The sequence below is a fragment of the Aedes albopictus genome, chromosome 2 (assembly GCF_035046485.1).
Source record: "Aedes albopictus strain Foshan chromosome 2, AalbF5, whole genome shotgun sequence".
Classification (NCBI taxonomy): Eukaryota; Metazoa; Arthropoda; class Insecta; order Diptera; family Culicidae; genus Aedes; species Aedes albopictus.
In genome coordinates this window covers 161,258,935-161,331,023 of record NC_085137.1, presented here as the reverse complement: position 1 = coordinate 161,331,023, position 72,089 = coordinate 161,258,935, and the positions used below count along the sequence as shown (strand labels likewise).

The following is a 72,089-nucleotide window of genomic DNA, read 5'->3' as shown; positions in this document are numbered from 1 at the left end:
AATTTTTAATTTCTCAGCAGCTGCTGAGAACCTCCTATCAGGTATCAGAAGGCCGGCTCCAGAGGCACGTTATCCTCCATTTGGGACATTTGTGCCATCGCCAAACTAACAGCCTATTTCATCATCTACCTGAAGGAAAAGGAAGGAAAAAGGATTTGGATGGGGATAGGGACAGGTAGGGAAATAGGAAAAATACCCTGGAAGAGGGTACTAACGCACAAGCGTACTACAATGGGTTCAAACAGCGCCCTGAAAAGGGCACTGTAATAACGCATAAAGCGAAAGAGAGCCTATGGCATTGGCGTAGCTAGGGGGGGTTCCAGGGGTGCCTGGCACCCCCTAGAACAAATTTGGCACCCCCTAGAATTTTTCCTTGACAGTCACCTAAAATTTAAAACTTCACACAATAATTCCTATATTCATTATGTAACTAAACACTAGCATATTTAATGGAATTCAATGGGAAACTATAATAGGAAAAGACTAATTCATTTAAAACACTATAAATTATTTACAAGAAAATTTAAGAACTATTTGCATTTGAGCTCTCTCTCAGGGTCTATCCGGGAGAATCGTTTCTAAGTGGACTCACTTCCCACACTTGCTTCGCGAATTCAATTCCGACACAATCAGAGATAGAGAAAAGGGATTTGCGTGCTAATAATTACACTCTAACAAAATTCATAATTTAATTCACTGGTTAGATTTATTTTACTATGTACATGGAGGAATGAGAAGGGTTAAGGATTGAAGGGTTTGCACTGTACATCACCTGGTGGCGGCGACCAATGATTTTCAGCCAGGAACACTTCTCGACCTCTGGGACGTTCGTTCTCTCGTCTGATGCTGGTCGACGTACTTGAGGTGGCCCAGGATGGCTTCGGGCAGACACGGGTACACGATGTAACGGTGTGTATCACTTCGCGTCGGTGTAGGCCCTTAGGCTTTACACACAAGGTTGTCTCGTTCCCGTCGATTGGATTAGCGGCACAAAGCGATCGGGAACAACTCTCGGGCAACGGTTCACTTCAGCACGGTAACACGGCACAAGGCTGATTTCTGTTCCTATAAGGAATATGGAAACTTCGATTTAAAACGCGACCCACTTTAAAGCTTGGATTTCTGTTACCCAAAAGAGGCCGAAACCTTCTCCAACATTGGCTTTTATAGCATCCCATGACTAGGCATGATCCTCCTAGCTGGAACATTTCCCGGGAGCGATTTGTTTCGGTATAGTTGGTACCGTGCGCCATGATTGAAGTGCATTTATTTTGGAGGGGATAGATTTAGGCGATATCAGGGGGTATAGGAAATGGAATGGGATTATTTAAATTCAAATTAATTTATTTTTATTGGATAGCTATTTTAAATTTTTCTTTTAGGTGATTTTATTTATTTACAAGGGAGATTAGGGTAGGCAATAGGAAAAAGTATATACATATTTACAATTTGTGTAGTTTTATCTTATTATTAGAGCATAGTTATTTACACATTTTTTTAGAAAAATGATACAAAAAAAGGAAAAGAATACAACAAAGAAAAGCAGGTATTGTGAGCTATTTTATAGGTAACAATTATCCCGGATCGGGGTTAAAAAAAAAGACGAAGTATTTTTTTTTTTTTTGAATACCAAGAAAATATTCCAGGAAAAGTTCTCAGCTCTTCAAAGTACATGTTGACTTAGAAGAGTGAGGCTGGCGGTAGTGATGTAAGGTGTTCCTTTCGAAATCAAATCAGGTGAAATAATGGAACATGACTTTTCAGAATCTGGAGAAAAGTTTATTTTTATTTTTTTAATCTCTCCTTGTTCCAATGTAAGCAAATTATGTCTCTTAAAATGTTTCATTAGGTACAACAGAACGCAAACTAGTAGTGACAAAACCATGAACTGTTATTGAAAGCTATTATCTTGCCATTCATGTTCCCATTGAGTGTAGGCTTGCCTAGGCCATGTATTCTTATCTGTCAAGTTTGGCTGACAAAATGTTCCATAACTATAATCTAATGCGAATGAGAAAAATATTGTGAATAACTTCTCTTTTCTATGACACGTCTCAAGTTAAACTTGGACAAAATGAATTTAGTTTAATTTACTTAGGATTCTAGGGCGCCCTTAATTTTAAATGTTTCGATGGTCACTTTGGTTACTCTTTTCCAAGAGAACGAGTGTACCACTAGTGAAACTTAAATTTAATGAATCAGTCTCAATGCTGCTTATTTCTCCCAATCTTGCATGCAAGATTATACACAGCAAGCAGCAGGAGATGCTGTTTAGTGAAATCGACCACATGGGTTTTGCATGGCCCTTTGCTTAACCCACTCAATGTCGACTTGAAGGCGAAAGCTCTGGTGGGTACGAACTGTCAAACTTGTTTACACTCTGAGTATTTGATGAGCAGTTGGGAAACATGTGAATCGTGATGATTTCACACAATATCACGACTTTCACGGAGTTTTCAATGAATATTTACGGTGATACGAGTCGATATAGCTAAAGGTATTTGCGGATGTAAGTTTTTGTTTTTGTTTACTTTTAGGTACGTTGTCGGAGAGCAATTACTATGGAGAATAAAAGGAACGTTCAAGGAGAGATGTTTTCATTCAACCTACCCGGGTTTCAAATGAATCGCCGGCCAGATTCCGAGAGCCTTACCTGCCAGATCTTCGAGGTCATATGATGAAGACCCAACCTTGGCCTTGACCTTACAAGGAAGATATTGAGGGCCGTACTTAGAGTTATAGTTTTCCGCGGCGCTCGACGGCTTCATATTCTTTCGGTAGACCAATTGACCGACGGAAAAGGACTTGGAAAACCGTCGACTTCGCAAATTGTAGTGCTTAGTTGATGATTCATGAGCTTTGATCAGATTGTTTTTGACAATTTCGTATATTCTAGTGAAGTTTTCTTTACGTTCCTTTTCTCGCTCTTCTTCGGATGGCGTTTCATCATGCCGTGAGAGACGATGATCGTTACCGGATTCGGATAATTCACTACCGTGAGTGATGAAATAAGGCGTGAAGCCAGTGGACGTATGTTTGGACGTATTAAGGATCATCTCGATCTCCGGGAGTTTTGTGTCCCACAAGCGCTGGTCTTCACGGACGTAAGTCCTTATGGCTGAGTTTATAGTGCGGTTCACCCGCTCGACAGGGTTTGCCTGTGAGTGGTAACGCGAATTTAGCCAGTGGGAAATCTTAAAGCGGTCTAGTAAATCTTTGAATACCTTAGAGGTGAAAACGCTACCGTTATCGGTGATGATTATCTCCGGAACGGAATTTCGATAAAACCACTGATCTTTTAAGACTCCACACATGGCTAAACTGTCTATTTTCCGAACGGGGTGTAGCATAACCCATTTGGAGAAATAATCACTAATTACTAAGAGATGTTGATAGCCCTTGCGACTTCGGGGGAGGGGACCCACGTAGTCGATGGAGATAATCTGCCACGGTCGGGATACTTGACGCATTTTGCCCATGTGGTAAATTTTGGAACGGATTCGATTGGAATTGGTACAAAGGATTAGTAACCCCAACCGAATGTTGAATTGTCGGATTGATAATAGGGCTCGGATTGAGTGGTTGTGGTGGGCAGTCCATCGGTCTGGCCGAATTTGCATCTGAAACCTGGGTGGCTAAAATGCGCAAATTCGCGAGTTCATTTTCCAGTTCTGTAATACGATTCTGTAATGATACAGTGGAGGTCCGATTTTCCGGATTTTGACTCGAAGCTCCATTTGATTTTTGTGCAGACTCATGAGAAGGGACCGGTTGTTGATTATTCGAAAGGATTCCTTGAACGTTTTGGTTTAAGTTGTTATTTTGTGAAGAATCCGGGTTGGCATTGAACAAATTGATCAAAGCTTGTTCATTGTCTATTTCATGTTGCACATTTGCTGGATTGGGATTTTCAGTGTAAAATTCTTTTTGTAAACTTTCTACGATATCTATGAGAAGGGATTTTAAAAAACTACTTTCTTCTGGGCTAATGCCTTCCGCTTTCAATAATTGGTGAACCCTATGACCGTAATGTAAAAGCCTGGCTTTACACTTAGTCTTAGCGATTCGATCATTTTGTTTCACCGTATTGCTGATTTCTAAAAATTTATTTTCACATATTGTAATCTCTTCTACTTTGTTTGTTTCAATCACTCCATCCAAAACCGTTTTTAGTTGTTTTTCAACTTTAAGGTGTTCCCGTAGGCTCCTTCGTCTTCGTGAAAATGATGGGTCATCACGAATCACAATGTTTCGCAGGGTCACTTCCCACACCAGCTCATCATTTTCTATATGGTCCACTCTCATGTCATGGTACCACTCTAAAATCTTTTCTGTGGCTTGAGAATGATCTAAGCGAACAATATCCATGTTGAATGTATGCCGTTCACTAGATATGCAAAAAAAAGAACAGTTCACAAAAAAATCAATTATCAAAAGCTAATTCAATTCAAAACTGTTCACTTGAGGATTACTATTATTCACTAACTATTCATAAAATAAATTTCATTAACTATTATGTACAATTGATTCAATAGAAACAATGCAATTCACTAGTATACACAATAAATTCAATGGAAGCAATTCAATTCACTATTATTTACAATCAATTCAATGGAAACAATTCAATTCACTAAACAATAAATTCAATGGAAACAATTCAATACAGTCCACAATGGAAATCCAGAATGGCAATTTAATAGAAAGAAAGAATTTTAATTTCACTTTTTCGTAGATTTTGTTACTTCACTCGCACTTTGTTGTATCTAATTAAAAAATAATTGAATAGCATAGAAATTCACCAAATTTCGATTTCTCCCGGAGCACATTTGAAAAAGATTCTAATTTTGTTAAGAAAGTAGAAACTTTTTCTATCACTAATTTACGTTGGGCGCCATTTTGTAACTAAACACTAGCATATTTAATGGAATTCAATGGGAAACTATAATAGGAAAAGACTAATTCATTTAAAACACTATAAATTATTTACAAGAAAATTTAAGAACTATTTGCATTTGAGCTCTCTCTCAGGGTCTATCCGGGAGAATCGTTTCTAAGTGGACTCACTTCCCACACTTGCTTCGCGAATTCAATTCCGACACAATCAGAGATAGAGAAAAGGGATTTGCGTGCTAATAATTACACTCTAACAAAATTCATAATTTAATTCACTGGTTAGATTTATTTTACTATGTACATGGAGGAATGAGAAGGGTTAAGGATTGAAGGGTTTGCACTGTACATCACCTGGTGGCGGCGACCAATGATTTTCAGCCAGGAACACTTCTCGACCTCTGGGACGTTCGTTCTCTCGTCTGATGCTGGTCGACGTACTTGAGGTGGCCCAGGATGGCTTCGGGCAGACACGGGTACACGATGTAACGGTGTGTATCACTTCGCGTCGGTGTAGGCCCTTAGGCTTTACACACAAGGTTGTCTCGTTCCCGTCGATTGGATTAGCGGCACAAAGCGATCGGGAACAACTCTCGGGCAACGGTTCACTTCAGCACGGTAACACGGCACAAGGCTGATTTCTGTTCCTATAAGGAATATGGAAACTTCGATTTAAAACGCGAACCACTTTAAAGCTTGGATTTCTGTTACCCAAAAGAGGCCGAAACCTTCTCCAACATTGGCTTTTATAGCATCCCATGACTAGGCATGATCCTCCTAGCTGGAACATTTCCCGGGAGCGATTTGTTTCGGTATAGTTGGTACCGTGCGCCATGATTGAAGTGCATTTATTTTGGAGGGGATAGATTTAGGCGATATCAGGGGGTATAGGAAATGGAATGGGATTATTTGAATTCAAATTAATTTATTTTTATTGGATAGCTATTTTAAATTTTTCTTTTAGGTGATTTTATTTATTTACAAGGGAGATTAGGGTAGGCAATAGGAAAAAGTATATACATATTTACAATTTGTGTAGTTTTATCTTATTATTAGAGCATAGTTATTTACACATTTTTTTAGAAAAATGATACAAAAAAAGGAAAAGAATACAACAAAGAAAAGCAGGTATTGTGAGCTATTTTATAGGTAACAATTATTGGCACAACAAAACTTACCATTCCCGGAATTACTTTCGAAGGAGGAAAAATAATTGTTGCTTTTTTGGGAAATCTAAGAGTTCTAGACAGCCAAAGTTGAGCAATTTGTATGAAACTTCCACTTTTTTGCACTCCGAAAGGGATATACCTGTTGTACGTTTTGGCGTTTTGGATATTGGTAAGAACAATCAACATACCCGGGTAGCCGAGAATATCTAAATCATATCTCAAATCGAACATTTTTTGCTGTCATAGCTCGATATGATTTTGATGAATTATTCAAAAATCTAATAAATATCGCACTAGACTGGCCCAAATATAAAAATGTCGAAAAATTCCACGGGGCACCTTCTAGAATCGTGCCTTTGGATGAGAAGAACAATCTGTGAAAGATTCAGCTCAATCGATTAAAAACTGAGCTGGCGCAAATGAGTTGAAGGTTTGTATGGGATGTTCAGTCGAAATATATGGGAAATTGGATGACCTCCAGTCTCTCATTCAGCACGCCGGTTTGGCGAGTTCGATTTGACTCAGAATCGAACGAATATTAGTTGAGACCCTAAGGAACAACTTTGTAGAAGACCATACCATGATAAAATTTAATTTAGTTGCGGTTTCAGCTAACGAAAGCAGAGTGAGGACATCTTACCCCGTTTACTCTCGGTTGTTATATACAGCACGTGTTTATCGGTCGAAGCTTGCGCACTACATCATAGGCAGCTATGTAATTTTAACCGATTGAGCCGAATCTTTTACAGATTGTTCTTCTCATCCAAAAGCACGATTCTAGAGGGTGCCCCGTGAATTTTGAAAACTTTTTTTCGTCTTATACAAATGTGGGCCGGTCTAATATCGCACGAATTGCTAAAAGTGATATGATATCAGTTTTGATTCTCTTAGAAATAGCTGAAAATTTCTACATAAGAGCAAGTTTAGCTCTTCTTCACGAAATGGAATACATACACCCATAGAGATGGCTCAATGTTATTGAAATGCCATGTGCCTCTTTCTGAGCTGTGGAAACGAAGAACCCCATGCTTTTATTCCCGTGTCACTTACAACAGCGAGCCACAGTTGAATGGTAAGCATCGCCGCCTGTGAATCCTAAGGTCGTAGGTTCGATGCTTGGATGCTGACATTTTTTTTTATTTTTTTTTCTATAAAAAAGTGACACATATTGTCTGCTATTGTTTTGATCTTATGATATCTTAACGAGCTATTATTGAGTATTTCACCATATTAGATTTTGCTATTATTTCCGATCTTTTACCTCTTATATCAATCAAACCAATATCAGTTTTTGCTCTTCAGTAATTCAATCAATAATAACTGAATATCACTTTATGGGGTTTCGGTCACCGTTGAGTTTTATATTTCTTGTTTGTTGATTTTTTTCGGTGAGAAAACAAATCAACAAACAAGAAATATAATAACTGAATATGCTATTCATCAGATTTTTCACCTACTCGAGTACTTCTACATGGATTCCTCCAGAAATACCTCTATCTATTCATACAGTGATTTCTCTAAGTTTTCTTTATGGATTCCTCCCGATATTTCATCAATAAACTTCCCTTAGGATTCTCCAAGCAGTCCTAATGGGGTTGTACATACTAGAAATTTCTGCAGAGTTTGATCCAGCAATTTCTCCTAGGATTTCTTTGGAAATTCTTACTATGATACTTCTCGGGATTCTTCTATGGGTTCCTCTAAAAAATTCTATTGGGATTCCTTCAGGAATTCCTGGTGAGTTTATTCAAGACTACCCAAGTAACCACAGTGCTGAAGCCTTATTGCATGCAGATATACGGTGTATTTAGTGCAATCATTACTTTACATGCAAACTTAAAGTTGATTTAAAATGGAAGTGGGCAATTATAGAATCAAATTAAGATTATACTGGTATAATCTTGAAGCAGTCGCATAATTGCCCATTTCCACTTTAAATCAACTTTAAGTTTGCATGTAAAGTAATGATTGCTCTAAGTACACCGTATATCTGCATGCAATAAGGCTTCAGCACCGTGGTTACTTGGGTATCTCCCTGGGATCCGTTCAGAAGTTTCGCCGGTGATACTTCCAGGAAATTTTATTCATAGATCGTTCCAGAAATGATGGGATTCCTCCAGCAATTGTGGCTAAGATTCCTAAAGCAACTCCTGCTGTGATTCTTCCAGCAATTTCTCTTTGAATTCCTCCGAAAATTCTCATTGTGGTATCTTCAGGAATTCTACTTGGGAAATTCTTCCGGAAAATCTCCCTGGGTGATTCTTCCAGAGATTTCTTCAGGTATTATTTATCCAGGACTTCCTCCAGAGGTTCTTCCAAAAAATCCACAGGGGATTTCTCCATGAATTTCAGCTGGAATTCTTCAAGCAATTTCCATCAGGACTCCTTCAGAAATACTTCTAGGGATTTCTCTTGGCATACATATATACATACTGTAATACTTTTGGGAAATCTGCCGGAGATTCCTCCAGAAATTCCTCCTGCGATTCCATCAGGGATTCCTCCAGTATACTTCTACCGATTCTTTCTAGCAGAACTGTAGGTATTCCTCTAGGCTCTAGGCATTTATTAGAGGAACTTCTCTTAGGATATCCCTGGCATTCCTGAGTCTAGGATTTCTCTAGAAATTACTTCTATGATACCTCCCGGAATTCTAGGAATTCCTCCCGATAGTACTGCTGGGATTCCTCAAGCAATTCCTGCGGTTCTTCCAGCTACTCATCCTCCAGAAATTCTAACTGTGGTACCTACTTCTGAAATTATGCTACGGATACTTCTAGAGATTTCTCCTGGCTCTTTTGCTGAGATCTTTCCAGGACATCTTCCTGAAATTCTTGCAGAAATTCCTTTGGTTGTTCTACCAAGGATTTCTCCAAGGGCTCATCCAGGAATTCCTCCAGAGATTTTATCCAAAGATTCCTCCAGAAATTTCTCATGGAATTCTTGCAGAAACTCCTTTTTGGTCTTCCTCCAAGATTACCTCAAACAACTCTTCCTGCGGTTCTTCCAGCAATTCCTCCAGAAATTCTTACTATGGTACGTGCAAAAATTCTTCTAGTGATACATATACCAATTTATCCAAGCATTATGGCTGGAATTCTTCCGGGAAATCTTCCTGAGATTTCTTCAGAAATTCCTGCTGCGATTACTTCAGGGCCTTCTCTGTAGATTCTTCCTGAATACCTCTACCGGTTCCTGCAGGGACTTCTCTAGGTATTCCAAGGGGTTTCTCTAGAAATTATTGTATAGCTTCCTCCAGCAATTCCTCCTAGGATTTCAGCTGAGATTTCTACCATGATACATCCCAGAATCCCTCTAAGAATATCTCCGGTGATTCCTCCAGGAAATTTTATCTATGAATCTATTTTATCGAAGGATTCTTTCATAAATTTCTCATGGGATTTCTCTAGGAACTTATCTTGGTCTTCCTACAGGAATTTCAACTGGATTTCTCAAACTATTCCTGCTGTGGTTCTTTCAGCAATTACTCCTAGGACTCCTCCAGAAATTCTACTTAATGCGTTCCGAAATTCTTCCAAGAATTTCTCCAGGGATTCTTTCAAAAATTTGCTTGGGAAATTCAAGGCAATCTTCCTTGGAGCCTTGTAGAAGTACCTTCGGTGTTTCTTCCTAGACATCCTAAAGGATTTTTTTCCTGGGATTTCTTCTAATATTTCTCTTTGCATTCCTCCAGGAACTTCTCTTGACTTTCATCCAGGAATTCCTCCTGGGATTCTATATGCGATTTCTGCTGCTTTGTTCCAGGCATGCCTCCTAGGTCTCCTCCAGAAATTCTCCTGGCATTCTTGCTGGAATTCTTCTAGGCAATTTTCCTAGGGTACTCCCAGAAATGCCTTTGATCTTCCAAGGATTTTTCTAAAGACTCATTCAGGAACTCCTCCAGAGTTTTTATACATGGATTACTCTAGAAATTAATCATGGTATTACTCCTGGAACTCATCGTGGCCTTTTTCAAGGAATTCCAGCTGAAGGAGTCCCCAGGAATTTCCACAGAAATCCTAGAAGGTATTACTAGAGAAATCTCTAGTGAAATCCTATAGGAATGTACGGAAAAACTTGTTATTAATTAGAAGGCACTTAATTCACAAATTAAGAGACGAATTAGTGAAAAAAATTTTGTTCTTTTGGGATTCTAACCCACGACTCCGTATTCGCTAGACCGCAGTATGCCATATCTTTAAGGGATGCCGAAGGAAAAGGTTGTTTTTTTTTTTATTTCTGCGGTACTATCATTGGAATTTAATCAGCATTTTTTTTTCTATAGTTTCAATCGCTATTCCCCTGAAGTTATTCCAGCAATTTCTTTAAAAAATGTGATAAGTTTCAGTGAAGAAGTCATTGTCGAATGAATTACCAAACCTGCTTTTTGAAAGCAAATATCAATAGAATTGCTCACATTAACAACTAAAATTGGTGACTTCTAAAATATTGGCGAAGGAGCTCCCGAAAATACATTTCAAAGGATTTTCCAATGAAATAAAGAAGCTAAATAAACTTCTAATGGAATTACCGATGAAATTTTCAAAGGATGCGTGTAGGTGTTTGGTATCAAATTCCAAACATATTACCAAATAAATTCTTTAAAAAATTGCCGAAGGAGACCCAAAGATGTTACCGAAGAAATTTGCTAAATCCAAAGGAATTACTGAGAGATTTCCAAAAGAAGTCTCAATTGAAATAAATTGCAAAACAATTACAAATTAATTGCCGGGAATATTCCCTGAGGAATTAACCAAATAATGTTTTGCAGGAAACATTTTTTTTTTGTATTATGTACAAACCAGACTCAGAGAGACGAACCAGCCAAGGGCTGAAAGTCTCTCTAATAAAGACAAATCATTCAATCAAACAAACCAGACTCGATTGTCAGAAATGTACGAAACTGAAATTTTGACTGATTTTTACAGTGTTGGGTTTACGTAAGTCAAAATTTCTGCTTTATACAGCATTCCGTTCACCAGATATATTATCAATCCAGTCGAAATCGGAATTCGTTGTGAGCATCAGAATACCGAAGAGAAAAATCGTAGTTCAATCGCACCAAATTCCGGGCTGGATTGATAATATGTTCGTGAAGCTTCTGAATGGAACTCAGGAAATTCGAGTTTAAATTTTGTAATTTTAAGAATCATACTCATAATGTATTTTCATGTCCACGTGGTAGTGTTCAACTAATTAAACAAAAACCCTGTCGCCATTAATGTCGGGGTCAAACCATGTACAGGAGATGGCCAAAATGTTTGGGATACTTAGGCAACTTTTTTTCTCCCACAAAAAAAAAATCAACATGCTGTAACTTTTCATAGAGTGCATACAAAAATCTCAAATTTTGACTGTTTGTCAACCTATTATATGTGCATCATTGGTACAAATTTGGGCTCGATTGATTAATGTTTCGCAAAGTTAGAACCGTTCGGGTAAAACACTATTTTTAGACTACTCATTTTTGAGCTGTCATATCTCGGAAACCAGTGAACCGAATTGAATGATTTTTTTAATGTTTATCAACAAAATATTGCTACTTAATACGACGTTATAAAATGTAATATTTTCTCGCGGCGAAATAAGTTATATCGGGTTGAAATTTTTACCCATATATAGGAAAATAAGTCAAATTTACAATAAAATACAAAAATTACTAAATGCGTTCTTTCTTCAATCTAAATAGGCTCTAATATATCTGAATATAGATAACTTGAGAACAGAAGTGGAAAACCTTTGGATATCAACACTAAAATTTATTGACATTGATGTAAAAAAATAACAGTTTTTCGAGAAAAATCCAAAAAGTGTCAATCCGTGATAACTTTTTTCAACGTTTAAAAAGTACCTATGTTTTAAAAGTTTGTGAAGCATATACATATTGTTAGTGTACGTTCAAATTTTCATTTAATTCGGTTCACTGGTTTCCGAGATATGACAGCTCAAAAATTAGTTGTCTAAAAAATAGTGTTTTACCCGAACGGTTCTAACTTTGCGAAACATTGATCAATCGAGCCCAAATTTGTACCAATGATGCACATATAATAGGTTGACAAACAGTCAAAATTTGAGATTTTTTGATGCACTCTATGAAAAGTTATAGCTTGTTTAACTTTATTGTGAGAGAAAAAAAAGTTGCCTATCCCAAACATTTTGGCCACCCCCTGTATATGTATCATGATTTTGCAATTATAAGTATTTATAATTCTTTCAATTGTTCTTGAAAACTATTTTTATAAGGGTTGTTATCATGCAATAAAACAAAGATGATGTCACGATGAATACAAGTTATACACAAATTTGTGGATATTATAGTTTCTGAGATTTACACTTCTAATAATTGCTCTGAAAAAGTATTATTACGGACCTGATTGTTTTCAATTCATTAAACAAAGATGTTGTCGCAATGATTGTTAAATTCAAACGGAAAATAAAAATTCCAAGGCAATCAAGTTATCAAGTTTTCAAATCTCACATGGCAGGGAAAGTGTTAAATCAGTACAACGGTTCGGATTTTCCAAAAAAGGTGTTCTTTAAAATATAGCACGTTTAAATTTGCGGGCTAATTTTTCCCGCGACGCAGTATATCATTATACTAAGAAATTAAAGGTGGATCGGTATTTCCTTTTACAAAAAAAAGCTAAACAACCTGGAAGCCACTGAAACTGGCACCCCCTAGGAAAAAATCATAGATACGCCAATGGCCTATGGCTCTTTACCACAGCGGGTTAAGAACAACAGAATATCCTGAAGATTCAGGTTTCTGAAGTCAGTTTCACTTAATAAGTGTTTACCGAATACTCGGAAACGCAGTTGCGCGAAAACTGGACAGTTACATATCAAATGATACGAAGTTCCATAATCGGATTCACAGCTATCACAGGCAAATGAATCAGCTTGCTGAATATTCGCCATGTGATAGCTGAGTCGGCAGTGGCCAGTCAATGCTTTGACCAGCATGCTGCAATTCTGCTTAGACAGATTAGTTAGATACTTCGCCACCCGTAGAGATGGCTCAGCACTATACAATTTGGTTTGACGACATGACTCCAAACTATTCCAATATTGTCTGTGTTGAGTGACAGCCCAGGTGTGAATCTGAAGCTTAATCCAACACTTCGATATCGGAATAGCTGGCTCAGGGCCAATGAAGTCATGTGATGCTCCAGAGCGAGCTAACTCATCAGCCAATTCATTTCCAGCGATGGAAGAATGACCAGGTACCCATAGAAGGTGAACAGCGTTTGCTGAATTCAGCTCCTCGATTTGAGTTCGACAAGCGATAACTATCTTCGACCTGGAGTTGGCCGAAGCAAGTGCTTTAATAGCAGCCTGGCTATCTGAACAGAAGTATATTACTTTGCCCATTACGTGCTGCTGAAGTGCTGATTGCACTCCGCACATAAGAGCAAAGATTTCGGCCTGAAAAACGGTACAGTGTCTACCAAGTGAATAAGACTGATACAGCCTTAGCTCACGAGAATAAACACCAGCACCTGCTCGACCTTCGAGAAGGGAGCCATCAGTGTAACATACGATGCCGTCTGAAATACTTCTTTCCAGATAACCAGATGTCCACTCTTCCCGGGAAGGGAATTTCGTGGAAAATGTCCTATATGGAAAATTACAAGCAATTGTAAGATCACTTGGAGCAAGGACAATTTTGTCCCAATTCACCAAAAGTGGAAACAACGAGGTGTGTGTTGAACTGCGGTTCACAGGAGTTTCCTCTAGTAGACCGAGTACCCGTAACCGGTAAGTGCAAGAAAGGGCTTCTTGTTTGAGATGAATGTGTAGTGGGGCAACGTCAAAGAGAACTTCTAGCGCTGCCGTAGGAGTTGAAGAGAACGCTCCAGACATCGCCATTAAGCACATCCTTTGGAGATGGCCTAATTTTGATTGGACCGTTCTCACTTCACCCTTTTGCCACCACACAAGACATCCATAAGCCAATATTGGCCGAACCACAGTTGTGTAAATCCATTTGATATACTTGGGTTTTAGACCCCAAGTTGTACCAAAAGTACGCCGGCATTGCCCGAAGGCCATACAAGCTTTCTTGATTCTGAACTCAATGTGAGGTGTCCAGGAAAGCTTGGAATCAAGAATGACTCCAACGTACTTTACCTGTTCAGTCACATCGATTTCAGAATCAAAGAGACGCAAAGGTCGAACGCCATTACGGTTTCGCTTTTCCGTGAAAAGAACAATAGATGTTTTACTCGGATTAACCGAAAGGCCATATTGGCGACACCAACCCTCAACTACCTGAAGGGCGTTTTGCATCAGGTCGAAAAGGGTGCTGATGCACATACCAACTAACAATGTTAGGTAGTCGTCGGCAAAACCATAAGTAGGAAAACCGCTATTATTGAGTTGTCTCAATAGCGTATCTGCTACGAGATTCCACAAAAGCGGTGATAAGACTCCCCCTTGGGGGCATCCACAAACACTCAATTTCCTAATCCCTGCTAGACGCAATGTCGAGAAGAGATATCGGTTTTTGAGCATTTGGTAAATCCAATTGGAAATCATTGGAGATATACCATGACTCCGTGCGGCTTCCAATATGGCATCGAAAGGCACGTTGTCAAAGGCACCCTCGATATCTAAGAAAACACCCAAACAAGATTGCTTTTGAGCGAATGCTTTCTCGATATCGTAAACAACCTTGTGTAAAAGAGTCACAGTGGACTTACCAGATTGGTAGGCATGTTGGTTCACATGAAGAGGCACGTTGGCCAGATGAACATCACGGATATGATGATCCACAATGCGTTCTAAGCATTTCAGAAGAAAAGAGGTCAAACTGATAGGTCTGAAACTCTTTGCTTCTTCATACGACGCACGACCCACTTTCGGAATAAACTTTACAGTAATATCCCTCTAGGATTTGGGAATATACCCTGTAGCAAAACTGCAAACAAGTAGTTTTTTCAAAACATGTTTGAAATAATCAAATCCCTTCTGAAGCAAAATAGGATAAATCCCATCTGCCCCAGGAGATTTGAAAGGAGCAAAGCTATTAAGAGCCCACTCAATCGATTCTATAGTTACAATACTCCGAGCCGAAGCTAAAGAATCATAACTACAAGAAAAGACATCAGGATCATCCGAAGATGTAATATCCACACATCCAGGGAAGTGTGTGCTGAATAAGCATTCCAGAACTTCCTCATCAGAGGAAGTCAGATCGCCATTTGGCAAACGAAGTTCGTTCACCCGGAAATCCTTAGATTTCGCAAGGATTTTGTTTAACCGACTGACTTCACTCAAGCTGGAAACATTTGTACAAAGGTTTTTCCAGCCGGATCGTTCAGCAGACCGGAGAGCTTTCCTGTAGGCCTTGCGAGCCGACCTGAAAGCCTCCGAACCAGCCGAACGTCGTCTGTTCCAACTCTTTCTACATTGTTTCCTGAGTTTCACCAGATCAGAGTTCCACCAAGGGGTTCCTCTTGTGATCTTCACAGACCGTAGAGGGCATGCTTCTTCAAAAGCTTCCATGATGAAGGTCGTTGTAGTATCAACGGCATCATCTAAATCACTTGGAGTGTCAATGGATGGTGAATATCCATGAAATTTGGCTGCAACCAAATCAGTATAAAGATCCCAGTTTGTTGACCGAGGATTCCTGAAACGCAATGTTTGCGAAGTAACATTTAAATGTTCAAAAAAGATATAGCGATGGTCAGATAAAGATTCTTCATCTGACACATGCCAATTGGTCAGCTCGTGACTAATTCTGCTAGAGCAAAGCGTTATATCTAACACTTCCTCTCTAGCAGATACCATGAAGGTTGGGCGGTTGCCTATGTTAAGTAATGCAAGATCTGTACTACTTAAGTACTCCATCAAACTGGAGCCTCTCAAGTTAATGTCTGAGCTGCCTCAGATGATATGGTGAGCATTAGCATCACTGCCAACAATTAGGGGAAGGCCTTTTGAAGTGCAGTATGCGATGACTTGTTTGAAAGCATCCGTAGGGGATGGTTCATCATGTGGTAAATACACAGAACAATAGACGTATTTCCTGTTGAGGTTTCCAACAGATACATCAGTTGTGATAGCACATACATCTCTGGTGGTTAGTTCAGAGATGAGTGTAGCAACTATTGCGTTGTTGACAAGCACACAGGCTCGAGGCATGACACGCGAGTTTGCCATTTCATGTTTACTGAAAGTGGCAAACACCGGGTTCACAAGGTTTCCTAGATAGAAATTTCCCTTACGAAAGTAAGGTTCTTGTACCAAGGCCACTTGGGCTGTACCATTTTGCATAAGTCTGCAAAGATTGATCGTTGCTGTTCTTTTATGCTGAAGATTGATCTGAGCTATCCTAACCGTAGCCACTACCCAAACTAGGTAAGATTAAACTCTTCGCAACAGCAGCACAACAAAGAACAGCAACAATAAAACCAAATCGGTATCGATTGGAAAACGCCAAAGGCGAGGATACACAGAATACACTGTGTAAATCGCATAATGCGAAACCATATAGGTGAAAATTTAAACTAATTAACAACATCTTCATAATCCCGCCCTTATTTAGCCTCAAGTGAGACTGAAGAAGGGCAGCTGATTGTCTCGGAGAAACACAAGGTCCACTGCACCATTGCTCCGGTTAGCGCAGTAAGGGCTACATACTGTGGAGGGCGCCCTGGTACTCCGCAGGCTCCGTTAGCGGTTAGGTTTTTATTAGACCCCTCTAGCCATTCATTCCTAGGCACGGTAAGCATAAAGCCGCATCACACCATGAATTAGGGGTCACCTGTTGGTGGATTCTTACCACCGGAACAGGCGGTCCGTAGTGTTATTCTTAGTCAATTGAGACAATCGCTACCGACACTACACAGCTATCTAGGCTGATCGAGAAAAGAAGTTAATATTGATGATCAACTTCATACGGACTCGAACAGCCGGCCAAACAATAATTTAAAAAAAAAAAAATAATAATTGCGGGGACGATTTAGAAAATCTTTTCCAATCACTGTTTTAGTCGAGGAATTTCAAATTTAAATTCATTCAATTTCTAATTTTTAATTTCTCAGCAGCTGCTGAGAACCTCCTGCTGCTTATGTTAATGGAAGAGTTGTATAGACTCCGCCCGAATCGATATCAATAAAAAAAAACTGTCATGAAACCATTGCGTCGAAGCGAGGAGTGCCATCCACTAAAGAACGTCTGGCCAATAAGGGATAATGTTAAGAAATTCATCGGATTCAAATACTGGTATTTATGAGTATTTTATGACAACAAAAATGCTTTTTGTCTACGTGCCTTTTCCACTGGGCGCAAGTCCCATCTCCGCGTCTTATTTAGACGACAAGGGCAAGTGCTTGACTGGTTATGGTTTTATGATGGTTGGTTTTCGTTTTTTTTTTATTAGTTAGTCACGAAATGTTTCAGTTATGACGAGAACTGATTACCATGGTGCTTGCTGTGATTGTTCTTTTGATAGAGGATCGATCGCAGCATGGTGCTGCCAGCACCGGTGAAATAATATACACACTTAGAAAAAATCACCGATTTCGGTAATATTTCACCGAAATCTCAACCGTTGAGCTTTTTACTGGAAAAATTCGGTGACGTTTACCGAGTTTCATTAAAATTTGACAGATAAACGATAACATTTTATCGAAATTTGGTAATTGTTACAGGATTTCGGTAAAAAACGGAACGAGCCGACGTAGCACCCGCGATAAGTCTGTTATGCTATGTGTGTAGTTTGAAACTGTTTTTAGTCGTGTTATATCCGTTTTTATGCATATGATGTTGCATCTCCGTGTTCAGTTAGTGAAGCAGTTTCTGTTGATATATTGGGTCAATCCAAGAGTGTAAAAAAATAGTGGATTTTACCGATAAACTTTTTCGCAAATAGAGTACAATAATAATAGACTGTGCATAGTGTATTCTTTGCCTTGCCCGCTATAGGGCAACTACACACCGATTATGACATCGGTGCTGTGTGATGTGTGTGTGCAGAGCATTGTCGCAGATGGCGATCGAGTTTACTGCTTCGGTGGATGTAAGAAAATCTTGCATATACGCTGCTCAGAATTGACAAAAGCTGGAGCAAATGCTCTTCGGGATAACGTAGGTCTGAAATACATGTGCTTCGACTGTAGGAAGACACAAATATGCCTCAACAAACTGCAGGAAGCCTGTTCCGAGATGACAGAAAAACTCAATTCGCTTAGCACTCAATTCACCGATCTTGCATCGAACGTTGAAAGGAGCATCACAACTCAGCTCAAGGCACATGAGAACTCAATCTCTGCGCGCCTCGACTCTATCTCCAACCAACTACAAAATATCAATTCTGCTACGAACCCAGTCACCGCCGCCTACAGTACCACTGGTGTGGTTGAATCATATGCTGATGTGTGCCGCAATGATAATATCAATCAACGCAAAACGTCGTCGTCGGAGAAGTCTTCTAGCCAAGCGGCTGCTCAGCCTACTGATAGAGTATTGCGTTCTGGCAGACGCAGGTTAGCAGTGCCAAGCCCGAGTATAAATGCCACTCTTGACCCGTCTCAGAGTACCCCGACTAGCAGTATAAGCCAACCTAAATCGCCGACGATAAAAACGAAGCGCATAGAGAGAATCCAAAAAACTGTTTTGTTACGACCGAAGAGCAATCAACAAAACGCTACTACCAAAGCTGACTTGTGTGATAAGCTGGATCCTACTGCCTATGCTGTTAAGGAAGTACATTTTCGAGATTCTGGAGAAGTGACAATCCAATGTGAGTCCAAAGAGCATGCATCGCAACTAGTTTCTGCAGTAAATGATGCGCTTTCGGAAAAATACACTGTCGAAGTTATGAAACCACTGCACCCTAGAGTGAAACTGGTAGGGCTAACTGATCATATGGACGGGAATGACCTCATTCGGAAACTGAAAACACAGAACAATCTGCCCCAAACTTTTGTGGCCCGGTGCATACGCATGACTGAAATACAGAAACAAAACATCAGTCGGTTCAATGCCGTACTTGAGTTAGATGCTTCTTCTTACGAAGCCATCATGAAGCTGCAGCGTGTCTACATTGGTTGGGAACGTTACCGAGTGGTTGAAGATTTAAACGTTAAACGTTGTTACAAATGCTCTGAATATGGTCATCTGGCTTCTGCGTGTAGTAAGCCTGTCTGCTGTCCCAGATGTGCTGAGGGCCATGAAATAAGCGAATGTGTTTCGGATTTCGTGAAGTGTGTCAACTGCGAGAAAATGAATAGCCTGCGAACATCTGAATCGGATCGTCTAGCTGATGTCGATCATTCTTCCTGGAGCCAGAAATGTCCCATCTACATCCGGCGTCTCAAGAAGGCCCGCCAGAACATAGATTATTCAATATAGCAATCAACTGTACCTTCTGCGATCGCTGAGAATCTCACCAGTTGTGACCAGTCTTCGGTGGACTACCCTGTTCTCGCAGGTAAATATAAGATTGGTATATGTCCTGCCGAAGCAGGGGAGACTACTACACTGTGTCAAAGAGGAAAACCAATATTGCAGACAACCGCCGACTCTCCATCGCCCCCTGACCGACCGCCGTTGTTGACAAGCCAGCTATCGCTAACTGAGAAACTCGCCGTTCGTTACCATGACCAGTCTTCGGTGGATTATCCTGTTCTCTCAGGTAAATATAAGACTGGTATATGTCCTGCCGAAGCAGGGAAGACTACTACACTGTGTCAAAGAGGTAAACCAATATTGCAGACAATCGCTCCTGCCGACTCTCCATCGCCCCCTGACCGTCCGTCGTTATTGGCAAGCCAGCTATCGTCAACTGAGAAACTCGCCGTTCATTACCATGACCAGTCTTCGGTGGATTATCCTGTTCTCTCGGGTAAATATAAGACTGGTATATGTCCTGCCGAAGCAGGGAAGACTACTACACTGTGTCAAAGAGGTAAACCAATATTGCAGACAATCGCTCCTGCCGACTCTCCATCGCTCCCTGACCGTCCGTTATTGGCAAGCCAGCTATCGTCAACTGAGAAACTCGCCGTTCACTACCATGACCAGTCTTCGGTGGATTATCCTGTTCTCTCAGGTAAATATAAGACTGGTATATGTCCTGCCGAAGCAGGGAAGACTGCTACACTGTCTCAAATCGAAACACCAATCTTGCAGACAATCACTCCTACTGGTCCTCGACTGTCTGCTGACTTACCGTCGTTTTTGGCAAGTCAGTCGAAGCTGGCTGAGCGGCACACCGATCGTGTAGCTGCGGAGCACCCTGTACTCTCTGATTCATCGAACTCCGAACCTTCTACTGTTCAACTTGGGAACGAAGTCACTACCTGCCATCAACGAAAAACGCTGAGCAGTGGAGATGCTCATTGCAATCTCAATATTTTCTACCAAAACGTGAGAGGACTACGCACGAAAGTGGATGAATTCTTCCTCGCTGCATCTGATTCGGATTACGATGTAATCGTGATCACCGAAAGCTGGCTCAACGAGCAGTTTACTTCGTTGCTGCTGTTCGGAGATAAGTATACCGTATACAGAAAGGACCGCGATGCCGACCTCACAGGCAAAAAACGCGGCGGTGGGGTACTCATTGCTGTCTCGAATCACTTAAGATCTAGTGCTGTTGAGCTTTCCATGCATATTGGACTGGAGCAACTGTGGGTACGCATTTCTTCTGGGGTTAGCCACATTTTCATTGGCGTAGTGTATCTTCCACCTGAACACGCTACTGATCCTAACTATATCGAACGACACGTTGAGTGCATAAACCATGTTTGTGACTCCGTTGGCTTGTCTGACATGCATTTGTTATTTGGCGATTTCAATCAGTCTGGCCTCGTATGGAAGACTTCTTGCAGCGGTCATTTATATCCTGATCCTTGTGAATCAAACTTCAATGGTGCCAGCTCTGCACTCATTGATGGTGTGTCGCTATTAAATATGAGACAACTCAATCCTATTGTCAACAACTATGGTCGGAAGCTAGACCTTGTTTTCGGAAACGAACTAGCCTCTTGTCAGTGTATTGTCACAGAAGCTGTTGAGCCACTCGTTATGATAGATGAACATCATCCTGCTCTGTCTGCTTCCCTGAAATGCCCAAGAGCAATGTCTTTCATTAGATCTGAAGTAGTTCCACATTTCGATTTTCGAAAAGCTGATTTCGCTGCGTTAAACCATGCTATCTCAGCAGTTGACTGGACACCGCTGCACACTGCTGATAATGTCAACAATGCTGTGGAAATCTTTACCCACACACTTACCGAGTTGTTCCGCGTACACATCCCCATTCAACGAACTATGCAAAACCCGCCGTGGTCGAATAATCGACTGAGAACCCTGAAAACTGAGCGAGCTAGAGCTCTGCGACATTACTCTAGAAACAAAAACCCTAGTACCAAGCGAGAATTTCAGATTTGTAGTAATGTATACAAAAACTACAATCGTCTGCTTTATTCACAGTATGTGCAGAGAAAGCAAAAGGAGCTGAAGCGCAATCCCAAGCGTTTCTGGTCGTTTGTTAACGAAAAGCGTAAGCAGAATGGATTGCCGTCGATTATGTCATATGATACCGACTCGGCTGCGTCTCCAGCGGATATATGCAGATTGTTTGCATGTCATTTCTCGAGCGTATTCAAACAGGAAAATGCCTCTTCGCAGCACATAAACGCTGCCCTTAGGAATGTTCCACAGGATGTGCTGGGAATGCAAAACATCGTCTTCTCAGAAGCGGACATCAGCGATGCCATCAATAAACTGAAGTCTTCGTGTCAGCCAGGGCCTGATGGCATTCCACCGATCGTACTCAAAAGATGTGCTGTAGCACTTTGCGCTCCGCTGACTTCGATTTGCAATCAATCAATTGCCCAATCGACTTTCCCGGATGAATGGAAAGAGTCAGTATTGTTTCCTGTTCATAAAAAGGGTGACCGCGGAAATGTAACCAACTATCGTGGTATCACATCGCTATGTGCCGGTTCCAAACTGTTAGAAATTCTTGTCAGCAAAATTTTGTTCCACGAAGTTAAAAATCACATCTCATGCGACCAACATGGTTTTTATGCTGGTAGGTCAACGGTAACCAACCTCACTGAATTCACATCGTTTTGCTTACGAAACATTGAAGACGGGGTTCAAGTAGACACCATATATACAGACTTGAAAGCTGCGTTTGACCGCGTTGACCATGCGTTGCTTCTTGCGAAGGTGGAAAGGATGGGTGCTGCATCGAGTTTTGTTCAGTGGCTTAAATCGTATTTGGTAGATCGTCGTCTGTGTGTCAAAATTGGAACAGCTCAGTCCAGTTACTTCTCAAACCCCTCTGGTGTTCCCCAAGGCAGCAACCTTGGCCCACTTCTTTTTTCTTTGTTTTTCAACGATGTGTGTGCTGTACTGCCTCGAGGATGTCGGCTATTATATGCGGATGATCTGAAAATTTACCTGATCGTGAACTCGGCTCAGGATTGTCGGGAGCTTCAAAGACTCGTCAACGTGTTCGCAGAATGGTGTGGGATCAATGAATTGACGATCAGTACGAGTAAATGCTCGGTAATCTCCTTCACGCACAAAAAAGATCCAATCAATTGGAGTTACAACATTGGTGGTGAACAGCTGGAAAGAGTTTCGGTGGTAAAGGATCTTGGAGTTCACTTGGACTCCAAACTCTCCTTCAGAGAGCACTACTCCGTGATTATTGCAAAGGCGAATCGGAATCTTGGATTTATCTTCAGGATCTCCAAGGAATTCAGGGATCCATACTGTCTACGTGCGTTGTACTACTCGCTGGTGCGATCCGTTCTTGAGTATGCTGCTGTGGTATGGAGTCCGTATACTGGCACCTGGATATCGAGAATAGAAGCCGTCCAATCTCGGTTCATTCGTTATGCGTTGAGGTTTCTTCCCTGGCGTGATCCTATAGAATTGCCCCCATATCAGAATCGCTGCCGACTTCTCGGAATGGACACACTTGCCAGGCGACGTCAGCTGGAGAGAGTATTATTTGTGCAAAAAGTGCTTGTCGGTAGTATAGATGCACCTAACATTCTTTGCAAGATCAATATCAATGTAGCATCTCGTAGCTTAAGACGCTCTAATTTTATTAGATTACAGTTAGGACGCACCAATTATGGTCAGAATGAACCAATTCGTGTAATGTGTTGTTTGTTCAATCGTGTGTATGATTTGTTTGATTTTTCTGTTAGTTTAAACTGTTTAAAGCAACGTTTGTTAATTTCAAATGCGTTAATGTAATTTTAATTTAAGTTTTATTCATGTAGACACTGTTGTCAGATGAATGAGGGGGAATAAATAAATAAATAAATAAATAAAAAACCATTACCGAAATCTCAACCGCTGTGCGTTCGGTAATGGATTTTTGACGAAATTCTGTAAAAAAATAACACATTTCGGTACAATGTTATCGTTTATCTGTCAAACTCTAACGAACTTCGGTAAAAGTTGCTACCTTTACCGAATTTTTCCTGTAAAACAAACTTAACGGTTGAGATTTCGGTAAAACATTACCGAAGTCGGTGATTTTTTTAACTGTGTGTGTATACTTGAGGTTAAGTCAATTGTAGCTTTTAAGCTTATGTCGGTCAGGGACTCAATGCATAGTTTTTAAAATCCACTTCCATACATAACCTTATCCCCAAGTAACACACTTGTCACAGAAGAATCACGGGGGCGCAGGTTTTTGTTGCGCAGAGGTCACTATGACGTACTTCTAACAAATAAACGCTTGTTTGTAGAAGCAAGTTTAAGTGACTTCTGCACAACAAAACCTGCGTCGCCGTGACTCTTCTGCAACAAGTGTGTTGCTTGGGGCAATGGTTAACGCACGCTGTTAGGCTAGTGTGGGGCTGAGGCCGTCTTCTACTACAATAGTAGAAGCCAGGACTACTCTCTCCTCGACCCACTAAACACATTCCTATGGTCGCCAAACCCTACGTCTCTCCGGAACCACCAAGAAGGTATTGCTTCAGAGAGGGGCTAGTGCATATTGCACCCTCAAGGTTAGCTGCGTAGCCTGCAGCAACGAACATCGATGACTCGCTTTGGAGAGTCCATCACGGTAACATGCTGGCGCTTAGCCAGTTTCCCGAGTGGTCCTCACCACTCCCTTTGTCCTCGGAAGGCGGGCAGGGTCAACCCCGTCTTGTGGTGAGCCAGCTCCAGTTTCCTGGACCACATCCACGCCTCCACAACCTTGATCGAGTGGTTGGTAGTCAACTTTACCTCCTCGATCGTAGACCGTAGATCGTTTCACCGTAGACTTCGAGCGCAATATCGTCGCCAAATTCGACAATCACCACTCCCACTGGGAGACGCACGCTGTCTAGCGAATTGAGGAGACAAAGGGTTTAAATCCCTCCAGAACAACGTGGATGTAAATGTGTCCATTTTTCAGCACATTTTTGACTATGAACTTCAGGCTTTACAAATGTCTAACAAACCATGTCAGTAAAAATAAAAATAACTATAAATAATACATACATACATACATTTATTTGTTCAACATCACATTTCAGACAAGACATAATCAACAATAGAACGCCACAATACTCGTTTTGTGGCTGCCGCTCGGTCGCGCCCAATGCTCGCCAGGTCACGCTCCACCTGATCCGCCCATCGTACTCTCTGCGCTCCACGCCTTCTTGTGCCAACCGGATCAGTTGCAAATACCAGCTTTGCAGGGTTGTTGTCCGGCATTCTTTCAACATGCCCTGCCCACCGTATCCTTCCGGCTTTGGCCACCTTCTGGATGCTGGGTTCGCCGTAAAGTGCAACGAGCTCGTGGTTCTTCCTTCTCCGCCACACACCGTTCTCCTGCACACCGCCGAAGATCGTCCTTAGCACGCGTCACTCGAAAACTCCGAGTGCTTGCAGGTCTTCCTCGAGCATGGTCCATGTCTCGTGCCCGTAGATGACCACCGGTCTTATAAGCGTTTTGTACATGGTGCATTTGGTGCATGGGTGAATCTTTTTCGACCGCAGTTTCTTCTGGAGCCCGTAGTAGGCCCGACTTCCGCTGATGATGCGCCTCCGAATTTCACGGCTCACGTTGCTGTCAGCCGTCAGTAAGGATCCGAGGTAGACGAATTCCTCCACCACCTCGAAAGTATCCCCGTCTATCGTAACATTACTACCCAGACGGATCCGGTCATGTTCGGTTCCGCCTACCAGCATGTGCTTTGTTTATGAGGCATTCACCACCAGTCCAACCTTTGCTGCTTCGCGTTTCAGGCGGGTGTACAGCTCTGACACCGATCCAAATGTTCTAGCGATAATGTGTCGTCCGCAAAGCACACAAATTGTCCGGATTTTGTGAAAACCGTTCGGCTCGTCGCAACACCTTCCAGTGCTTTGTTGAAGAGTAGGCATGAGAGTCCGTCACCTTGGCGCAGTCCCTGGAGAGATTCGAATGAACTGGATAGTTCACCCAAAACCCTTACGCAGTTTTCCACACCATCCATCGTTGGTTTAATCAGTCTAGTAAGCTTCTCAGGAAAGCCGTTTTCGTCCATGATTCTCCATAGCTCTGCGCGGTCGATACTATCGTATGCCGCTTTGAAGTCGATGAACAGGTGGTGCGTTGGGACCTGGTATTCACGGCATTTCTGGAGGATTTGCCGTACGGTGAAGATCTGGTCCATTGTCGACCGGCAGTCGATGAAGCCAGCTTGATAACTCCCCACGAACTCATTTGTTTTAGGTGACAGACGACAGAAGATGATCTGGGATAGCACTTTGTAGGCACCATTCAAAATACCCTTTCCTTCCACTCCTCCGGAAGCTGTTCGGTTTCCCAGATCCTGACTATCAGCCGGTGCAGACAGGTGGCCAACTTTTCTGGGCCCATCTTGATGAGTTCAGCTGCGGTACCATCTTTACCAGCTGCTTTGTTGGTTTTCATCTGGTGAATGGCATCCTTAACTTCCCTCAGCGTGGGAGTTGGTGCATTCCCGTCCTCCGCTGCACTGGTGTCCTCTCTTCCTCCGTTTCCGTAGTCTCCCGGGCCTACGTTCTCCACGCCATTCAGGTGCTGATCGAAGTGCTGTTTCCACCTTTCGATCACCTCACGTCCGTCCGTCAAGAGGCCTCCGTCTTTATCCCTGCATATTTCAAATCGCGGCACGAATCCGTTGCGGGATGCGTTGAGCTACTGATAGAACTTTCGTGTTTCTTGGGAACGGCACAGCAGTTCTATTTCTTCACACTCCGCTTCTTCCAGGCGGCGCTTTTTCTCCCGAAAGAGGCGGGTCTGTTGTTTCGGCTTCTGTTTATAACGTTCCACGTTCTGTCGAGTCCATTGCTGCAGCATTACCGCCTTCGCTGCGTTCTTCTCCTCCAAAACCGTTCTGCACTCTTCGTCGAACCATTCGTTCCGTCGATTCCGGTCCACGTACCCGATGGTGCTCTCGGCTGCGTAGTTGATGGCTGCACACTTCGAAAAAATCTTGTAATTTTGTGTCATATAAGTCCGACATATAAAAGCAACACATTTGACGCAAAATTGTGTGCGATCTTATTTTTACAGGAAACGGAAAATGTTTGACTCATGTAATTTTACCGCAACAGCTCAGCTGCTTGTATACATGATTGAGAACTGTGCTATTTATAGCACCGAATATTGAAACAAAAAAATACAAAAAGTTCCATTCGGGAATCGAACTTCGATCCTCCGAGTGTCAGTTTTCGATCTTGCTCTCTTGGCTGACTCACCACGTTGAAGAGATGGCAGTCGAAGTTGAACAACTTCTACCATAAACGAACTTGCCAGTTCGGATGTCGCGTCGTCACTGCTGGCGTGTACGTATGTACTGAGACAGCCGTCATCGCAGCCAAGCAGACAAAGCCGCCTTCTGATTGACTGAGCGTGGCTGTTTTCGGTTACCACTGCATCGGCTGATGGCAACGGGTTGTCATTTCCAAGTTTGTGGCTCAGCTCGGTGTTAAATTTATGAGCGGTTTTCATGCTGTTTCACCTTCGTAATAAACAAATTTCCAATGCAGTCTGCAGTCTTCATCTGATTTTGTAAGGTGCTGTTTGACAGTTCAACATCAGTAATCATTATGTTTCTGTAACATATCGCGTAAATTTACAGCATAGAGAACTTAATTATCAGTTCTGTGATTTAAAATTATGACTGGAAGAACTCAAACATTATAGACTTAATACGTACGTCACAAAAAGTGTAAAAATGTGGCACATTTATGTTTGTGTCAAAGCTTTTTGAGGCAGTTCGATCAATTGTGTCACTATTAAAATTGAGATTTTTTTAGTGTGTGCTTTCACTGTACTCCAGCATTCCTCTAGAGGGGCCTCAACGAGCTCACCCTCGTCTGGCAACGCGGCTTCGAGATTCTGCGCGTATGCTGAGGCGATATCCGATTGCTTCAGTCGCTCTAGGTTGTACCGTGGCGGTCGCCGGTACCCTACATTGTTGATGACGGAAAGTTTTGGGCGCAGTTTGACCATCACCAGATAGTGGTCGGAGTCGATGTTGGCGCCACGATAGGTCCTGACGTCGATTATGTCGGAGAAGTGCCGTCCGTCAATCAGAACGTGGTCGATTTGGGATTCCGTCTGCTGTGGTGATCTCCAGATGTAACGATAAGGAAGGCTGTGTTGGAAAAAGGTGCTACGTATGGCCATATTTTTGGAGGCACCGAAGTCAATGAGTCGTAGGCCGTTTTCGTTCGTCTGCTGGTGGGCGCTGAACTTACCAATCGTCGGTCTGAATTCCTCCACCTGGCCTACATGAGCGTTTATATCTCCTAATAGGAGATATAAACGCTCAGGTAGGCCAGGTGGATAATGATGATCTTGAATGCTTCCTTGTCATTATCAGTGCTTCGGGAGTGTGAACTGTGCACGTTTATTATGCTGAAGTTGAAGAATCGTCCCTTCGTCCTCAACCTGCACATTCTTTCGTCGATGGCCACCAACCAATCACGCGCCTCTGCATGTCGCTCATCACTGTAAAAGCTGTTCCCAGCTCATGTCTGTTGTCGGAACTCTGGTAGATGGTATGATTACCTCTAAACGTTCGTACCATAAATCCTGTCCAGCACACCTCCTCCTGCAGCGCTACGATGCCGAACCCGCGGTCCTTCAGTAGATCGGCGAGTATGCGAGTGCTCCCAATGAAGCTGTGGGCTTCGCGGCCGTGCGGTTAGTAGTGTCAGTCGTCTAGGCGTTTCGTAAGCCACGGAGCGCGGGGTCCGATTCCTGCTTCAGTCGGGAAAACTTTTCGTCAAACGGAAAATTGTCCATTGGGCCACTGGGTGTTATGTGTGTTTTCCGTTGTCTCGTGTTAGTAATGTTCAGTCTGGGCAACCTCTGGCTGAAGACGGAGTAGTGTCTTTTTTTAAGTTGAGAGATCGGCAGTTCCACGTATCGAGTTTCCAATCGCAAGTCCTTATTGTTCGCTAGGGTCGTTGCCGTTGGTCGTGGTTCGTATCATTCTGTTGCTGATTATCCGTTACAATGGTTTTTTACGGCTACCATAGTGAACAGTTGAGTTTAGAGTCCTTCCCTGGCGCTCGGACGTTGATCAGCCACCCCTAACATGTGGATCAGACGCTGTTGTGAGCCGCTCCTCCTTGAGAATAGACGCTCAGGTTTGCCGAAGCAAATCCCCCCTTCCCTGTCGGTCTACGACCAAAGTTACCATCGGGGTTGGTATCCCTTTAAATATTTGCAATGGACCAACTTTGACAGCACTGAGGTGTTCTTCAGGCTCCATACTCAATAGTTATGGCTAGAATTCATAAGGTATATTATTCAATTTCGTTAGTTTTCTTAGCTAAGTGTATCTTGTGAGATTCACTATGTGTACCGCAAATTAAAACTGTAAGTACTGGGAATGGGTTTGGATCTTCAACCTGTACTGCTATCTTCTACTGATCAACATGATGATTCAGACCTCTTATAATAATGACATCTTGAAATGGGAAATATTTGGCACGGCATTCAGCCTATAACATTTTCCACATAATTCGTATTGGTTTCTCAAATTTGTTCACAAACTTATATTTATTCGCGTCTCTTACTTGTCTAAGTCTAAATTAATGAACACAAGACTTTTGATTATAGATATATCATCCGATGAGAATATGCAGCAAAACTTGAAGTCAAACTTCTGGAATTTCCCACCCTGCTGTAAATAGGAAGACGTGCTCAAATTACTATTATTATCACAGCCTGCAGCCCTGGTGGTGGTGCTGCTGCTGCTGCTGCTGTGGTGTTGCATCATTGCTATTATTCATTTGCCAGTTTGAAACAAAGTTAAATTACGCCACCGGGAAACCCCCCATACCTTGTGCAGTTGGCACAGCACTAACTACAGCGCCAACACTTGCTCGTTGGTCGTCCTCTGCCTGTAGGTTTCTGCCGGCTCGGGTTCACCGTTCATTATTCATGGTATCTGCAAGGGGTGGAGCAGTTTGGGTTGTTCTGGCTTGGTAGCCGACTTTCCCACCATCATCGCATAGAGTCCTGAACTCCGGACGAACGGGTCTTGGCACCACCGCAACGCGCTCTCGTCGACTTCTCCGGTCGGTCGGTTTTAATTTGATTGCGGAAACTTTTACAAAAGCTCTTCAGATAATTACATTCGAATCGATCGAGGAGAGGGATGTAACCGTCCGTTGGTGGTGGTACCACAGCAGCAGCAGTGCACTCTGCCAAGTACTTTGAGGTCAACCCGTTCGGCCTCCCATCCGTCCGTCCATGATGGAATGAAAAGTTTCTCGTCCGGCTGGAGGAAAATTTTGCATTTTTGATTTCAAAGTATTTAATCGGTTTAAAATTGAAAACCGCCACTTGCCAGTCGAGCGGTAAGGTAGCAATCAGCAAACGGGTGAAATCGAGTGAAAGTAGAGAAGTTTTTCCCCGAAAGGGTGGTGGGAAATTTTCACTACAAAAGGAAAACTTCTGTGGCGATATGAGGGATGAACCGGGAGGGAGGCGGCCGAAAACAAACAAACGATAATCGATGTAATTGAACAAAGGACGAACGTGTTGCCATCGACGTCGTTCTTTTCCTTGTCATCAATGCGAGGGGTCAGTCCACTGAACGCAAAAGAAAAAAATGTTTGTTGTCGTTTTGGTCAGCGCGGACAAACACACCGAATGTGTGAAATCTTGCATCGTCCTTTTGGCTCGAAGGGAGGCGAAATTTCGGAGGCCAGCTATAAGTTTTGTCGTCGATGTTACGGTCAATGCAAGATAAATACGGCATATCTCATCATCTGGCCCAGGGGCGAAAGCAAAACGATAGATTTATCCGAAGAAAAAAGTGAACACAAACCGAAAAGAAAGCAATGGAGACTACAAGTGCACAACAGCGTACGTGAACAGCGTTGGATTGCGTGGTGGCTTCTATCCGCCCACGGTAAGAAAAAAGTCCAAAGCGTGTGAATGGCATTCTGGAGGATTCGCTCTTATCTTCGCCACGGTCGCACCCTCTTGACTGGACGGGACACTCATTCGGATGTTGTTGAGACGGAACGTATATAGTTAAGTTTTTATTGCTGATGTTATGCCTGAGGCACAACTGGGCGGGGGTTCAGGATATTTGTTTCAAGTTTGGTTTAATCTTTTAGTGCACACACAGTTTGAAAAAAAAACCTGTAAAATTATGACGGATCGAATGTAACAAAAGGACCCCGTCATATATGATGGAAATTTTTGTGCGATTTTAAAATTACATTGCAGATATTTGTTAGAAAATATAAAGTAAAATTGAGCTCCGAGCGAGAATCGAACTCAGATCCTCGGGGTGTGAGTAGCACGCCCGAGGACGCTCGGCTATCTCAGCTTGTTGAGAAGCAATCAGTCAAAGGTAAACTGCTTCTACCATAACGCACGAGCTGCCAACCTGCTTCGGCTGTTGCAGAGAGTACGGAGAGAGACAATGGAGAAAACCGTCACAGCTGCGAGCAGCCGTTCGATTAGCTGCCGACTGAGAGTGATTGGCATGATTTATAGCAGATGCATGTAAATTTCAAGCAAATATGCTTTGAAAACTGTAAACAAGCCGTCTGACCAGCAGCGGGCTGCTCGGCTGACATCAAATGCTGGTGATTTACAATTTTCTGCCTCAATTTTCAGTTGATCTTCAATTTACGTGCTGTTTTAACTTTCATATTTTTTTGCTGTGCATGTACTCACTAGCGTAGGCAGTTTTTTTTTTTCTTTTTTCTCATTAATTCCCCTTGATGAACACGAGAAAGAGCGGGATGAAAGAGGGGACATGTGCCCCTCATATAAGGTCTGAAAACTCCTGTCTTTGGACAATTTATTTCCCTTTCAAACTACCAGAACTCTCAATAAATGGCGTTCCATTCGATTAGTAATGTAAAATGCTTATAATACATTCCTAATTACTAACTACCGGATGCCAACTCAGCATACGCACAGAATCTTGAGGCAGCGTTGTCAGATAAGGATGAACTCGATGTAGCCACTCAGGAGGACTACTGGAGTACAGTTAAGGCAGCCATTAACGACGCAACCGAGAGCACCATCGGGTACGTGGAACGAGGTCAACGGAACGAACGGTTTGACGAGGAATGCAGATCGATTTTGGATGAGAAGAATGCAGCGTGTGCGGTAATGCTGCAGCAGGGAACCCGACAGAACATGGAGATAGACCTGTTTACTTTTTTTTTTGACCTACCCGTGTCACATCAAATTATCAATCCACATGCAAAAACAAGGCTTCAGTTCAAAAATTAGCCAAATTGATAAAGGTTTAAAGGTGTATCAAATCGTGTTGGCGCAGCACATGAACGGCGTTATCTAGGCGCCCTCAGTAGCAGCAGCAGCGCAGCAGTACATTCAATTGAGATAGTTTTGCATCTGCTTTATTCTGTTGCTAGCAGCAAGCAGCCCAACGGTTATTGTTACCATTGAATTGGGCTGCGTGGTGCTAGCTTGCATGCGTATCGCACAAGCGATGCGCCTTTACATGTTTGTATTGTCCGTACTATCGCTGCCGCCTATAAAAGCGGCAGCTATCCCTATGTGTAATTAGTTGTAAGCAAAGTAACACCACAGAGCAGGAGCACTGCCTCTCTGTGGTGCGCAATAAAACGTGGAGAAAGTAGTCAGAAGTAGTTCTTCCTTCGTCTTGTCCCCGGGGAAAGAAGACACAACGTAGGGGCCTATCAACCGCTGGACGAAACAAATCGATTTTGTGTTTTTTTCGAGCATTTTCACGAAAATGTACTCCAATATCCAGAAAATTGCTCCAAAAAGGTACCGAAAATACCGTTAAAATATAGTTGGAACCATACTCTACATTAGTGTGGGTCATCGGAAGCGTTTTCTCAGATCAAAGCTTTTTTGGTTCCGTTTCGGGTCCTGAGTATCTGTGCAAAATTTGAGCACGATCGGTTGCGTCTACACTTTGCGCATTGCAATTGAAATTTGTATGGGATTTTGTATGGGAAAACGTACTTTTTTTGCATTTTAGCCATAAGTTGAAAATTTTTGTCTGAAACTTTTTAACCGATACTGTAAAATGATAGCCTAGGATGTTCTGATGAACTTTGTTGAAGACCGCAAAGCGATCCGATGCTTGTGAAAATACTTATAACCAACGAACCGCATGCATGTGTTTATGTTTTAACATGTAAAGGAATAACAATAGCAACAAAATGATGATGTTTCGCCAAGCAATGCCAACGCCATAACTTTTTTCATAAGCATCAGATCACTTCGCGGTCTTCGACAAAGTTTTTCAGGACACCCAAGGCTATGTTTTCACTTTAACGGTTACACGGTTTTAGAAAAATTCGAGCTTGTTATGAGAGAAATGCAAAAAAGTGTGTTTTCCCATGTAAAATCCCATACAAACTTCAAACGCGATGCGCAAAACGTAGGCATAACCGATCATGCCCAAATTTTGCACACATATTTGGGTCCTGAAATGAGATCAAAAAAGCTTTGATCTGATGGGATACCATTAAATTTTTCACTTTTCCATATAAACGATGACCCACTCTACTCTACATCTTTCTCGAAGACACTACGGTCTTTAAATTGCTTATTTCAAAGTTATTCAACAATTTTCGTTGAAAAATCACGAAAAAATACAATATTTTTACGATTTTTCATGTGAAAGTCATGTAAATTTACATTGTTTTACGTGACTAATTTAATTAGCTATTTCTCCTATGAGTTACGAACATTTCGTCCATACATCATTTTAGTGTAGGAATTCGTTTTCATTGACTAATTATCAAAAGTTTGCCACGTTTATACTAAAAATCGCACAGAGTTGCCAGCATAAAATAAAACAAAGTTAGGGGCTGTCCATAAACCACGTGGTCATAGGGGGGCGGGGGGGTTCGGCCAATGACCATTTTGTATGGACAAAAGACCACGCGGGGGGGGGGGGGGGGTTTGAAAAGTCCCAAAAAAAATGACCACGTGGTTTATGGACAGCCCCATACCCATGAATAAAACGTCATTACATTTCTTTGTCTCATCTGCATCAGTTTCAATTTGGTGCAGATGGTTAAGCATGAGATTGTCGATTCGAAGATACAAGGTTCGAGTCCTGGAATAGGATGTTTTTGCGTCTCGATCCAGCTATAAGGTAATGAGACTACGCACTGCGTCTCATTGCAATTTGGCATTATTGCCTTGTTTCGGAACCGTAGAGTGCATAGTAAGAATGAAGTTTTATGAAAAATTTTGCACCCAGAAGCAGTTCCATCATTGTTTTAGGTAAATTAATCGGTATCAAACAGATGCCCAATATTTCGTCCAGCTGATCTCGTCGACACGATTTCTTGTCAACAAGTTAACTAAATATCTAGCTAGTCCTGGAATGGGCTTAATTGGCAGGTCCCGATCATCATTATTTGGGAGATTGCGTGTAAGTCATGGCAGATTCATCATCCTAACTGCTACAAACAAAGAAAAAAAAAGTTTATTATGTAGGTATTTGAGCTTGAACCTGGGACCTTCTGATCCGCAGGCTCGAACCTTATTATCTGAACCATTTCTGATACTTACATCAAAAGACATTAGACTACGATGGCATGACGTCTTAATCATGGGTAACTTTGTTTTAATTCGTGCTGGCAACTCTATGCGATTTTTAGTATCAACGTGACATACTGTTGATAATTAGTCAATGAAAACGAATTCCTACACAAAAACGATGTATGGACGAAATGTTCGTTACACAAAGGAGAAATAGCTAATTAATTTAGTCACGTAAAATAATGTAAAATTAAATGACTTTTATATGTAAAATCGTAAAAATATCGTGTTTTTTTTCGTGATTTTTCAACTAATATTATTGAATAACTTCGAAATACGCAATTTGAACACCGTAAGTAGTATCTTCGGCAAAGTCGTAGAGTATTGTTCTAACTATAACCTAACGGTATTTTTGGCACCTTTTCGGAGCAATTTTCTGGATTTATGAGTGAATTTCTGTGAAAACGGATAAAAAAAAACCCAAATTAATCCACCTAGCGGTGATGGCGCCTTCCTCGTGCCTTCGAAAACACATTTCAACAAAACTCAAGTGACATGTAGATGAATATCGCACTTTCATACGTTAAACAAAAATCCATTACATGGCACCAGAAATCATATCGTTTATGTAGCTTTGATGTTTGCGCCTATATGTATATAAGGACATATATGAGCGAATGCAAAGATGGTCGTCACAATGGCTGCCTTGCAAATACCAAAAGCACGGATCTCGTCATCTAAACAACAAACAGAGCTGAAAAAGCAATGAGTAGCCTTGCTCACTCGTGATAAACATTGAGTAGCATTTTCGTTTTCTGGCGTTTTGTGGTTGGCGAGATCGGTACTCTCAAAAATGCGAGTCAGAAGTGCACCTGGACGCTCTCCCATTTCACCATAACAAAAAGCCGCTATCTTGAACTTTGAGCCGCAATTTTGGATTTAAGTTCGCCATCTTGACTATTTTAGTCTTTATTTTTAGACTCCACATTTCTTCCCCATACCAGATATACCCATATTGCATGGTTTTAGAGCCCAGAACTCCATTGAACAGCCACCATCTGGTCACCATTTTTTGGAGTCCACAATTCGTCCCTATATCAAATAAACCCATATAACACAGATTTAGAGCTTAACACGTACGTCCCCAACCCCCATTTCGACGAAAATTTCAAAATTCAAATGGCTGGTTCTCAGTCATTTTTGAATGGATTTTAAAAATTTTTGCACCAATCGATCACAAATTCCTTCTAGTTTTAAGAACCGGAGTCCACTTTACGGAAGCGGTCATGGTTCCGGAATTATTCCGGGGAGTCGTGGGGTAACCTCCTTATCGCTCATGGTGGCTACATTGTAACGTTAGCTAAAACCTCACATGCAGCATACCAATCTTCATGATTTTGCAAAACAAGAACTCTAGAAGGTATTACGAGACTTTCTGGACATATTGGCCACTATCGGAGATACTCCGGGAACTTGGTGCCCCCGGGGAAGTGGCCAGTTCGTGATTTTTTCTGAACCCTATCTTGCGACATATCATTCTTCATGATTTTGCAAAACATGAACTCTTGAAGATATTTTAAGACTTTCTGGAAATATTGGCCACTATCAGAGGGACTCCGGGAACCTGGTGCCCCGGGGAAGTGGCCAGTTCGTGTTTTTTTCTGAACCCTGTCTTGCGACATATCATTCTTCATGATTTTGCAAAACAGGAACTCTAGAAGGTATTTCGAGACTTTCTGGAGATAATGGTCACTATCGGAGATACTCCGGTAACCTGGTTCCCCCGGGGAAGTGGCCAGTTCGTGATTTTTTTTCTGAACCCTATCTTGCGACATATCATTCTTCATGATTTTGCAAAACAAGAACTCTTGAAGATATTTTGAGACTTTCTGGAAATATTGGCCACTATCAGAGGGACTCCGGGAACCTGGTGCCCCCCGGGAAGTGGCCAGTTCGTGTTTTTTTTCTGAACCCTGTTATGCGACATATCATTCTTCATGATTTTGCAAAACAAGAACTCTAGAATGCATTTCGAGACTTTCTGGAGATAATGGCCACTATCAGAGGGACTCCGGGAACCTGGTGCCCCGGGGAAGTGGCCAGTTCGTGTTTTTTTCTGAACCCTATCTTGCGACATATCATTCTTCATGATTTTGCAAAACAAGAACTCTTGAAGATATTTTGAGACTTTCTGGAAATATTGGCCACTATCAGAGAGACTCCGGGAACCTGAGCCCCCGAGGAAATGACCAGTTCATGTTTTTTTCTGAACATTGAATTATTTTGCGGAACAAGAACTATAGAATGCGTTTCGAGACTTCTGGACATATTGGCCACTATCGGAGATACTTCGGGAACATGGTGCCCCCGGGGAAGTGGCTAGTTCGTGATTTTTTTTCTGAACCCTATCTTGCGACATATCACTCTTCATGATTTTGCAAAACATGAACTCTTAAAGATATTTCGAGACTTTTTGAACATATTGGCCACTACTGGAGGAATTCCGGGAGCCTGGTGCCTCCGGGGAAATGGCCAGTTCATGATTTTTTTTTTTTCAGAACCCTGTCCTGCGACATATCATTCTTCATGATTTTGCAAAACAAGAACTCGAGAATGCATTTCGAGACTTTGTGGACATATTGGCCCCTATCGGAGATACACCGGGTACCTGGTGTCCGCAGGGAAGTGGCCAGTTCTTGATTTTTTCTGAACCCTGTCTTGCTATATATCATTCTTCATTATTTTGCGGAACAAGAACTTTAGAATGCGTTTCGAGACTTTTGGACATATTGGCCACTATCGGAGATATTCCGGGAACCTGGTGCCCCCGGGAAAGTGGACAGTTCATGATTTTTTTTTTCTAGACCCTGTCTTGCGACACATCATTCATCATGATTTTGCAAAACATGAACTCTAGAATTTATTTCTAGACTTTCTAGAAATATTGGCCACAATTGAATGTACTGCGGGAACCTGGTACCCCCAGTGAAGTGGCTAGTTCGTGTTTTTTTCCTGAATACTGGCTTCTGACATATCATTCTTCATGATTTTGCAAAACAAGAACTCTAGGATGTATTTCTAGACTTTCTGGACATATTGGCCACTATCGGAGGTACTCCGGGAGCCTGGTGCCCCCGAGGAATTGGTCAGGTTGTGATTTATTTTCTGAATACTGTCTTGCGAGGTATCACTCTTCATGATTTTGCAAAATAAGAACTCTGGGAGATATTTCAAGACTTTCTGGACATATTGGCAACTAACAGAGGTACTCTTTCCGGAACGTGGTTTCCCCTGACCAGTGTTTTTTTTTCTGATAACGATCCTGCGACATATCACTTCATGATTTTGTAAAACAAGAACTCTTGAGAACATTTCAAGACTTTTGGACTTATAGACCATTATTAGAGATTCTTCGAGAACCTCGTGCGACATCAATCTTCATGATTTTGCATAACAGAACAATTTGGTCATATTGGTCACTGCCAGAGGTACATCAGCAACCTGATTTCCTTGGGGAAGTGGACTGTTTGATTTTTTTTTGAACAAATATAGGGTCAGGGATTCTCGTATGAGTTTCCCGGAAATACGTCCAGGACTTTTTCTTGACGTTTTTATGTGATTCTGAAATGTCTTCTTCTGGTCATTTATGAATTTGGAAAACAAGAACTCTAGAAGATATTTCGAGACTTTTTGGTCGATTCGGGATTTTTTTTTCTGAACCCTGTCTTGCGACACATTTCATGGGATTATTCTTTGAAACTTTTGGAGATTCCTCTAAAAGTGGTTTGGAGATTACACAAGGAGTTTCTTTTGGAATTCCTCCAAACATGTTCCTGGGATTACACCTCAATGGATTTCGCTTTATTATCTTTTAGAATTCGTAAGAAGTATTTTTGTAGTGATTCCTCAAGGAATTACTTATGGGGCTATTTTACCATTTCTTATGGAATTCTTCAATTTTATTCTTTGGAATGCTTCCAGAAATACTTTGAGGATTCTTCAACGGGTATTATGGGATTTTTGTATGTAATCTATGTAATGTATGTAATCTATTGATTACTCTGGGAAAGTACTCGGGGAACCTGTTTCCCCACAGGGAAGTGGTCAGTTCGGGGTTTTTTTCTGGACCCTTGCGACATATCAATCTTCATGATTCTGCACAACAAAAACTGTAGAATGCATTTTGTATTTTTTTGGACATATTGGCCATTATCAGAGGTAGGTACTCAGGAAACCTTGCCGGAATCGACTCGTTTAGTATTCTCGGGAGAAGCTTTTAGTGTAAACCTAGTAGGAAATCTTGGAGAAATTCCAGAGACGATTTTGGAGGAAATTCAACAGAAGCATTTGCAGAAATCTAAGAATAAGGGCAAGGATGAAAAGTACTCTAGAAGAAACTAGGAATCCTTACAGAAACTCCTGCAGAAATCCATGGATAAATCTCATAAGGATTCCTTGGAAGAATACCAAAAGGACCTCTTCTATGAATCGCAGATGGAACTTCAAAATGGATAGAATTTCACTTTTTTATGAAAAAATCCCAAGCAGAAACTCATGTAGAAGTTTCAAAAGGAATTATTGAAGAAAAAAAATCCTGGAACAATTATCATAGGAGCTTTTGAAGAAAACGCCGGGGGAGCTCTTACAGGAATATCCAAATAATAATCTGGGTGAATTTCAGAAGGAACTCCTGGAGCAATTTCAGAAAGTAAACCCCAGAGTTCATTCTTCGAAAAAATATATCAATTCCTGGCGGAGGAATTTAAAAATTGACACCTGGGTCAATCCTAGAAGCAGTTCCAGGAAAATTCACGTCAAACATTATTTTAGGTGTCCAAATAAGAACTTCACACCGAAATCCAAAAGATAACCTAATCCTTGGAGAAATCCCAGAGGGAAACTCAGTAGGGAAAACAAAAAAGTAATTTTGGATAATATCTAGAAATCTGGATATCTGGAAATGTATATCTGGATATGGATATCTGGAAATATCAAGAAACTACATGTAAATATCCCATTCGTCGAAATATCCTGAAAGTACTTTTGGAGGTAACCTGAGGAACTGTTTGGAAGAATTTCATAAGAATTCCTAAAGATAAACTCTTTGAAGAACCTCTAAAAAATACTTCCTTCAAATTCAGAACATAATCGAGCAAAATCCAACGAGATATCCCACAAACCTTTTCCCTAAGGAATTATTTGTAAACCGCTTGAGGAGGAAAAATTATGAATATTGATGTGTCGAGAAACAAGGATTAGAAAATTTTCACAATTTGGCCTCTTATCAGAAAACAGGTTCCTGAAGGACTCGCCAATATGTCCAATAAGTTGTGGTATTGATATGTCATAAAACCGGGGTCAAAAAAGTATCTCGAAGTATCTCCTGATTGTGGCTAACATGACAAAAATACCTTAAATATCTTCTAGAGTTCTTGTTTTGCAATATTATGACGGTTGAAATGTTGCAAGACCGTTTTCAAAATAACGAACTGGTGGCTCCCTTGGAATAATCGGTTCTCTGAGCTCCTCTGATAGTAGTCTGTATATCCAAAAATTCTCCAAAAGTTTCCTACAGTTCTGGTTTTGCAAAATCAAGAAGATTGATATGTATGTCGCAAAACAGGCTTCAGAGGGAATCAAAAATTGGTCACTTCCTCGGGGAACCTTGTTCCAGAAGTAACTCTAATAGTGGCCAATATTTCCAAAAAGTCTTGAAATGTCTTCTAGAGTTCCTATTATGCGAAATGATGAAGATTGAAATGTTACAAGACCGGGTTCTGAAAAAAAAATCACGAACTGGCGGTTTCCCCGGGGGAGCCAAGTTCCTCTGCTGCTGGCCAGTATATCCAAAAAGTCTCCAAATATCTTCTATTGGTATGTCGCCAGACTGGCTTCAGAAATAATCACAAACAGGCCACTTCCCCGGGGGCACCAGGTTCCTGGAATACCTTTGATAGTGGTCAAAATATGCAAAAAACAAATCTGTGGCAAGACATACAAAAAACACGAACTGGCCACTTCCCCGGGGACACCAGGTTCCCGGAGTCCCTCTGATAGTGGCCAATATGTCCAGAAAGTCTCTAAATACATTCAAGAGTTCATGTTTTGCAAAATCATGAAGAATGATATGTCGCAATACAGGATTCAGAAAAAAAATCACGGACTGGCCACTTCTGTTTTGTTCTGTTCTGTTTTTGCAAAATCATGAAGAATGATATGTCGCAATACAGGGTTCAGAAAAAACACGAACTGGCCACTTTCCCGGGAGCACCAGGTTCCCGGAGTCCCTCTGGTAGTGGCCAATATTTCCAGAAAATCTCAAAATATCTTCAAGAGTTCTTGTTTTGCAAAATCATGAAGAATGATATGTCAGAAGACAGTATTTAGAAAAAAAAAAACACGAACTGGCCACTTCACCGGGGGCACCAGGTTCCCGCAGTACATTCAATTGTGGCCAATATTTCTAGAGAGTCTAGAAATGCATTCTAGAGTTCATGTTTTTCAAAATCATGGAGAATGATGTGTCGCAAGACAGGGTTTAGAAAAAAAATCACGAACTGGCCTCTTTCCCGGGGGCACCAGGTTCCCGGAGTATCTCCGATAGTGGCCAATAAGTCCAAAAGTCTCGAAACGCATTCTAAAGTTCTTGTTCCGCAAAATAATGAAGAATGATATGTCGCAAGACAGGGTTCAGAAAAAACATGAACTGGTCACTTCCCCGGGGGCACCAGGTTCCCGGAGTATTTCCGATAGTGGCCATTAACTCCAGAAAGTCTCGAAATGCATTCTAGAGTTATTGTTTTGCAAAATCATGAAGAATGATATGTCGCGATACAGGGTTCAGAAAAAAACATGAACTGGCCACTTCCCCGGGGGCACCAGGTTCCCGGAGTATCTCCGATAGTGGCCAATATGTCCAAAAGTCTAGAAACACCTTCTAGAGTTCCTGTTTTTGCAAAATCATGAAGAATGATATGTCGTAAGATAGGGTTCAGAAAAAATCACGAACTGGCCACTTCCCCGGGGGCACCAAGTTCCCGGAGTATCTCCGATAGTGGCCAATATGTCCAGAAAGTCTCGTAATACCTTCTAGAGTTCTTGTTTTGCAAAATCATGAAGATTGGTATGCTGCATGTGAGGTTTTAGCTAACGTTACAATGTGGCCACCATGAGCGATAAGCAGGTTACCCCACGACTCCCCGGAATAATTCCGGAACCATGACAGCTTTCGTAAAGTGGACTCCGGTTCTTAAAACTAGAAGAAATTTGTGATCGATTGGTGCAAAAATTTTTAAAATCCGTTGAAAAATGACTGAGAACCAGCCATTTGAATTTTGAAATTTTCGTCGAAATGGGGGTTGGGGACGTACGTGTTAAAACGCCATTAAATAGCCACCATCTTGAATTTGGAGCCGTCATCTTGGTGTTTGGGCCACCATTTTGCAATTGCGGTCACCATTTTTGACTCCAGACATCTTCCCTATACCAAATATACCCATATTACATGCAGTTAGGGTCTAAAACTGCTTTAAACAGCCGCCGTCTTGAATTTGGAGCCGCCATTTTGGATTTTGGATCGCCCTCTTGGAAATTGAGGTCGCCATTTTTGGACTCCGGATATCTTCCTTATACCAAATATACCCATTTTTCATAGTTTTAGGGCCTAAAACTCCATTAAACAGCCTCCATCTTGATTTGAAGCCGCCATTTTGAATTTTAGACCGCTATCTTGGATATTCAGGTTGCCATTTTTGGACTCCGGACATTTCCCCATACAAAATAAACCCTTCTTGCATGGTTTTAGGGCCTAAAACTCCGTTATACAGCCGCCATCTTGAATTTAGAGCCGCCATTTTGTATTTTAGACCTCTATCTTGGATATTCAGATTGCCATTTTAGGACTCCGGACACCTTCCTCATACAAATTATAACCATATTGTATGGTTCTAGAGTCAAAAACTCCACTTTACAACCACCATCTTGAATTTTTAGCCGTCATCTTGGATATTAAAAAAGACACTACACCGTCTTCAGCCAGAGGCTGTACAGACTGAAACATTACACTAACACGAGACAACGGACAACACACATAACACCCAGTGGCACAATGGAGAATTTTCCGTTTGACGAAAAGTTTTCCCCGACTGGAGCGGGAATCGAACCCGCACTCCGAGGCTTACGAAACGCCTAGACGACTGACGCCGCTAACCGCACGGCCACGAAGCCCACAAATTCACAGGTCACCGAGGATCGAAGTAGACGGTGACCGCGAGTGCAGGTGTTTTTGCGTTTGACAGCAAATTTTTCGTTGCGTTGCGTTGCGTTGCGTTGCGTGGTAACGGAGTAATTCGTAGATTGCATACTGAAAGTTGTCATGTTAGAACTTTAATACTCCTAATCTAATTGCTTATGGAATGCTATTTGGGAAGGAATAGCTATCCAACCAGAGGTTGAAGTAAAAAAGACATGAGAACTTCCATTGCCGGCCACGCCCATCTTCTCCGTTACGAGGATAGGAAAGGATGTGATGATATGACACCTACTTTACAAGAGGTCAGCGACTCATCGACACTCCCATAGGTGTCAAGGAGTTGGATATTTGGAATGGGATGATTTGGGAATCACTATAAGCGAGTGATACGACAACAATCAGATTGTGTAGGTGTATTGGTGTAAATCATGTAGATGTGTTGGAGTAAGTGAAGTTCTTTTAGTATATTTAAACACCAACGTTGGGAGTGACATAGCTAAGAAATTTTGTCACTCCATGGGCCTTTTTGCTTCCGGGATGGGGCACAGGCATTTACACTGTGTCCTGGCTAACAAGCCTAGGCTTAACCGCCATTGATCGGTCTCTGAAACGATAAGACACATGATATGTGGATGGGTAAATGCTAGTAGGGAAGGGATAACTACTTATCGAAATGCCAGCGACTCACCGACGCTCTCGAAAATAGAAAGGAAATAGGATTTTGGTACAGGAATGGTCAGGAATTCAGTATAATTAAGTTATGCGTTATATATGTATGTAATTTGGCATGTTTCTAGCCCCCTTTGAGTTTGAGGAGTTATACAAAAATACACAAATGTGTGTAAAACGAGCAAAGCGTTAACAATCGTTTCCAATTGCATTTCTTACACAGAATTATTAGGTACAAAAAAAGCAAATTATATGATAAAAGGAACATTCTCACCGAGTTTACACGATGAATAACAGCCACAGCATGCCAAGGCAACTTTTGTTCAGCATAAGGAACCAACACTTTCCTATGACAGTCTGCTCTGCAAGAATGCTTCCCGTCTTAACTTTTTTCTTCCTTTTGCCCAAGGTTTTTCCTTGCCTTTGCAGATTGACCACACACAAAACGGAATTGTAGAGAATGAGATAGGCTGCAATAATATTGATGTTTACATTGGTTCATTTGAAAACTTTAGTAGGCGATGATTTTCAGGAGGAAAAAAATATTAGTTTTGTGACGGAACTTGTAGAAGACGGACAAAAACGCAATGATTAAAAATTTAGTTATGTAAAAAAAACGTCTTATTTTATCTCACTGAAAAGCTCCTGAACAACAATACCACATTGGGTCACGACATGGCGCATGTGCTCCCAGGAATGGAAAAATATCAAGAATTTCGCGGTGTACAAGCGGACCAGATTCAATGTAAGGACAAGCCCCACAAGAAAATTCCCTCGCCTTTCGGCTGTCGTCAAGTCAAGTCTGGTCCCCGTTTCTGTCCTGTCCTGTCAAGTCAAGGTTCAAGTGTCCCCGCCCCGTCCCTGGTCACTTCTAGAAGTTCGAGTCCTGTCGCTGTTCGCCAAGCCCGCCCCTGTCCGGTGTTCCTTTCCATCCTTCCAACGATCACCCGTCGGTCCCGAGTCGTGGATCAAGCCGTTGTCCTGCCTGGTCGCTGATTGTATGCATCCGATCGTCATTTGTCGGAAATCAAGCGGATGGAACCAGACAGAAGCCACGAGATTAATCGACAGCAAAAGATATTGCGGACTAGATTCAATGTGAGGACACGCTCCACACCAGCGACACCAAACTGGTAGAAAGTGTCCGGTATGGCCATTACGAAACGATCAGCGTAAGTTATACACGTAAAACAGCGGTAAGTCAAAATAACGAATTAATAATTGAAAAATGGTGAGAAAACTTGAAATTCGGGTGACGAAAACATAATTGTGAACAAGCACTTTTTCAATGTTTTCTTGTTGCTATGGATACTATAATTTAGTGCGCAGAAATATTGCAACGAGCTGTAGTGATTATGTATCCGAGAATTTACCAACTGTGACTTGGAAGAGGTGACTGATAACGTATGTTGAAATCTTTGAATTGTACTAAGTGCAAATCTTTCTCATATTTTGTTCAAGTTTTTTTTTCATGTTTCTTATTTTTTACGATACTTTTCTATGTCAAATTTGATTGATATTTCGAAAATGCACATGTGTGTTTAAAAAGTATTGAAAAGCGTTGAGTGGTTTGGTTGAAAAGAAGTATTTTGGATTCAATGACGAATTCATATTTTGATAATTAATCAAACTGAAATATGATTCAGAGCTTTATTCAAAGCTTGTTTTTTTTTCTTAGTGTAAGAATGACTACTATGCAATTACATTTATTGCATTTTTTTATTCGTTGATAGACTTTCGCTCAAATGTTCAAAAAGAAAAAAAAAATACTCACACGTCAGTATGCATGCCAGTTAGCAGCTGAACGAACTAGGCATTCATTGCACCAACCGAGAGTGTGCGTTCAATGCTGTTTTCGTTAGCGGTGGCAAAACCCAATCTAAAGGAAAAGCGGTGGGAGAATATTTTGGTGGGACAAAATTTTCCGCGTGTGAGTCTATTACGGGGTAAAATCCGCAATAACATAGAGTTAAAATGACCAAGTTTAAATGACATTTAGCTAAATAGCCTAACTTTTCAATTAATTTGTGCATAATTTTGTTTGAAGTAGATTTGAAAATATACGTGTACAGTAACTGCTAAGCCGAATACAGTTCCTAGCTGAATAGGTGTTGAATCGCTAATAATCAATGAGTTATGTTTACAAAAAAAAGATCATATTTGGATTGTTTTCCTCGAAGTATTATCAAAATTGCGTTATAAATTCTTGAAGTTTTCGATTGTACTTATTGAATGTGTACGTTATTTGTGGAGGCTGTTTTGGCAGGTTTGGAAAATAATTTAAGATTCAAGCGGTTATTCACAATAACAAACGCTATTGAATGAATTGAAATTTAAAAGTTTACATCAGGTGAACACAAGAAAAAAGTGAAAGGTCAAAAAATTGAATGTAATTTTTGCAATAATAACTATCAGCTCTTAATACTTATGAAAATCATGAAATATGAATTGTACTGAAATGTAAGTTTTTATTATATAGTTTTCAAGTGGCTACAGGTTGAAGAGTTGAAGGTTGAGGAACAGTTTCAAAGAATTGTAGATATAGTATTCTTAGCCGTGTAGTGGTGCAGTAACAGTAACAATTGATCAATGGTTTAATCTCGCGAGATTTTTTTTTATTAGTGCATTTGTGATACTCCTAATAAAAATGTATCATACACCGACGACAGTATTTATAATTATACCATTCTGTGTATCATCAAGAAAGAGAATGGCAATTTTTGATTGAATGTCTGTCTTGATTCCAACCGGATAGACAATATTAAAGAACTGTGATTGGATTGGTTGATAAGTAGCATTTTGGACTCATTGTAGAATTAATAATATACCATTTGTGTAGTACAGTCGGAATTCGCTCGTTGAGCCACAACCTTCGATTCGTTAGTTGGGTGAAGAGACAGCAGCACAAGGGATCTGCGCATTGTTTTTTTAAATCATGTTCAAGTTGAAAGTAAAAAGTAAAATTTTGTAAATTTTTCAATTTGTTTCACATTAAGTGCATATGAGCATTTAGATACATATATGACCAATGCGAGAAATAATTATCTTCATCATATAACTACTATTCTGTACGTCAAGTGAGTAAACCGGCATCTAATTTAGTGAGCTTTCGTGCAAGATTTATTAAGAAGTTCTGTGGATTCATTTTGCACGCAAAAAGATTATTCATACTATTGTTCGTTCTGAATAGCTGAACTTTTATTGAAATTGATTGTAATTGCACGACGGTGCTGCTTTATTTTTATTATATTCTACTACCGCTGCATTGTTCGATTTAATCTTTCAATTTATTTGTGCAAACAAATATTAAACGCAAAAACGAAGTTATTCGTGCATAGGAACTGACAATGTCGAATGGAGTTTCTAGCTGATTAGATGTTGAATCGGTAAAATCAGTAAATTTATTATTATTTGTATCTTTGCTAACAAATTAGTTGCGCATTGAAAACAATTAAAAATGTTCTTAATCTGACCTTATTTTTTACGCTGTGTCAAGTATTGAATTGGACGTTTGATTCGAACAGTACAGCATTCGAAATTCTTGTATTGAAATTTTAGTGACTTGTTCAAGTTTGTGGGTAACTCGAGCTATAGATTGAACAACGGATTCATAAAGAGAAACCTCTGAGTTGGTTGATTAGTAGAATTCTGGCCTCAATAAATGATGTATCGAAAACCTTTGAGCTGGTTGCACTAAGTATTTTGGTCACAACTTGAACGCAATAACGGATTCATAGAATAACCTCTGAGTTGGTTAGTATGTCAGTTTTTGAACTCAACCTCTGTGTTGGTTGATAAGTTCGATCCTGACTTCTATGAAATGCGAAAACCTCTGAGTGGGTTAGCAAGTCGCATCTTGGACTCAATAACGGATTCATAGCGCAACCTCTGAGTTGGTTGATTGTTAGAATCCTGGCCTCAATAGAGGATGCGCCGAAAACCTCTGAGTTGGTTAGTAAGCCGCATCTTGGACTCAATAACGGATTCATAAAATGACCTCTGAGTTGGTTGATTAGTAGAATCCTGGCCTCAATGAAGAATGTATTGAAAACCTCTGAGTTGGTTAGTAAGTTGCATCTTGGACTCAAAAACGGATTCATAGCGCAATCTCTGAGTTGATTGATTTGTAGAATCCTGGCCTCAATGAAAGATGCATTGGCTTTTTTGCCCTGGGTAGTAAGTTGCATCTTGGACTCAATAACCCTGCAGGTTGAACTGGCAAACCAAAAGGTGGAGCATAGGTAATCGCCTGATGAACGGGAACGAAGGCTAAACAGGAAAACAGGTTTGATGATAACGGAAAAAGTAGCAACCGACGAAGTTAAGGTACAAACAATGGCACGTTATTGAATTCGGAAGCTCAAAACCATCACAGGAACTGGATATATCAAGATTTGCTCCAAGAATGCTGTATACCGAAGACTTTTTCAGTATATGTTAATGGCGTTCAGTATAAGTATATAAATACGACTTGTATGAACAACAGTTTTTTTCCTTTATTTTGTACTTCAAATTGTTCTAACATGGGATTTTTTTTTCTAGTGCAGAAACCGATGACTGGACACATCATAATGAATGTACCATGGAAAACGTTCTAAGAAGTTTCTCAAAATATATATATATATATATATATATATATATATATATATATATATATATATATATATATATATATATGAGCTGATGTCATAAGTAAAAGTTTTTATTGCTTGCTTCTGGGCGAATTCAAAACATGAAAGAAAATCAAGAAATTCAAATTTTTGCTTATATTTGAAATGTATTGTAACTATTTAGGCTAAGAGTAGACAAGAGAAGCAATGTAGATATTGAGAATAATAGTAATGAATGCTAGAAAATTCAATGTAGGAAAGTAACTATCAGGGTGAAACAAAATGTGCAGTTTTCCTTTAATAATTAATGATTAGTAGAATCCTGTACTCGATAAAGGATGCATTTGAACCTCTGGTTAGTAAGTCGCATCTTGGACTCCATAATTCTTTAGGTTGGCGTATGGCAAACCAAAAGGCGGCGGACAAGTAATCGTCAGATGAACAGAAACGGAGGTCGAACTGGACGTACGTTGAATTCGGAAGCATAAAATCATCGCACGAACTATCAAACTTGCTTCAAGAATGCTGTTTTAATCATGTGGTTATTGCGATAAGTATATGAATATATGTATAACATCATTTCAAAGATTTTACTGTTACATTTTTTTTTGCATTCCAAATTGTTTTAACATGATTTTTTTTTTTAGTGCAGAAAGCGATGACTAATTGATTTAAATTATGAAATCCAATCCACTGTATACCAAGATTATAATGAAGCAAGCAAAATAAAAAGATGCTAAAGATTTTATAAAAAAAAAACAAAGAGGATGCGAGAAACACGCGTACAAGAGTTAGGACGCTGATGAATGAAGCATACAATGTCAACAATCTACAAGTTTTCAAAACATATGATTTGTTTTGAATCCAATGAGTAGAATTATCCTTTGTTTTGAATTTATGAAATTAATTATAAGATTAATGAGTTTAATTTTCTTGCAGTGTTAAAACTGGTGCTTCGAAATTTGACCCACTGAACATGGACAAGACGTTGGTATTTCTCCAAAGAAAGCTCAGAATCAAAATAAATATCTTCATTTTATGTATATTTGGCTAAGAGTAGAGAAGGAGGGCAATGTAGAGAATGAGATAGGCTGCAATAATATTGATGTTTACATTGGTTCATTTGAAAACTTTAGTAGGCGATGATTTTCAGGAGGAAAAAAATATTAGTTTTGTGACGGAACTTGTAGAAGACGGACAAAAACGCAATGATTAAAAATTTAGTTATGTAAAAAAAACGTCTTATTTTATCTCACTGAAAAGCTCCTGAACAACAATACCACATTGGGTCACGACAGGAATCATAAAATAAAAGCACCACGAAATGTTCCGAGAACCGGAGAAAAACTTGCGCAACGGACGCTGTAGACAAGGAGCAGTGAGTGTCCTGGAGTAATTATCACTCTTCATGTTGTCACGAAAATTTTCTAGATCTGTGAAACACCTCCTGGGCACGCGTTGGCACAGCACACTTCCGGCGGATTTCGTTACCGGTATTGTATTTCCATTCGATAGAACCAGAACCACGAAGATTCATCTGTCGACCGTGGAACTAATGGACATTTTCTTCATTGATCTGCCTCAATAGCAAAAGGCCAAATCGAAAATTCGCGAACACGAAAAAAATGACAGCGCAAAAATTAAACACCCGCACGCGCTCGCGGACTGCTGCAATCCCCCTGCGTTTGACAGCAAATTTTTCGAGTGATTTTTTTTTCGCGATTTGGCTGATGGTTCGGCTGGCCCTACGCCACCCGGATTATAGATTCAATGGAAGTTGAATGTTTCGGAGGGTGTTAGCCGTTGTAAGCCGAGTATTTCGTCTAAATGTCTTGAAGAGTATGCTAATTGCAAACGAGCTGAAGAGGTTACTTGGTCCACGATGATTACATCGCGTGTGTATACGTATCGGGTCGTGATGATTGCTTCTTGTTTTGATTATCGGATCGCGGTCAATCTCAGTTTTGCGCCGGTGCAAATAAACCACCGTGGTATTAAGTGAACGTACTATCAGTGAGAAATTCAGTACTGATCGCATGGTGCTTTTTGTTTGGTTGGACATCGGACCGAACGGATGTGGCTGACGATCATACGACTTGCTGTGGAGCTCTCACTCGGAATCTGTGGACTGATTTCCCCCAATAATCAACTGTTTATATGCGTATTCAGTTGAATTCAATTATCCAATCGTATCGTAATCAATCTTTTGTTAAATCATTATATTTACTACAAATATTTACTCTTTCAGCGGTAACCAGGTAAATGATTAAATTTAATTTATAATAATTTGTCATGTGCTTTTTCGCCAAGGAAAGCTTCCCATAACACCCCATCCACATCCAACTCCAGATATCTATGAAGTGGGCCAAGTTCTTGGACATATTCTGAGTAGATATCTAATCAACATTTCCTCCCCATCCCCGCTGATCGTAAGGACCTGGCCAGGTGTCGAGAGTTCGTTAAATGAAAGGTTTGTCAAGTCCCAGGCAACTTTTCTGGCGCATTAAACTTCTCTATCGACAGCCACCCCAGGATGTGTACGGTCGGCTATGCTATGCTATGCTATGCTATGCTATGCTATCTTGGATATTCAGGTCACCATTTTTGGACTCCGGACATACAAAATATACTCTTATTGCATGGTTTTAAAGCCAAAAACTCCACTAAACAACCGCCATCTTGAATTTAGAGCCGCCGTCTTGGATTTTAGACCACCATCTTGGATAATCAGATCGCCATTTTTGGTCTCCTGACATCTTTCCCATACAAAATATACCCATATTGCATGGTTTTTGGGTCTAAAACTCCTTTAAACAGCCTCCATCTTGTATTTGAAGCCGCCATCTTGAATTTTAGAACGCCATCTTGAATGTTCAGGTCGTCATTTTTGGACACCGGACATCTACCCCATACAAAATATACCCTTATTGCATGGTTTAGGGCCTAAAACTCCGTTATACAGCCGCCATTTTGAATTTGGAGCCGCCATTTTGAATTTTAGACTACCATCTTGGATAATCAGATCACCATTTATGGTCTCCAGACATCTTCACCATACAAAATATACCCATATTACATGGTTTTAGGGCCTAAAACCCCATTAAACAGCCGCCATCTTGAATGTGAAGCTGCCATCTTGAATTTTAGACCACAATTTTGGATACTCAGGTCGCCATTTATGGGCTCCAGACATCTTCCCCATACAAAATATACCCATGTTACATGATTTTAGTGCCTAAAACTCCATTAAACAGCCGCCATCTTGAATTGGAAGCGCCATCTTGGATTTTAGACCGCCATCTTGGATATTATGGTCGCCATTATTGGACTCCAAACATCTTCCTCATACGAAATATACCCATATTGCATGGTTTAGGGCTTAAAACTCCATTATACAGCCGCCATCTTGAATTTGGAGCTGCCATTTTGGATTTTAGACCGCCATCTTGAATTTTGGACCGACATCGTAGAATTTTCGGTCTCCTGTGTTAATATCCGCACAAAATTTGTCAACCATGCTGAAGGTTACAAAAATCGCCGCAGTTTGATGTGTCGCATGATGGGGCTCGGTCGGGGACCTGGTTCAGTTTTATATGTGGCCAGTTCTACCGGTGCTGGTCCGGATCACTCAAATGGCCATAACTCCGATCGTCCCAAAAACTTGCCAATATCTTGAATTTCATCAATCTGACGCAAAACCTGCCTTCAGGTGATCGAATGGTATTGTATTTAGCTTTTAACATATGGAAAAAGATTTAAAATTGGTTGAACAATACGCAAGATATTTGAATTTTAGTAAATTCCATATTTTAAAAGGTTATAAAACTCGATATTGAGCTAAAACTCAAAAACTGTTCTACTTAAAATTTTTTGAAGTACGGTTTCGTAATCAGCGCTAAATTGTGCTTCAAAAATTTTGGTCGTTGACAGAAGTTCACGACTTTCGTTTTATTTTGTAAACTAGTGTAATTTGATGTGTCACGGAGAATCGGAGAAAAAAGTTTCAAAGTGAACAGGTCTAATGGAGAAGCAATTGGAACTGCTGTACCGCTCTCAAGACACAAGGAAGTTGTACCATAAGCTCAACGCATCCAACAACGGCTTCTTGCCGCGAGCCAAAATATGCAAGGATTAGGACGGGAGCATGCCGACGGGCAGACGTGAGGTGATCGAAAGCTGGAAGCAGCGCATCGAAGAGCACCTGAATGGTGTGGAGAGCACAGACATGAAAGTCCATGGCTGCGGTAGAAATATTACGACAGTACAGCAGGGAGCACTAACGAGCCAACTCTCACGTTCAGGGAAGTTAAGCGTGCTATTCGACAGCTCAAGAACAATAAGTCAGCTGGAAAGGATGGTAACGGAGCTGAACTCATTCAAATGAACCCGGAAGAGTTGGATACCTGTCTGCACCGACTAGTAGAAGGAAGGGATCATTTGTCCCATCTACAAGAAAGGAGGCAAACTGGACTGTGAAAACTTCCATACGATCACAATTCCGAATGTTGCCTACAAAATGCTATCCCAGATCATCTTCAGTCGTCTTTTACATAAATTGAACGAGTTTGTGGAATGTTATCAAGCCGGCTTCGTCAACGGCCGCTCGACCAGATCTTCATCGTGCGGCCAATCTTCCAAAAATGCTGCAAATACCAGGCCTAGCGTGGGTCATCGGAACCGTTTTCTCAGATCAAAGCTTTATTGGTTCCATTTTGGGTCCTGAGTATCAGGGCAAAATTTGAGCACGATCGGTTGCGTCTACACTTTGCGCATTGCAATTGAAATTTGTATGGCAAAACATACTTTTTTTTTGCATTTTTAACATAAGTTGAAAAAGTTCGTCTGAAACTTTTTAACCGATAGTGTAAAATAATAGCCTAAGATGTTCTGAAAAACTTTGTCGAAGACAGCAAAGCAATCCGATGCTTGTAGAAAAAGTTATATTCAACCAACCACATGCATGTGTTTAAGTTTTAACACATAAAGGAATGACAATAGCAACAAAATCACGCTGTTTTGGCAAGCAATGCCAACGCTATAACTTTTTTCATAAGCATCAGATCACTTCGTGATCTTCGTCAAAGTTTTTCATGGTAAGTGAGGCGAGACATTATGGTTGTTTTTCCAGTTCATGTAAAGAAATAATATCAATAATGAAATCTCAATACTTCGCCTCAGTTTGCCTAGGGTATAACTTTTTTAACTGGCGTCGTATCACTTTGCGGTTCTCGACAAAGTTGTTTGGAATATAGTCATTTACAATAATGCTAAAAGGTTTTAGCAATAAACGCTTACAGCGCCACCTAGCGGCAAAAATCGAAAACTTAAAATTTCTACATACATTTGACCACATTTTCCCATATACACTTTAATCACTTTGAGCGCCCCATTAGGCTAAATCGATTTTGCTCAAATTTTGAACGTAGCTTCTGGGAGTCCAAAACAACCAATTCAGGAGGTAAGACTTGGCATTTTTCGAAATTTTTGTTTTCCATTTAAGTGTGGGCTACCTTAGTGGACAGTGAAAAAACTGCTTGATGGCGTCGAGCAATCTGTCTGGATCGATCGAATCTCGCAAAGGACTACGACAAGGTGATGAACACTCATACCTGCTATTCGATAATGCCCTGGAAAATGTTATGCGACGAGTCAGATGGATGTTATTGCCAAAATATTTGGAACAGGGGTAGAACTGTACCCTCGCCTGAAACATGAAGCAGCAAATGTCGGTCTGGCGAAGAACACGTTAAAAATACAAGTAGAAGTACATGCTGGCAGGAAGAACCGCAAAAAACACACACTGTGTCTGAACTAGCAGATTATAAAAATTGAATGTGTTCCGTCTTCGACCTTGGCGCACTGGTCAACACAACCGAAATGACCGTTCTCAATCTGGTCTTATCCCGATTCGCGGTTCTGGGAAAGATCGCGGCCCAGAGTGGTAAGCACGATGATTTTATCTGGCAATTAGTCCCGCACCGAGAATTCTTCCACCAATTAACGAACACTGCGGTTACTACGGTACAAAAAACACAGCCTTTATTCAGGAGACGAACGAATGTATTTCACGTGTGGTTTATTCGCGCACGGTTTTGAGACTGATCTCATCTACCTATTTGGTTCGGCTATTGCATTCTCCTATCTCCGGGCAGCCGGAGAGATAGGTTGATATGCGCTATCGCTATCTATTTCTGCTGGATGGATGTTGTGAGAATGAGTGTCTATCTCGCGATCTTCAGTTAAGCTGAAGATCGTTGCAGAGTGGAACCAAAACCGAAAAACATGAAAAAAACATACAATATTTAACATACCGGCCGCCTTGGAATACGCGGTATTTCAAAACAACTACACAGCACTATCTACTATTCTACTGACTACAAAACTAACGGCTATAATATAAACATGACAATAATATCACAACAGAACACGTAATCATAGATATTGAGGCTGCGTCTGGTGGATTTCCTGGAACCCAGGTTGCTAGCGAGACTTCCTTCTCATCGCCAGCGGAGGTATTCTTCAGCTGCATCGACTGTCCACCGTTGTGGATCGAATCCGACTACGATGCCGGACTACTGAAAACGGTTGGAACAGATGGTCAGCCTCTGGATCGTTCATCGAGATCACCAGGTCCGGACGGATGGCATTGGATCGGTGACATCGGACGGCTTCGACTACGCACGCCGGCGCAGCGAAATGGACAGAATACTACTGGAAAAGATGAGAGGCGATTTTTTACAAGTCAAGAACAAGCTAAAAACGACTTCCCTGTCGCGGAGGCTTGCGCGCCTCCGCGAGCGCTCCTGCGCCGATGACGTTGCGTCCGCCTGGTTGAACGTTATTGAATTTGGGTTGCTTGAAGCACGAATATCTCCAGAATTGCCTCAGACTGAAGGTTGCGTTGGTAGAAGTTCGGGTGAAAGTCGAGCAAGCATAGGCACCGCACGTGCCTGATTCCGTGACACGAGTGTCGCTGATCACGGAACCGTTCCAGACATCTCTGGATTGGGAACTTCGAACCTTCTACGCTGGCAGCCTGGTCATCCGAGCAATCGTGGATGTTGGAGAGGTGGCGAGGGTCTTAAACATGGCATCCTTCGTGGGTGGCTTCGCTGATCGGCCTCCGGGCCGTGGAGGGGTGGCTACGTACACAAAACATTCCTTAAGCTTTTTTGAAATTCTATGAAATACAAACACTTAACTGGGATGCGGGAGCCGGTTGGCTCCCGCAGGCGCTCCTGCGCCTCCGTCGAAGGAGATCTAGTTCTCCTCAGCTATTGGTGGTTGGTCGTTATCGCTAATTGGCAGGATGCATATCTTGAAGATAGCACGAACGACATTCCCGTCCTTGGTCCGGACAGTAACGACCCTGATGTTTCCATCCACGCCTGGATGTATCTGCATCACCCTTCCAAGAAGCCATTTTAGAGGAGGAAGGTTATCCTCCTTGATCAGCACCATTGTGCCAACGAACAGGTTGTTCCTCTGGCGGGTCCACTTTGTCCTGTTGTGCAGGTCGGACAAGTACTGCGTGGACCATCTGGACCACACGCGCTGAACGAAATCTTCAGCCTTCTACCACCTGGAGAGTCGGTTCTCCGGAACGTCTTGTAGCCACGGTCAGCCACGGCCGTCAGAGGGCGTTGAATGAGAAAGTGGCCTGGAGTCAAAACATCGAGGTCACTCGGATCGCTACTGATCTGTGTAAGCGGTCTAGAGTTGAGACACGCCTCGATTTGAGTCAGAACCGTGTTCAGTTCCTCAGGAGTAACTGTTCGCAGTCCTATCATCTTCTTCAGATGCTGCTTCATGGACTTCACTGCCGCCTCCCACAAACCGCCAAAGTTTGGGGATTTGGCAGGAATGAATTTGAAATCTATTCCAGCATCCGCAGCACCCGCAGTAATTGCTTGCTGGGATTGCTGGTCTCTGAACAGAGCGGCAAGTTCATCCAACTGCCGCCTTGCTCCAACGAAGTTAGAGCCGTTGTCGCACGTAATGAGGGCTGGTTTTCCACGTCTGGCCACGAACCGTTTCAGTGCGGCCAGGAAACCTTGGGTGGTGAGGTCAGCAACCATCTCGATGTGGACCGCTTTAGTGACCAAGCAAACAAAGATGGCTGCGTAGTGCTTAACGGTGATTCGCCTTCTATTGGGGTAGTTGATCAGAAAGGGTCCGCAGTAGTCAACGCCTACCCGAAGAAATGGTGGAGCTGGGGTAACCCGTTCCGCTGGGAGATCAGCCATCAACTGATTCTGGACCGTCGGCTTATTGCGGAAGCAGGTAATGCATCTGTGCACGATCGTCCTAGCGAGACTGCGTGCGCTGAGTGGCCAGAAGCGTTCCCGGACACTGGCTACCAACAGTTGTGGTCCAGCGTGAAGGTGTTCAAAGTGGAAACGACGCATAATCATAAACGTTAGCGGATGGTTCTTGTCCAACAGCACAGGATGCTTTCGGTCCGTCGAAATTGGAGCATTTTCCAGCCGGCCGCCAACCCGAAGTACGCCTTCGACTAGCCGTGGATGGAGTGTGTTGACTCGAGAAGTTGGCTTGACTTCTCCCTTTCTTTCAAGATCGGCGATTTCTTGAGCGAAGCACTCCTTCTGTGACAGCTTCACAAGATGCAGTAGAGCGTCCTCTCGTTCTGCAAGTGATACCGGACCGTACTTCTTGGGAATCGATCCACGTGCGTGAAGAGCGTTGTGTTTGAAGCGCAGCAACATGGCAACCAATTTTTCTAACCGGTGCAGTGTGGAACGTAGACCGAAGACTTCACTAGGTGGCGAAATTGCTGCTACTGAAGCTACTGTGGAACCTTCTTCTAAGCACGAACGATCGAGCTCCTCCAGTACTACTTCTTGTGTTTCCGGCCAGCAGTTCTTCTCTTGTCGTAACCAGCCCGGACCTTCCCACCATAGCGAGTTCTGCTGTAGATCTGCAGGTGAAACACCGCGCGATAGGCCATCCGCGGGATTGTCAATGCCTGCAATATGTCGCCAGGTTCCGTTCTTCGTCAGATGCTGCACTTCGGAGATTCTGTTCGCCACGAACATTTGGTATCGCGACGGATTTGATGAGAGCCAGTATCTCACGATCATAGAATCGGTGTGGAAATACGATTGAGCGGGTACCGGAATGCTCGCCGAAGTTTTCTCATACAGGTGCGCGAGAAGTACAGCCGAAGACAACTCTAGTCGTGGAATTGTGAGCTGCTTCCTCTTCTTACCCAGTTCAGCAAGCGGTGCGACTCGTGACTTGGCTACCAGCAAGTTGGATGTGATTGTCCCATCAAAGTGTGTACATCGGACGTATATACATGCTCCATAGGCCTTCATTGATGCATCACAAAAGCCGTGGAGCTCCAACGAGAGACAATCTTTCCGGAAGGCAATCCATCTCGGAATCTGCAGATTTTCGAGCCTCGAAAGGCTGGTGCGAAATTCGATCCATTGAGTTCGGAGCTCATCTTGCAGAGGTTCATCCCAGGAAACCTTCTGTTTCCAGAGGGTCTGGACGAATATTTTGGCAGAGACGATCACAACTCCGATTAGCCCGATCGGATCGAAGATTCTTGCTAGGTCGGAAACGACCGAACGTTTGCAGATCACCGAAGATGTCCATTCCGGAACCTTGAAGCGGAATACATCTATCCTGGGCTCCCAGACTAGACCAAGGGTTTTTATGGTAGCGCTTGAGTCGTCGAGCTCGAACGAACTGCGGTCGTCCTTGAGCTCCGCGGGTATTTCCTCCAAAACAGCTGGACAGTTGCTACTCCACTTTCGCAGGTTGAATCCTCCGCCTTTCAGCAGCTGCTGCATGTCGCTGCACAGCTTGACTCCATCTTCTACACTGTCCACTCCAGTCATCATGTCGTCAACGTAAAAGTCTTTGCTGAGGATTTTTGCTGCTTCAGGGTACTTGTGTCCATCCAGTTCTGCGAGTCGCTTAAGACATTTCGTGGCCAAATACGGCGCTGACGCCGTCCCGTACGTTATGGTGTTCAACTGGAAGACTCGGATTTCCTCGTTCCGACTATCTCGCCAGAAGATCTTGTGCAGTTTGCGATCCGTCCACTGTTGCAGTACCATACGGTACATCTTTTCGGCGTCCGCTACGATGGCAATCCGATGAAATCGGAAGCGAAGGACGATCGAAATGATATCATCCTGAACCGTCGGCCCCACCATCAACGCATTATTGAGGGAGACTCCGGTCGACGTAGCACACGATGCATCAAACACCACCCGTAGCTTCGTAGTTGTGCTGTCGGGTTTGATGACGCAGTGATGCGGAATGAAGTACTGCGGCAGTGCAGCATCTTCTTCGTCCGCGACAACCTCCTCCATGTGGCCCATGCGAAGGTATTCGTGAATGAACTCGCTGTACATTTGCTTGAGTTGTGGATTCTGGTCTAGCCGGCGTTCCAGCGACAAGAAACGGCGCATCGCCGTGGATTTCGAATCCCCAAGTTGACGAATCAAGTAGTCCTTCTTGGGAAGTGTTACAATGAACCGCCCACTTCCATCCCGCACCGTTGTACGGTCGAAGAGCTTCTCGCAGGCGTATTCTTCCAATGACAGCACACTGTTCGTTTTGCACGACTCCAGCTCCCAGAATCGCGTGAGTAGATCATCCAGCCTTTCGGTGCACAGATTGGCAACGTGCGGTCTCAGCACATCTGTCTCGATAGGAAGGTTTCCGCATACAATCCAGCCGAGGTTCGTGTTTTGTACGACTGGTCCATCTTCTCCGAGCTTGAATTTCTCCTTGAGGAGCAGGTCGAAGAACAATCCTGCCCCGATAATCACATCCACGCTACCGGGTTCCGTGAAAAGTGGATCGGCGAGTGCGATGCCCTCCGGAAGTTGCAGACTGTTGACAGCGGCTTGACCGATACCACTAATCGAAAGTGCTTCGCGAGAGCGCTTGAATTTCAAACGCTGCGATGCTCGTTCAGAAATAAAGCACAGCTGAGAGCCGCTGTCAAGCAATGCTCTAGCTTGCATGGTGTTTCCAAAGGGGTCTTCAAGGATCACGATCGCAGTTGCTAGCAGAACCGATCGTGACACCTTGGCTTCTTGAGCGGTGAGTACAACGTTAGGAGTGTCTAGAGTAGGTGGCGTTTGCATGCTTGGATTGGCTATAGGAATGGGGTTTTTGGAAGATTGGTTTGAGGATTGCTGAGGATTGGTATGTGTTGGCTTTTTGTGCTGTGAGAATGAACTTGTCTGACTCGATTGTGGGTTCTGTGGTGACTGTTGCGAGCGCTTGTTCGATTGCGGTGCCTGCTGCTCATTAGTGCTGTTGATGTGCAGCAATGAATGATGTCGTTGACCGCAAACACGACAGGCGCCTCGGGAACAGACCTTTGAAGTGTGACCGCGACCGAGACAATTGAAGCACAAATCGTTGACCTTCACTGCATTCCTCCGCTCGTCGACTCTCATCTCCCTGAACCGCTTGCACTGGTACGTCCAATGTTGACCGTCACTGCAGAATGGACACGACTGCTGCTGAACCGAATAACTGCTGCTAAACTTTGAGAATTTCTTCGGCTCCTTTGGTGCTTGTGTTTCACCGGAAATCGAACGCAAAACTGTCCTGTGGTTCGTTAGGAACTTCAGCATGTCGTCATATTTGGGAACGTCTGTTGAGCGATGTTCCGTTTCCCACAGTCGTTGTGTTGTGGGATCGAGCTTGCTGGCCAGCATGTGAGCCAGAAGCGTACTCCAATGTTGAGTATCTTCGCCGAGCTTCGTCAGCATCTGTAGATGTTTCTCAAACTCGCCGATGACGTGATTCAGCGCTTCGAAGGACTCCTTCTTCATCGGGTTGACTGCGAACAGAGCATCTATGTGGGACTTCACCAGAAGCTTCTTGTTTTCGTAGCGTGACTCCAATGAGCGCCACGCTATGGAGTAGTTGTCCGCCGTGAGGTCAATCGACGCAATCTGCTGCAGCGCTTCTCCCGCCAACGAAGTTCGAAGGTATGTGAACCGATCGATATCGGTCAAGTGAGGATTGTCGACAATTAGGGTTTTGAACGTGTCCCTAAAAGTGACCCATTCCATGAGCGATCCCCGAAACGTCGGAATCTTCAATTCGGGTAGCTTCACACGCATAGGAGAGGCCGCCGCCGGTGCGTTGTTCGGTGGTGCTGGGATCAGTTGACTGCTTGAACCGGGCCCGTGCATGAAACCTTCTAATGATGCCTTTAGTCGGAAGTATTGTTGGATGAATGTCTTCAGGGTCTTGGAATTTTGTTCGCTGCGTTGTTTCACCCTGGCCGCCATGGTCTGTTCGCGAACCGCTGCTGGAACCTCTCTACTCTCCTCATCATCGGTGTCGCATTCCTCGAGGAGTATTTCGATGTCTGCGCGCACATCACAGAAGGAATCGTAGACCTCGTCCAGCTTTTTCAGTCTTGCTGGAACAGAACCTTTATCGCGTGCCTCCTGATACTCGTTCACGAACTCCTCAATGGATTCCACCATGTCCCGCAGTTGTCGCTCCTTCTTCGTCAGCTTTCTCAGGTCGGAATTCACCATCTTAATCACTTTTGCACTTGCACTGCACACAGTAATCCGACCGCGCCGCGATATCGAACGTTTCGCGCTTGACAGAACCCACCGAGTGACCGAATATCAGAAATAAGCCCAAAGTGCGTTCAACTCAGCGAACCAAATCAACCCCCCAGACCAAATGAAACGCAATCATGCAATGAATCGTTTTATTGATGGCTATTTCCAGCACATGCACTTCGTCAGTGTAAGATCATGCGTTCTTAACACCACCTTTGACCATCTCCTTATAACTATGTACTTAGCTCAGAATGAACGGGAACCGCTGCACAGCCCTGTATGGATCGTCGTCGTCGTCGTCGATGTGTGGTCGCCGAGCAGCCCAACCGCGTGTCCACAGCCACCGTAGAACCAAGCACAGATGCAGCCAGCAACCAGCAACAATGCCGCCTTTCACAGGCGACCGCACAATGGTAAACGCAAAACCACGCCGCGAGAACAATTAGCACCGTATATCACCGCACTTGTTTCTTTGTCGCTTCGATCGAATCCGGTTCGAAGGACCATTAATTATGTTCCGTCTTCGACCTTGGCGCACTGGTCAACACAACCGAAATGACCGTTCTCAATCTGGTCTTATCCCGATTCGCGGTTCTGGGAAAGATCGCGGCCCAGAGTGGTAAGCACGATGATTTTATCTGGCAATTAGTCCCGCACCGAGAATTCTTCCACCAATTAACGAACACTGCGGTTACTACGGTACAAAAAACACAGCCTTTATTCAGGAGACGAACGAATGTATTTCACGTGTGGTTTATTCGCGCACGGTTTTGAGACTGATCTCATCTACCTATTTGGTTCGGCTATTGCATTCTCCTATCTCCGGGCAGCCGGAGAGATAGGTTGATATGCGCTATCGCTATCTATTTCTGCTGGATGGATGTTGTGAGAATGAGTGTCTATCTCGCGATCTTCAGTTAAGCTGAAGATCGTTGCAGAGTGGAACCAAAACCGAAAAACATGAAAAAAACATACAATATTTAACATACCGGCCGCCTTGGAATACGCGGTATTTCAAAACAACTACACAGCACTATCTACTATTCTACTGACTACAAAACTAACGGCTATAATATAAACATGACAATAATATCACAACAGAACACGTAATCATAGATATTGAGGCTGCGTCTGGTGGATTTCCTGGAACCCAGGTTGCTAGCGAGACTTCCTTCTCATCGCCAGCGGAGGTATTCTTCAGCTGCATCGACTGTCCACCGTTGTGGATCGAATCCGACTACGATGCCGGACTACTGAAAACGGTTGGAACAGATGGTCAGCCTCTGGATCGTTCATCGAGATCACCAGGTCCGGACGGATGGCATTGGATCGGTGACATCGGACGGCTTCGACTACGCACGCCGGCGCAGCGAAATGGACAGAATACTACTGGAAAAGATGAGAGGCGATTTTTTACAAGTCAAGAACAAGCTAAAAACGACTTCCCTGTCGCGGAGGCTTGCGCGCCTCCGCGAGCGCTCCTGCGCCGATGACGTTGCGTCCGCCTGGTTGAACGTTATTGAATTTGGGTTGCTTGAAGCACGAATATCTCCAGAATTGCCTCAGACTGAAGGTTGCGTTGGTAGAAGTTCGGGTGAAAGTCGAGCAAGCATAGGCACCGCACGTGCCTGATTCCGTGACACGAGTGTCGCTGATCACGGAACCGTTCCAGACATCTCTGGATTGGGAACTTCGAACCTTCTACGCTGGCAGCCTGGTCATCCGAGCAATCGTGGATGTTGGAGAGGTGGCGAGGGTCTTAAACATGGCATCCTTCGTGGGTGGCTTCGCTGATCGGCCTCCGGGCCGTGGAGGGGTGGCTACGTACACAAAACATTCCTTAAGCTTTTTTGAAATTCTATGAAATACAAACACTTAACTGGGATGCGGGAGCCGGTTGGCTCCCGCAGGCGCTCCTGCGCCTCCGTCGAAGGAGATCTAGTTCTCCTCAGCTATTGGTGGTTGGTCGTTATCGCTAATTGGCAGGATGCATATCTTGAAGATAGCACGAACGACATTCCCGTCCTTGGTCCGGACAGTAACGACCCTGATGTTTCCATCCACGCCTGGATGTATCTGCATCACCCTTCCAAGAAGCCATTTTAGAGGAGGAAGGTTATCCTCCTTGATCAGCACCATTGTGCCAACGAACAGGTTGTTCCTCTGGCGGGTCCACTTTGTCCTGTTGTGCAGGTCGGACAAGTACTGCGTGGACCATCTGGACCACACGCGCTGAACGAAATCTTCAGCCTTCTACCACCTGGAGAGTCGGTTCTCCGGAACGTCTTGTAGCCACGGTCAGCCACGGCCGTCAGAGGGCGTTGAATGAGAAAGTGGCCTGGAGTCAAAACATCGAGGTCACTCGGATCGCTACTGATCTGTGTAAGCGGTCTAGAGTTGAGACACGCCTCGATTTGAGTCAGAACCGTGTTCAGTTCCTCAGGAGTAACTGTTCGCAGTCCTATCATCTTCTTCAGATGCTGCTTCATGGACTTCACTGCCGCCTCCCACAAACCGCCAAAGTTTGGGGATTTGGCAGGAATGAATTTGAAATCTATTCCAGCATCCGCAGCACCCGCAGTAATTGCTTGCTGGGATTGCTGGTCTCTGAACAGAGCGGCAAGTTCATCCAACTGCCGCCTTGCTCCAACGAAGTTAGAGCCGTTGTCGCACGTAATGAGGGCTGGTTTTCCACGTCTGGCCACGAACCGTTTCAGTGCGGCCAGGAAACCTTGGGTGGTGAGGTCAGCAACCATCTCGATGTGGACCGCTTTAGTGACCAAGCAAACAAAGATGGCTGCGTAGTGCTTAACGGTGATTCGCCTTCTATTGGGGTAGTTGATCAGAAAGGGTCCGCAGTAGTCAACGCCTACCCGAAGAAATGGTGGAGCTGGGGTAACCCGTTCCGCTGGGAGATCAGCCATCAACTGATTCTGGACCGTCGGCTTATTGCGGAAGCAGGTAATGCATCTGTGCACGATCGTCCTAGCGAGACTGCGTGCGCTGAGTGGCCAGAAGCGTTCCCGGACACTGGCTACCAACAGTTGTGGTCCAGCGTGAAGGTGTTCAAAGTGGAAACGACGCATAATCATAAACGTTAGCGGATGGTTCTTGTCCAACAGCACAGGATGCTTTCGGTCCGTCGAAATTGGAGCATTTTCCAGCCGGCCGCCAACCCGAAGTACGCCTTCGACTAGCCGTGGATGGAGTGTGTTGACTCGAGAAGTTGGCTTGACTTCTCCCTTTCTTTCAAGATCGGCGATTTCTTGAGCGAAGCACTCCTTCTGTGACAGCTTCACAAGATGCAGTAGAGCGTCCTCTCGTTCTGCAAGTGATACCGGACCGTACTTCTTGGGAATCGATCCACGTGCGTGAAGAGCGTTGTGTTTGAAGCGCAGCAACATGGCAACCAATTTTTCTAACCGGTGCAGTGTGGAACGTAGACCGAAGACTTCACTAGGTGGCGAAATTGCTGCTACTGAAGCTACTGTGGAACCTTCTTCTAAGCACGAACGATCGAGCTCCTCCAGTACTACTTCTTGTGTTTCCGGCCAGCAGTTCTTCTCTTGTCGTAACCAGCCCGGACCTTCCCACCATAGCGAGTTCTGCTGTAGATCTGCAGGTGAAACACCGCGCGATAGGCCATCCGCGGGATTGTCAATGCCTGCAATATGTCGCCAGGTTCCGTTCTTCGTCAGATGCTGCACTTCGGAGATTCTGTTCGCCACGAACATTTGGTATCGCGACGGATTTGATGAGAGCCAGTATCTCACGATCATAGAATCGGTGTGGAAATACGATTGAGCGGGTACCGGAATGCTCGCCGAAGTTTTCTCATACAGGTGCGCGAGAAGTACAGCCGAAGACAACTCTAGTCGTGGAATTGTGAGCTGCTTCCTCTTCTTACCCAGTTCAGCAAGCGGTGCGACTCGTGACTTGGCTACCAGCAAGTTGGATGTGATTGTCCCATCAAAGTGTGTACATCGGACGTATATACATGCTCCATAGGCCTTCATTGATGCATCACAAAAGCCGTGGAGCTCCAACGAGAGACAATCTTTCCGGAAGGCAATCCATCTCGGAATCTGCAGATTTTCGAGCCTCGAAAGGCTGGTGCGAAATTCGATCCATTGAGTTCGGAGCTCATCTTGCAGAGGTTCATCCCAGGAAACCTTCTGTTTCCAGAGGGTCTGGACGAATATTTTGGCAGAGACGATCACAACTCCGATTAGCCCGATCGGATCGAAGATTCTTGCTAGGTCGGAAACGACCGAACGTTTGCAGATCACCGAAGATGTCCATTCCGGAACCTTGAAGCGGAATACATCTATCCTGGGCTCCCAGACTAGACCAAGGGTTTTTATGGTAGCGCTTGAGTCGTCGAGCTCGAACGAACTGCGGTCGTCCTTGAGCTCCGCGGGTATTTCCTCCAAAACAGCTGGACAGTTGCTACTCCACTTTCGCAGGTTGAATCCTCCGCCTTTCAGCAGCTGCTGCATGTCGCTGCACAGCTTGACTCCATCTTCTACACTGTCCACTCCAGTCATCATGTCGTCAACGTAAAAGTCTTTGCTGAGGATTTTTGCTGCTTCAGGGTACTTGTGTCCATCCAGTTCTGCGAGTCGCTTAAGACATTTCGTGGCCAAATACGGCGCTGACGCCGTCCCGTACGTTATGGTGTTCAACTGGAAGACTCGGATTTCCTCGTTCCGACTATCTCGCCAGAAGATCTTGTGCAGTTTGCGATCCGTCCACTGTTGCAGTACCATACGGTACATCTTTTCGGCGTCCGCTACGATGGCAATCCGATGAAATCGGAAGCGAAGGACGATCGAAATGATATCATCCTGAACCGTCGGCCCCACCATCAACGCATTATTGAGGGAGACTCCGGTCGACGTAGCACACGATGCATCAAACACCACCCGTAGCTTCGTAGTTGTGCTGTCGGGTTTGATGACGCAGTGATGCGGAATGAAGTACTGCGGCAGTGCAGCATCTTCTTCGTCCGCGACAACCTCCTCCATGTGGCCCATGCGAAGGTATTCGTGAATGAACTCGCTGTACATTTGCTTGAGTTGTGGATTCTGGTCTAGCCGGCGTTCCAGCGACAAGAAACGGCGCATCGCCGTGGATTTCGAATCCCCAAGTTGACGAATCAAGTAGTCCTTCTTGGGAAGTGTTACAATGAACCGCCCACTTCCATCCCGCACCGTTGTACGGTCGAAGAGCTTCTCGCAGGCGTATTCTTCCAATGACAGCACACTGTTCGTTTTGCACGACTCCAGCTCCCAGAATCGCGTGAGTAGATCATCCAGCCTTTCGGTGCACAGATTGGCAACGTGCGGTCTCAGCACATCTGTCTCGATAGGAAGGTTTCCGCATACAATCCAGCCGAGGTTCGTGTTTTGTACGACTGGTCCATCTTCTCCGAGCTTGAATTTCTCCTTGAGGAGCAGGTCGAAGAACAATCCTGCCCCGATAATCACATCCACGCTACCGGGTTCCGTGAAAAGTGGATCGGCGAGTGCGATGCCCTCCGGAAGTTGCAGACTGTTGACAGCGGCTTGACCGATACCACTAATCGAAAGTGCTTCGCGAGAGCGCTTGAATTTCAAACGCTGCGATGCTCGTTCAGAAATAAAGCACAGCTGAGAGCCGCTGTCAAGCAATGCTCTAGCTTGCATGGTGTTTCCAAAGGGGTCTTCAAGGATCACGATCGCAGTTGCTAGCAGAACCGATCGTGACACCTTGGCTTCTTGAGCGGTGAGTACAACGTTAGGAGTGTCTAGAGTAGGTGGCGTTTGCATGCTTGGATTGGCTATAGGAATGGGGTTTTTGGAAGATTGGTTTGAGGATTGCTGAGGATTGGTATGTGTTGGCTTTTTGTGCTGTGAGAATGAACTTGTCTGACTCGATTGTGGGTTCTGTGGTGACTGTTGCGAGCGCTTGTTCGATTGCGGTGCCTGCTGCTCATTAGTGCTGTTGATGTGCAGCAATGAATGATGTCGTTGACCGCAAACACGACAGGCGCCTCGGGAACAGACCTTTGAAGTGTGACCGCGACCGAGACAATTGAAGCACAAATCGTTGACCTTCACTGCATTCCTCCGCTCGTCGACTCTCATCTCCCTGAACCGCTTGCACTGGTACGTCCAATGTTGACCGTCACTGCAGAATGGACACGACTGCTGCTGAACCGAATAACTGCTGCTAAACTTTGAGAATTTCTTCGGCTCCTTTGGTGCTTGTGTTTCACCGGAAATCGAACGCAAAACTGTCCTGTGGTTCGTTAGGAACTTCAGCATGTCGTCATATTTGGGAACGTCTGTTGAGCGATGTTCCGTTTCCCACAGTCGTTGTGTTGTGGGATCGAGCTTGCTGGCCAGCATGTGAGCCAGAAGCGTACTCCAATGTTGAGTATCTTCGCCGAGCTTCGTCAGCATCTGTAGATGTTTCTCAAACTCGCCGATGACGTGATTCAGCGCTTCGAAGGACTCCTTCTTCATCGGGTTGACTGCGAACAGAGCATCTATGTGGGACTTCACCAGAAGCTTCTTGTTTTCGTAGCGTGACTCCAATGAGCGCCACGCTATGGAGTAGTTGTCCGCCGTGAGGTCAATCGACGCAATCTGCTGCAGCGCTTCTCCCGCCAACGAAGTTCGAAGGTATGTGAACCGATCGATATCGGTCAAGTGAGGATTGTCGACAATTAGGGTTTTGAACGTGTCCCTAAAAGTGACCCATTCCATGAGCGATCCCCGAAACGTCGGAATCTTCAATTCGGGTAGCTTCACACGCATAGGAGAGGCCGCCGCCGGTGCGTTGTTCGGTGGTGCTGGGATCAGTTGACTGCTTGAACCGGGCCCGTGCATGAAACCTTCTAATGATGCCTTTAGTCGGAAGTATTGTTGGATGAATGTCTTCAGGGTCTTGGAATTTTGTTCGCTGCGTTGTTTCACCCTGGCCGCCATGGTCTGTTCGCGAACCGCTGCTGGAACCTCTCTACTCTCCTCATCATCGGTGTCGCATTCCTCGAGGAGTATTTCGATGTCTGCGCGCACATCACAGAAGGAATCGTAGACCTCGTCCAGCTTTTTCAGTCTTGCTGGAACAGAACCTTTATCGCGTGCCTCCTGATACTCGTTCACGAACTCCTCAATGGATTCCACCATGTCCCGCAGTTGTCGCTCCTTCTTCGTCAGCTTTCTCAGGTCGGAATTCACCATCTTAATCACTTTTGCACTTGCACTGCACACAGTAATCCGACCGCGCCGCGATATCGAACGTTTCGCGCTTGACAGAACCCACCGAGTGACCGAATATCAGAAATAAGCCCAAAGTGCGTTCAACTCAGCGAACCAAATCAACCCCCCAGACCAAATGAAACGCAATCATGCAATGAATCGTTTTATTGATGGCTATTTCCAGCACATGCACTTCGTCAGTGTAAGATCATGCGTTCTTAACACCACCTTTGACCATCTCCTTATAACTATGTACTTAGCTCAGAATGAACGGGAACCGCTGCACAGCCCTGTATGGATCGTCGTCGTCGTCGTCGATGTGTGGTCGCCGAGCAGCCCAACCGCGTGTCCACAGCCACCGTAGAACCAAGCACAGATGCAGCCAGCAACCAGCAACAATGCCGCCTTTCACAGGCGACCGCACAATGGTAAACGCAAAACCACGCCGCGAGAACAATTAGCACCGTATATCACCGCACTTGTTTCTTTGTCGCTTCGATCGAATCCGGTTCGAAGGACCATTAATTATGTTCCGTCTTCGACCTTGGCGCACTGGTCAACACAACCGAAATGACCGTTCTCAATCTGGTCTTATCCCGATTCGCGGTTCTGGGAAAGATCGCGGCCCAGAGTGGTAAGCACGATGATTTTATCTGGCAATTAGTCCCGCACCGAGAATTCTTCCACCAATTAACGAACACTGCGGTTACTACGGTACAAAAAACACAGCCTTTATTCAGGAGACGAACGAATGTATTTCACGTGTGGTTTATTCGCGCACGGTTTTGAGACTGATCTCATCTACCTATTTGGTTCGGCTATTGCATTCTCCTATCTCCGGGCAGCCGGAGAGATAGGTTGATATGCGCTATCGCTATCTATTTCTGCTGGATGGATGTTGTGAGAATGAGTGTCTATCTCGCGATCTTCAGTTAAGCTGAAGATCGTTGCAGAGTGGAACCAAAACCGAAAAACATGAAAAAAACATACAATATTTAACAGAATGTATATCGGGTTTCTTTCCACAGAACATTAGAATTCAAGCTATTTATCACATGTGAAAAATTTCCAAATATTTCATCGGGGATGTTTTTTTCATCTTTTTAGCTGTTTTTCATAAAAATTTGCATATTTTTTCGGCCAATTTCTCTCCAATTTCGGTCAAAATGTATGCAAAAATTTTCACCGATGGAATATTTTGAAACCTTCTGCAAATAAAAATATACCCTGAATACTGATGTTTGGTGGAAAGAAACCCGATGTACATTCGATTTTTATAATCTGCTGGTTCAGACATAGCGTGTGACGTAATTTGTGCATGGCCCCTGAATGGCCCGATGAATAGTGAAAATTCGGTGGCTAATGCGCTTCTCTCGCATACGAATAACCACCGGTTCTTTTTCGATGTGGCTTCGTGGTTATGCGGCTAGTGTCACCAAGCATTTAGTCGCATCGTGCTAGGAGCGCGGGTTCGATTCCCGCCGCAGCTGTCAGCAAAAGTTTTCGGCTGTGCCACTGGGCGTTGCATGCTAGTCCGTTGTCTAGTGTCGTGCTTCCTTCAAAGAGCGGATAGCTCACTGGAACTAGTAAACGTGTCCGTCCGTGTCTTTGGTTCAGACATAGCGTGTGTTGATAACAAACACATTCGAGACAAACGCCTTGATGCGGTGGAAGCTCCCACCGAGCTCTTTCTTTTCAAATCTCCTGAGCAGCCGAACGCATATTAACAGTCATTTGGACGCAGAGCTATGTCACTCACTGCTGAATGAAAAAGCCAGGATGAAGGTCAATTGGTTAAGTAGTACAGGGTGCGGCAGGAAAAAATGCGAAAAGTTCAAGGCAATATTATACGCTAAATATGGGATATATATGACTATTTTTTCATGACAGTGTATCAGTCAATGTCTATATTCTAGCACTGAAAAATAAAAATGAACATATTTGATGTTTAACATGTGATAATGTAGGCCTAATAAGCGGATAGCAATAAACTGCGCGCCCAATGGTCATTAAACTAAATGACTATAACAGTAACAAAATTCGCTCAAATTCGATGAACAACCAGACCACACTGATCCAGAACCATGTAGTTTCACATACCAGATGAAATAAGTACATATATTTGATGATATTGTAGAGAAAATCAAAAATTTTGTTTTATCAGATGCGAAATTTAGCGACCTGTGCGATTTTCTGCGGTTTGAAAATTCTGGTTGTCTTCATCTTCAGGCGCCGCCCTGTAAAGGTTAGTGATCAAAATGGGAAATTTTTTAATTATCTTTTCAGAAAACTAGCCTATTATAGATCATGGAACGTTGAAACATAGATTGGTTAATGTCAAATGGACGAAAATGAGGTTTGAAGCTAAAAAACACTTTCGCATTTTTTCCTGCCGCATACTGTATTGCATGGCACAACCAACGCAAACATAGCGCACCATATGAATATGAATGGGGGCCCATATAGCCGAGGCGATAAACGCACGGGTATTCAGCATGACCATGCTGAGGGTGACGGGTTCGATTCCCGGGCGGTCCAGGAAATTTCCTTCACTTCATTGGGCATAGAGTATCCTCATGCCACGATATACGCATGCAAAACGGTCAATGGCAGAGGAAGCTCTCAGTTAATAACTGTAGAAGTACTCATAGAATGGCGCCCAACTAAAAAACCCCGTGTACGCAAATGAGTGCTAGTTGGAAGGATTATAACGACAGTTTAAGACCATTTTATTTTTGTGGACAGTTACCCTCCATAAAAGTAAAGTTGAGTTTAGGTTAGATTTATTCGTTACGTGATTTGGAGAGCAGTTTGGCTTTCGGGTAACAATCTTTAGTTTTGAGTAAAGGTGTTTTCTGGGGTCTTGTTAGTCATGTTTACCGCTACCTTTCTGGAAAGCATTGTGGCTTTCGGGTAGCACAACTCGTTTTGGTTTTGTTTTGAGTTTAGGTTAAGTTATTTATCTTTATCGTAGTGTTAAGTATATGGCCTTAACACTATTGTTATGAAGGATATTAAGCATATGGGAGCCGAATTTTTCATGAATCGGTGAACGATTCACGAAAAATTCTTGCTCAAACGTTGAATTGTGTTACGGGTATAAATATTTGTTACAATTATAAGACAGAATAATTGTTTAATGTGTTCAAAGTTTAATATTCGTGCGTTCTTTGTGCTACATGTTGAATTTTAACTTGTAAATATTACCCTAGTATTAATTAACATTTATAGAGTTCTGGCAGGATAGAGGCCAATGAAGTGTAATCGTATTTCGATTGCCAACATTCAGGCCATTTCGGGCCGCGATTAAGTACTAGAGACGTAAACCTTTCCCTGACACAGACTTGCTGTGAACTAAAAGGCATACTGCCAACAAAAATACAATTGCAGGATGACTGACGGACCCAAATCAATAAATGAAACCTCGTCATCTTGTGATCGGAAGGAGTTATCCATCTGGATAACAGGGCACATTTATGTTATGTACTGTGTTGCGTCGATTGGTGATGTCTGTATATTGTGCTTTTGTAAGGTTCTATGTGTATCGTGAAGTGATAATACTTTGTAATACCTAATTAATTTCTTTTATTTTTGTAACATGGCGCCATTGCTGAGAAGCAGGCTTTGTCCCAATGAGGACGTTACGCCAAGAAGAGAGAGAGAGATGATAATGAATGAAAAGCGTAGAACAAAAAATCGCTTCGTGTTTGATCGGGTGGTTCTAAAAAGAGAGACGGTCGCTGCTGTTGGATGTGGCTAACTCTGCCTTGAATGAGGGTTGGCTTGAGTTGATTTGGCGTGATTCGATTCTGTTTTGATGGACTGATGTCTAATGAAGTGATGGTTAAAGCGGGTGTCGTTCGATATTAACCACTGACACTGCACAAGCCTGGCCATGAGTGTCATACCTGCGCAGGTTTTGTTCGTCGATAATGGTTTCTCCTGGCCAATCGTCGACGTTGGTTCGCTGTCCTAAATTTTCGTTGGACTATAGGTGCGGAGGGGTATCGGCGATCCAGTACTCCGCCCAATCGTGCGTAAACTGCACGCAGGTAAGCAGGAAAATGTTTCAAACTATATGGAACTAAAAACTGGCAGAAGGTCGTCGAAGCTCACTTATGTTCACCAACCGACTCTAACTGAAAGTCATGAAGTCAAGTCCAATTCTCTAGTTAAGGATATTTCTTGCTATGGAAACAGTCGTCTATTCAATCCATACATCCCTATAGGGCATGTTGTGAGAATGCTAGACGACAACCCTGCAAAACGGTTGTTCGCAAGAGATGCGAATGGTACAAAAAGACCTAGAGGGAAGCGAACAAGGTGGACTGACCAGGTACGGAACGATGTGGCAAATGTGGAACGATGTCTAGGATGGACGACTGCAGCCTCGAACCAAGTGTTGTGGCAAGGACTAATTTATTTAGCTTTATTTTAATTGCAATGTAAGGCTAAATAAACTAAATTACACTAGTTTACAGCATTTTCGAACTCGGTAAGCTGATGATCGTTTTTGGTGTAGAATCATGCCCTGAGTTCGAAAACGAGAAGGAAAAAAATTACAGTAGAGCGGAAGTTTTTTCGACTTTCCATACAAGGTCGATGATTTGAAATCGATTTTTGTTCTATTTTTAAGCAAAGTCGCTCACTTCACACATCTCATTCTCCGTAATCAATG

General features: G+C 43.0%; 3 protein-coding genes across 3 annotated transcripts; all 3 read right to left on the bottom strand.

Annotated features, from left to right (window-relative positions):
* Window positions 1-2,606: 2,606 nt before the first annotated feature.
* LOC134286251 (uncharacterized) lies at window positions 2,607-3,470 on the bottom strand. Its single transcript, XM_062847835.1, has 2 exons — window positions 3,381-3,470; window positions 2,607-3,158 (listed from the first exon to the last, which is right to left on the bottom strand). Exons 1-2 carry the CDS (start codon window positions 3,468-3,470, stop codon window positions 2,607-2,609), a joined length of 642 nt encoding a protein of 213 aa, XP_062703819.1.
* A 51,561-nt stretch (window positions 3,471-55,031) lies between these two features.
* Window positions 55,032-60,131, bottom strand: LOC134286250 (uncharacterized). The gene has a single exon (XM_062847834.1). The coding sequence runs from the start codon at window positions 60,129-60,131 to the stop codon at window positions 55,032-55,034; it is 5,100 nt and encodes a 1,699-aa protein (XP_062703818.1).
* Window positions 60,132-62,293: 2,162 nt separating this feature from the next.
* On the bottom strand, window positions 62,294-67,393 carry LOC134286249 (uncharacterized). The gene has a single exon (XM_062847833.1). The coding sequence runs from the start codon at window positions 67,391-67,393 to the stop codon at window positions 62,294-62,296; it is 5,100 nt and encodes a 1,699-aa protein (XP_062703817.1).
* Between the last annotated feature and the right edge of the window lie 4,696 nt (window positions 67,394-72,089).

What these genes read in the sequence shown, in the direction of transcription:
- LOC134286251 (XM_062847835.1), bottom strand. Translation starts at nt 3,470, where the DNA reads ATGCGTCAAGTATCCCGACCGTGGCAGATTATCTCCATCGACTACGTG. An exon ending in AGGGCTATCAACATCTCTTA is followed by an intron (nt 3,159 to 3,380) that starts GTAATTAGTGAT and finishes TACCACTCACAG; the next exon opens with GCAAACCCTGTCGAGCGGGT.
- LOC134286250 (XM_062847834.1), bottom strand. Translation starts at nt 60,131, where the DNA reads ATGGTGAATTCCGACCTGAGAAAGCTGACGAAGAAGGAGCGACAACTG.
- LOC134286249 (XM_062847833.1), bottom strand. Translation starts at nt 67,393, where the DNA reads ATGGTGAATTCCGACCTGAGAAAGCTGACGAAGAAGGAGCGACAACTG.